The 69494-nt window shown below is 43.8% G+C and overlaps 1 protein-coding gene and 27 non-coding genes across 28 annotated transcripts; 27 read left to right on the plus strand and 1 right to left on the minus strand.

Moving 5' to 3' along the window:
* Positions 1-20284: 20284 nt before the first annotated feature.
* Positions 20285-20367, plus strand: trnal-cag (transfer RNA leucine (anticodon CAG)). Its single transcript has one exon. It is a non-coding gene; the product is annotated as a tRNA-Leu (tRNA).
* A 147-nt stretch (positions 20368-20514) lies between these two features.
* Positions 20515-20597, plus strand: trnal-cag (transfer RNA leucine (anticodon CAG)). Its single transcript has one exon. It is a non-coding gene; the product is annotated as a tRNA-Leu (tRNA).
* A 147-nt stretch (positions 20598-20744) lies between these two features.
* On the plus strand, positions 20745-20827 carry trnal-cag (transfer RNA leucine (anticodon CAG)). The gene has a single exon. It is a non-coding gene; the product is annotated as a tRNA-Leu (tRNA).
* Positions 20828-20974: 147 nt separating this feature from the next.
* trnal-cag (transfer RNA leucine (anticodon CAG)) lies at positions 20975-21057 on the plus strand. The gene has a single exon. It is a non-coding gene; the product is annotated as a tRNA-Leu (tRNA).
* A 147-nt stretch (positions 21058-21204) lies between these two features.
* trnal-cag (transfer RNA leucine (anticodon CAG)) lies at positions 21205-21287 on the plus strand. The gene has a single exon. It is a non-coding gene; the product is annotated as a tRNA-Leu (tRNA).
* A 147-nt stretch (positions 21288-21434) lies between these two features.
* Positions 21435-21517, plus strand: trnal-cag (transfer RNA leucine (anticodon CAG)). The gene has a single exon. It is a non-coding gene; the product is annotated as a tRNA-Leu (tRNA).
* Positions 21518-21664: 147 nt separating this feature from the next.
* On the plus strand, positions 21665-21747 carry trnal-cag (transfer RNA leucine (anticodon CAG)). Its single transcript has one exon. It is a non-coding gene; the product is annotated as a tRNA-Leu (tRNA).
* A 147-nt stretch (positions 21748-21894) lies between these two features.
* Positions 21895-21977, plus strand: trnal-cag (transfer RNA leucine (anticodon CAG)). The gene has a single exon. It is a non-coding gene; the product is annotated as a tRNA-Leu (tRNA).
* Positions 21978-22124: 147 nt separating this feature from the next.
* On the plus strand, positions 22125-22207 carry trnal-cag (transfer RNA leucine (anticodon CAG)). Its single transcript has one exon. It is a non-coding gene; the product is annotated as a tRNA-Leu (tRNA).
* A 147-nt stretch (positions 22208-22354) lies between these two features.
* trnal-cag (transfer RNA leucine (anticodon CAG)) lies at positions 22355-22437 on the plus strand. Its single transcript has one exon. It is a non-coding gene; the product is annotated as a tRNA-Leu (tRNA).
* Positions 22438-22570: 133 nt separating this feature from the next.
* On the plus strand, positions 22571-22653 carry trnal-cag (transfer RNA leucine (anticodon CAG)). The gene has a single exon. It is a non-coding gene; the product is annotated as a tRNA-Leu (tRNA).
* A 147-nt stretch (positions 22654-22800) lies between these two features.
* On the plus strand, positions 22801-22883 carry trnal-cag (transfer RNA leucine (anticodon CAG)). Its single transcript has one exon. It is a non-coding gene; the product is annotated as a tRNA-Leu (tRNA).
* Positions 22884-23030: 147 nt separating this feature from the next.
* Positions 23031-23113, plus strand: trnal-aag (transfer RNA leucine (anticodon AAG)). Its single transcript has one exon. It is a non-coding gene; the product is annotated as a tRNA-Leu (tRNA).
* A 147-nt stretch (positions 23114-23260) lies between these two features.
* On the plus strand, positions 23261-23343 carry trnal-cag (transfer RNA leucine (anticodon CAG)). Its single transcript has one exon. It is a non-coding gene; the product is annotated as a tRNA-Leu (tRNA).
* A 147-nt stretch (positions 23344-23490) lies between these two features.
* trnal-cag (transfer RNA leucine (anticodon CAG)) lies at positions 23491-23573 on the plus strand. The gene has a single exon. It is a non-coding gene; the product is annotated as a tRNA-Leu (tRNA).
* Positions 23574-23706: 133 nt separating this feature from the next.
* Positions 23707-23789, plus strand: trnal-cag (transfer RNA leucine (anticodon CAG)). The gene has a single exon. It is a non-coding gene; the product is annotated as a tRNA-Leu (tRNA).
* A 147-nt stretch (positions 23790-23936) lies between these two features.
* On the plus strand, positions 23937-24019 carry trnal-cag (transfer RNA leucine (anticodon CAG)). The gene has a single exon. It is a non-coding gene; the product is annotated as a tRNA-Leu (tRNA).
* Positions 24020-24152: 133 nt separating this feature from the next.
* On the plus strand, positions 24153-24235 carry trnal-cag (transfer RNA leucine (anticodon CAG)). Its single transcript has one exon. It is a non-coding gene; the product is annotated as a tRNA-Leu (tRNA).
* A 147-nt stretch (positions 24236-24382) lies between these two features.
* trnal-cag (transfer RNA leucine (anticodon CAG)) lies at positions 24383-24465 on the plus strand. The gene has a single exon. It is a non-coding gene; the product is annotated as a tRNA-Leu (tRNA).
* Positions 24466-24611: 146 nt separating this feature from the next.
* On the plus strand, positions 24612-24694 carry trnal-cag (transfer RNA leucine (anticodon CAG)). Its single transcript has one exon. It is a non-coding gene; the product is annotated as a tRNA-Leu (tRNA).
* A 133-nt stretch (positions 24695-24827) lies between these two features.
* trnal-cag (transfer RNA leucine (anticodon CAG)) lies at positions 24828-24910 on the plus strand. The gene has a single exon. It is a non-coding gene; the product is annotated as a tRNA-Leu (tRNA).
* Positions 24911-25057: 147 nt separating this feature from the next.
* Positions 25058-25140, plus strand: trnal-cag (transfer RNA leucine (anticodon CAG)). The gene has a single exon. It is a non-coding gene; the product is annotated as a tRNA-Leu (tRNA).
* A 133-nt stretch (positions 25141-25273) lies between these two features.
* trnal-cag (transfer RNA leucine (anticodon CAG)) lies at positions 25274-25356 on the plus strand. Its single transcript has one exon. It is a non-coding gene; the product is annotated as a tRNA-Leu (tRNA).
* Positions 25357-25503: 147 nt separating this feature from the next.
* Positions 25504-25586, plus strand: trnal-cag (transfer RNA leucine (anticodon CAG)). The gene has a single exon. It is a non-coding gene; the product is annotated as a tRNA-Leu (tRNA).
* Positions 25587-25733: 147 nt separating this feature from the next.
* trnal-cag (transfer RNA leucine (anticodon CAG)) lies at positions 25734-25816 on the plus strand. The gene has a single exon. It is a non-coding gene; the product is annotated as a tRNA-Leu (tRNA).
* A 226-nt stretch (positions 25817-26042) lies between these two features.
* Positions 26043-26125, plus strand: trnal-cag (transfer RNA leucine (anticodon CAG)). Its single transcript has one exon. It is a non-coding gene; the product is annotated as a tRNA-Leu (tRNA).
* Positions 26126-39033: 12908 nt separating this feature from the next.
* trnai-aau (transfer RNA isoleucine (anticodon AAU)) lies at positions 39034-39107 on the minus strand. Its single transcript has one exon. It is a non-coding gene; the product is annotated as a tRNA-Ile (tRNA).
* A 5007-nt stretch (positions 39108-44114) lies between these two features.
* arl4d (ADP-ribosylation factor-like 4D) lies at positions 44115-46761 on the plus strand. The gene is made up of 2 exons (XM_056297063.1): positions 44115-44253; positions 45307-46761. Exon 2 carries the CDS (start codon positions 45437-45439, stop codon positions 46040-46042), a length of 606 nt encoding a protein of 201 aa, XP_056153038.1. The 5' UTR covers positions 44115-44253; positions 45307-45436; the 3' UTR covers positions 46043-46761.
* The last annotated feature ends 22733 nt before the right edge of the window (positions 46762-69494 follow it).

Below are 69494 nucleotides of genomic sequence, written 5' to 3' on the forward strand. Positions count from 1 at the left end.
TGCAGCATTTAAAACTCGCACATATCGACATAACCAAAAGTCTGCCGTCAAGGTCCGCGATGGTGCAGCGGTTTAAGCATCGGCTTTGTGTCGATGCAGTTGCCCACTGGGGACCGGCAGAGCCCTAGAAAGAGTTACGTCAGCGGGGCCGTGCCTATAGTCCCCGGGTCCTATAGGAGGACCCTTTCGGAAAAAAAGGGTCCCGTTTCCCCTAAAAAGGTCCTATAATCCTGGTTGCAATAGACACCGGGGAACATAGAACCCTCTTTTGGAAAAAGGGTCCTATATTCCCCGCTGTTTCCAGGGGAACATAGGACCTTTTTCCAAATAAAGGGTCCTATATTCCCCGCTATTGCCAATCGAGGAACAAACCGGGGAACTTAGAACCCTTTTTGCAAATTATTTCCTTAACGGGTCCAAAATAATAAAAACTGGGGTCATGGCTGAGTTGTAGGCTACGACAATCTATTCCTCCGCTGATTAAATTAGGCCGTATTACCATTATTGGCTGTTGTATATCTCAGGCCATCTTGAGTGCGTATCCAAATTCGGCCTAGAGGAGGCTGTAATTTGCTTTATTGTTAGTTCTTACCAATATTTACTGCAGTAGGCCTAGTTGGTTGGCTCTCCGGCTCAGCATGGACAGTCGGCAATCAACGCAAGTTTGTCTTGCAGTAGGCCCGCCTACCAGTATAACCTAGCCATTTCCACCTTTGCTCAGAGTTCAATTTGCACAGCACTGGACACTTCAGCCACTTTCTTATTACTTTGCAGTTCGTTTTCCATATTAAATCACTTGGCAGACCTTCTTTCAAAAAGACTTTAATGATGAACTTTTTAGGCAGAGAACTTAGACCAGGACTTGGAATTTAGGACCAGCACAAAGTATCCATCAACGGGGGCCGCCTACCTTACACAATAGGCTAATTGCCTAATAATAATAATAATAATATGTGCTTCTCAAAAAACTAAAGGCTTGTGGAGGTGCTAAACCAAAAACATGAATCAAAGACGGACATCAAAGGATGTAAGGTAACACTCACCAAATGGTAAAAAAAATAACAGAGGCAGTCCTCTATTTCACCATTTTATTGTTTGGCATCAGTCATTAAGGTTTCTGAAGAAGACCACCCGGCCAAGTTAATGACTGATGCCAAACAATGAAATGGTAAAATAGAGAATTGTCTTTTTTTTTTCATTTGATGAGTGCTACCTTACATCCTTTGATGTTCTTCTTTAATAAGAATAATAATAATATCAATAACAATACTAATAAATAATAACAGCCTAATAATAATAATGATAATAATAATAATAGCCTAATTATAAAAGAGGCCTGATAACAAATAACAATTACAGGCATAATACTATCAATAGTAACACTGATAATAGGCTATTAATAACAAAATGCTTCTAATAAAAGCTTGGCTGAAAAAGGGTTGGTCTATGGCAGAAGCCCCCCAGAAAAGGCATGGTCTAAAACAAAAATCTCCAAGGCCTAACTAGCCTAACGTTAAAGCTTTTTTCTTCTTCAAAAAAGCAAAATGAGTAGTCCTAGTCCATTAGGCTACTCAACAAAGAGGGGCTAAAACCTCTACTCAGCCTATCTGAAAATGTGGTGGCTTACAGCCCTCCAATATGATTCCAAATCTCTGTGACCAGCATCTAGTTGACCCTTGAGCCGCAGGAGACGGGCCTCCAACCTCCTCCACTTGGGCTTCCGCCTTGGGGGAGCATCTCCTCGCTCCGCCATCTCCAGCCTTTCCTCTGCCAGGGTTTGCTGGTCCTTAATGTGGCGCAGAAACATCCAAAGGGATGGGTGGCATACTTGGACTGCATCCACGTCCTCCACTTCTAATCTATTTGTGATCAGTGGCACTCTACAGTTCCACCTCCAGCACCTCCATCTAATGGTGTCTTGATTGGTGCGGTGCTTCTGATATCTGAAGTTCTCATGTACCAACACTTTGCCCCCTCGATCACCATCCATAACTATCGCCATTGTTTGTCTTCTTGTAGGCTAGTAAGCACATGACAGTGAGTTCACGAGTTATCACCGATAACAACTGATTGTTGCAAGTTGGCGGGCGGTTTAGATATTGGTGAATTTTGATCATGTGGTTTAGAACGCCAGGAAACTTGCGTGCAGATGACCACACATCCACGACAAGTTTTAAATATTTCCAAACTTGAAATCATGTGTGCATTTGGCTATTTATAAATTATTTTTCGAGCAATATGTGTTTTGTGATTCAGCTTTAGCGTTGTTGATTAGCCTTTCATATTTTGTCAAAAAGGCGTATTCATTAGCCTAGGCCTATGTCCCGTTATTTCTGTAGCATACAGCATCTTAGAATCTTAAGAGACCAGGCAGATATTGTTATTATTTTGTTATTACCATGCTATATTAGCCTACTTTATAATTATGAATATTTCAATTATCCAATTTTTAGCATTTCTAATATAAGGCCATATTGTTATTATTATTATCATCATCATTGTTATTATTAGGCTATTATTTTTTTTTTTATTGTCATTGTTATTATTATCATTACAATTATGATGCTTAAAGGGCCTTACTGAGCAGATGGTTTCTATCTAATATCTGTCAAATGCTTTTCCCAATAAGCTGGTGTGGTTATGATGAGAACGACGGCTTTCTAGGGAACATAGAAGAAGTGGGTCGGAATTGGCCTATTGTCGGTATCGGCCAGCTTACGCAGGAGTCTATCCCTGGTACAATGCGCTAGACCTCTGGGAGATGGACTGCTGAGGACGGAACACAACACCTATCTTCAGCTCCCAGCACTTCTCGCACAATGTGCTACTCATACGCTGAGTTGGCGGCACCCGGGATTGAACTCACGACCTTGCGATCCATAGGCGAGAGCTCTACCGACTGAGCTATGCCCGGGTACAATTACCCAAGGAACATAGGCTTACTATATTACATTCAGACACAGACGAGCCAGCTCACCTACTCGGCGAGGCGCATTTTCCTCGATAAGTGACACATTTCACGCATAAATATCAGAGAACTACCGGGGTGGGTTATGCGCCCAAATATAGGCTATAGCCTATTAAGTTGAAATTGGTTTAGTGTCGAAAGTTTCCACATACTTTAGCCAACCTGGACTTTGTGAATTCGTTTTTGTAATATAAAAATAGAAATCGTATGATTCATTGTCTTCTCAATAATCTGCCCTAAATAATGCATTATTGAAAATGCACTTTTTGCGCCAAACAGCGTCAAACCTGCTGACCGGGGAACATAGGACCTTTCTTTATAAATAGTCCCGTTTCCCTGCACATACAAAACGGGGAACATAGGACCCTTTTGGGGAAAAGTGGGGAATATAGGGCCCTCTGTATACAAAAAGGTCCGATATTCCCCGGTCTCATACAAAGCGGGGAACATAGGACCCGGAGACGATAGGGAGGACCCCACGTCAACGAGGGGTCAGAACGCGAGAGGGTCACGTGGTTCATATAGCCGCCGAATAGTTCCAAACGAAGCTTGGCCGTGATTTCTGGTAACTACTAACCAATATTTTCAGATTTTTACATATATATTCCAACGTGACACATTCTATGCGCATGTGTAGGAACATTGTTTTTAGAATTGCTATAATTTCCTCTGAAAAGGAAGAATGTGGACAGTAAACTGGCTAACTTTACTTACGTTCTTAACTAGCAAACATTGCTTGACACTGTACTAAATTTCCTTGTTTGTAACATCTACGTTGGTGATTTTGAAAATTACTGACTTGTTTTGAGTAACAATCACATCTGTGTATATGTGACTTTTCAGATGAGACATTTCTGAAGCCGGGAGAAGGAAGAAGCAGCCTGTGTGATCCGAGTAGGAAACATGCTCAGATGTTTCAAGGACATTGTCTATGTTGTAACTTAGCTTTATTAATTTAAAGCATGGAGGAAACTCTGTCTTGTGACGTCTAAATTATCTAAGTGATCAATCTGTAGTCCATACACAATAGCTGTTGTGGAGGGGGGGGGAAATCAGAATTTTAAATATATACACACACAGCAGACTGTAAAATCAGCTTGCAGGATTCCACAGGAACCCTCCCATATTCTGTTTTCTGAGTTTGAGGGGCAGACTTCACTGTCTAGGCTGCAGGACACAGAGGAGGAAGACAACATTCATCCCCAGTGCTGTCCAGCTCCTTAACGCTGAGCATTGACCCACTTATAAACATTGCTGCAGTTACACAAACTTAAAAAATCTAAATGCGTGTTGACTTTGTTGATTGTTTTTTTTAGCTACTGTCATGCCCTTTTAAATCACCCCTTGGGGACAAATAAAGTGATTTGAATTGTATATACATACACACAAGATCCCTTAGTACAGTGTTATCTTGGATCAGTTGACTCATCTAATGTAAAAGCACTTTAACATAGACAAGACAGACATATATATCCTTATTTCAGAAACTGAAACATTAAAACCACTAAATTAATGGAAAAAAGAACCAAATTACATAAAGGTGCCAGGGTTATCAATAGTGTGGTACTTTATATGCAGTCCTCCAACACGCTATTAAAATAGTGCTAATTCTTATGGTTTCTTTGTCTTGTATATTAATTGCATTATTGTAGTTTTAAATAGGAACTAGACAAACTGCACATCAATGACAGGCAATCCTTAGTCAGTCTGGGATTACATGAAGAGACAAAGGCAACTGACATGCCTAAATCCACAGAAGAACAGTGGCAACTTCTCCAAGATGCAGGAACAACCCACTGCCAAGTACTGTGTGCAGGTGTACTGAGCAGAACTGCTGCTGTTTCAAAGGCAGAACATGCTCACACCAAATATTGATTTCATTTAGGTTTCTTCTGTTTAATCAACTTTGTATGAAGTCAACTGATAAAACTATTGAGGCATTATTTTTGAGAGAATCCTCACGTTACTTTCAGTGCCTAAAACTTTTGCACAATACTGTATGTTCCTATTTAAGCTTCTCAAGTGCTGATGAACTTAAAAATAAATATTGTGTTAATGCCAGTCTCCTTTTTTCTTCATGTTGTTCGTTCTTGTACTCAGTCTCTTTTAGCATGGTTGGCTGCACTGCTCCAATCGCTCGAGAAAGGAGTGCACATGTATGGTTTCCCTGCTGACAGAGAGAGGAGAGACATGGTTGGCCCGAGTAAGCAGAGAGAATCTTAACAATTGTTAGAGACTTCAACAATAATAATAAAAAAAAATTGTGAGGTAATCAGCACAAATACATTGCACTTCTCCCTAGTCATCAACAACTTTAATAAATGTTTACTAAAATTTGACAGGTGGCTTCACTTTCTGATGCATCATCTTTCCTACAGCATTAATACAGGGTTCCCACTGTTATGAAAATCCTGGAAAAGTTATAGAATTTTTAATGAAATTTTCTAGACCTTTTTTTTTGGAAACATGGGGGGAAAAAATTATATTGGGAATTCATACGCTAAGCCAGGTTTGGGGATGAGAGCTGATGCTTACAGACTAGGACCACATTAACATCTATAAGGAGGATGACTGGCACTCAGATCATCTTAAATAGTCTTTTGGCTTGCACCAAATGGAAGACTATTTAAGATAATCTGCGAGCTCCAGTTATCCTCTTTTTTGACCATAAAATTGCCTTTAAAGCTTTGGAAAAGTCATGGAAATTTTAAATACATCTGAAATGTTCCCAGTTAATGTTATTTGATCATTTCTTTCTTTACAAAACTGAATCAGCCAGTCAGAGGCATCATGGATATTGCAAATTTGTCTAGTTTCATTCCCTTTTCCCACCTTTTTTTTCTTAAAAAAAAAAAAGCTGTCATTGAATCAATCTTATGAGACATTAACTAGCTAAGTAGTGCTAGCTTGTCTTTCCAGATGACTTATGAGAGTTTGGAATAAATCTCAAGGTTGGTCTTACACCATCACATTTATTATTCTTCAAGTTGGAGCCCAATTGTTTCCATTACCATAGCAGCTGGGGACACTCGTGGAACATTTGGGGAAAGTTCTCAAAAAGTTTTGGAATTTATTTTGGAAAAAGGGGTGGGAACCCTGTTTATATATTGCAGCAATTGTCTCGTGTTCCTGATTCACTGAGAAATCTAAAGAGTGGATATTCAAATACATTTGGCATTTAGAAAATTTTATCAATCCAATTTGCAGGCACACTTTGAGGCAGACCAGTTTACCTTCAACAAGAGTGGAAAGGTTAGGTTGAGATCAGATGCGGTCCCAACAGTATTTGTCCTTCCACCTGAGGCCAAGAGAAGGAAGGCACCAGCACATAGACACATAACTCTTCCTGTGAATGTTGCTATCACTGCTGACCATAGTTAGTGCCAAAGCAGAAACAGGTTTGATTAATGTAAACACATACTAGAAGCAATAATTCTAATTTTATAGTTAAATTAGTATTCATGGATTCTAAAGCAGTGCCACGTCTTCTATCATCAGCAGTTATTGAGGAAGGCAGAGAGAGAGAGAGGAATTGGATGGCGAAGGGATTTTGGGAGCTCAGACATAAACTTGTCAGTTGGAAGACAATCAGCTCACAGCCAGTCCATCAACAGGTCAAACAAGTGAATCTGCAGCCAGTCACCAAGATCCGGAGGGGGAACTGATGAAGCAAAAAAAAAAAAAAAAAAACAGTAAGAAGAGTGAAGGCAGCACTGAAAAAAGAAAAGGTAGCTCTCCAGAAGAAAAATTAATATCAGGGACAGAAAATGAAAGAACATATTTTCAGAAGACCAAATTAAGGCACTGGGCAGGAAAAGCACCAAAGGAATGAAATGGGGGAAAAGAAACGATTAAGAGAGCACTGAAACTTCATTTTGCCACGGGCCCAACAGGTTATAAGACCTTGCAGGAAATGCACATACCGCTGCCAGGGACAAGAACACTGCAAAGGAGAATGCAACATGTTAAATTTGAGCCAGGTGTGTTGGGGGAGATCTTTCAGGTCCTGAAAGTGAAGGGATTCAATGGGCTGGAAAGGGAGTGTGTATTAACACTGGATGAGATGGCGATTACACCTAGTGTGGAGCTGCACATGGGGACAGGAAAACTGTTTGGTGATGTAACCCTACCAAGTCATGAAGGAGCAGCAACACGTCTGTGTATTTATACTGGCAGGCAATACCACCAGGTGGAAACAAGTTGTGGTGTTCCATTATAGTGGAAACTCCACCAAAGGTGCAGTGTACAAACCTATCATTTTGGAAATCATTCAAAGAGCAGCATCTGTAGGGCTACATGTCCTCAATGTCACCACTGATATGGGTAGCCCGAATCGAGCTATGTGGAAGTCGTTTGGGGTGGACCACATCAAGACCTCTGTGCAACATCCTGTAACACCAGACAGACAACTGTATTTCATGCTTGATGTTCCACATTTGGTTAAAAACCTTAAGAGTGCCCTTGTCCGTGGACAAGTGTTCTTACTCCCTGCTGATGTTGTCTAAAAAAATAACCTCACCTCAAATGAGGTTTCAGTGGTCCCCGTCAAGGATCTGGTGGACTTTCAGCAAGGGATGGCACTAAAAATAGCCCCCAAATTATCAAGCAAAGCCATCACACCCAGTCATTTTGAAAAAATGAAAGTGAGCACTGCAATGACTGTGTTCAGCAAGGCAACAAGTGCTGGGATCAGATACATGGTGCAGCAAGAGCAACGCCGTCGGTCATATCTGTCGACAGCATGGTTCCTTGAACAGGTGAATCGCTGGTTTGATCTGATGTCTTCTCGGCACCCAGTTACAGCACTGAGCCAGCTCAAGATGGAGGAGTACAACAATGCCATCCCTTTCCTCCAGGAGATGATCAATCTGTTCCATGGCATGAAGATTGGTCCAAAGGGGGGGTGGAAACCGGTGCAAAGTGGGATGGTAATGGCCACAACATCTATTCTGTCAATACAAGAAGAAATGTTGACAAGGGGACATAAGTTTATGTTGACTGCAAGGTTCACACAGGACTGTCTGGAAAATCTGTTCAGCTGTGTGAGGCTTAAGAATCCTGTTCCAACTCCTCTGGAATTCCACCATGCACTCAGGATTATATCAGTTGGACAGTTTCTTACCACCATCAAATCCAGCAGTTACCAGGAAGATGACAGCACCCATCTGGCAGATTTCCTGGAGACAGTGGAGCCCACTGTCCTTCCTGGGCTCAGAGTAGAGGAGCTGTTGGAGAGAACATCACCTGACCTCACACAATCAAAAAAGTGCATTCTTTTCCACCTTGCAGGCTACATTGTCCACCAAGTCCTCAAAAATTGCAGCACTTGTGAAACGTGCCAACTTGCAATTAGCCACAAGGATGACAGTCTGGACAGTCCTGCTGAAGAAACCAGCATTCTACTGGTGAGTGCCGCTCAATTTTCAACCACCATTAAACCACCTAGCACTCTACTCTTCAGTACTATGCCCTGCCACCCAGTACTCCAGCTATGTTACTCAATGAACCACCACCCACTATTGTCTCTCCAAAACCCACACTCCGCCATCCAATGCTGAAGCTGCACAACATAGCACTCCAACACCTATTAGTCAGTTTAACCATCTAGTGCTGTACTATTTCGTACACTGCTCTGACACCAAGTGCTCCAGCTCTGCTAGTGTTGAGGAGCCACTCAACGCTCCTCCACCTAGTACTGTTCTGACTTCCAGTGAACCACCACCCAGTACTGCTGCACCATGACCATCAATTCCAGCTAGCATTCTACCAACAAGCACTCCAGCTCTGTCTTTCTGCTGTGGTACTCACTGTTCAACCACCTCACACTCCTGTTCCGTGGCCCTGTGATCCACCACCTAGCACTATTCCATCACACATTCCACTACTCAATGCTGCCGTTCTGCCATCGGTGCTCCTACCTCATCACTCAGCATTCTTGCTACACCATCAAGCGCCGTTGTTCTCCATGTACCAGGACCTCTCACTCAATAACCAACCAACAAATAATCTACCACCTTGTATTCCTGCTACAATACTGAAAACCAGCATCACTAATGCTCCACCAGCGACTCAAAGGGTAACTTTTAAAGTTTATAGTCTTCGAATTAAAGTCTAAGAGTGTTCAATTTGTCTTTAAACTTAACTTTTTTGTGTTTTGAATACTGTGTAGGTCCTCCAGGGCAATGTCTCCTATGTGCTGGCTGAGGCCTCTAGCTGCCAGATAAACACTGAAAAGCTGCAAAAGACAACACATTTGAGGTAACGTAAACAAGGTATCACGTCATCTTACACCTAACATTTAAATACACTTGAATAGCAACAAAATATGGCTATTATCAAAATGGTTAGCTTACATATGAAAATGTATAAGATTTTAGCCAAAAAAAACCTCAATAGGCAATTGTTATTATCAACAACATCCACTTACCTCATCTGAGGCATAGTGTGGGGTTCTGAGTTAATATTCATCCACTTACATAACTTAGGCACACCAACTTCAGTGGATGAACAGTTACTTTTAATGCAGACAGGGAAACCTAAAAATACAAATAATAGCTGCAACGCTAACGTTATTCTTTACCCAAGTTCAGCTTATACTTATCTTACTGTATATCAGGTGGGAAATAGAATATACGGTCTTGTTTATCACAAAAAATGATGGCTGATGATCACGATACGTCAATGTCATCTATGACCTGTCATACTTGGTGGTTAAAATTACTGAATAACCACTAACACCCATCAAACTAAGAAGCTAACACTTCGATTCAGACAAAACAATAACTAGTATTAGCATAACATGTTAGCACCCATTGTTAGAATAACATTACATTAGCTAATTATCCTTACTTAAACGAGACATTCGGTAACGTTAGGCTATGAAACGTCCTGCAATATCCTACTAGCTAAGTTATTGAGGCTAATTTCAATCATAGTTCAGCGATAGCAAAAGTAAGTTAATTAACTGTCGGCATTAGCCAAGTCAGCTTAGGAGTCTTTGCCAACGTAACATTAAAACTAATATTTTGTTTGAAATTGACGAGCTATCACGCTTTCAATTACATCGTTAATTTGATTCAAAAGTGCTTGTAAAATGGTCATGATTAAATGTCAACTGTAGCTTCTTACCTGTAAATTAACCTTTGATTAATGTGAGAAACATACCTTCGCCATAGAAATCCTATTGCCCCGGGTCGCACTGTTTGGAACTATCCAGGGCTCCAATGATCCGCCATTGCTGTTAAATAATTGGCCCATTGACGTCTACGGAGTTGACGTAACCCTTTCTAAGGCTCTGGGGACCGGGGTTCGCGCCTCGGTCTCGTCAGATCCGACTATGGCCGGACTCAATGAAGCAGCAATAATTGGCAACGCTGTCTTCGGGAGGGGGGCGGAGTCGGCTTGTGTTCGTCACATGAATGAGTCTCTGGGTGTGTTGGAAAAAGCAGTGGTTCGGCCTGGAGTCGCCTTGTCACGAAAGTGGCGAGGCGTCTCCTTCAAGACTGCCGGCAGGAGAGATGCAGTTGGCGAACGCATGCAGTACGAGGGCGGGAATTTCGACTAAAATAGGGGTCGATTGGCCACTAATTGTGAGAAAAAGGGGAAAATCAGAAATAAAATTATTTTAAAAAAAAGTCTGCCGTCAAGTCCAGGCCATTTGCCATGCCATGTTGACTTATGTGATATCAGTTGTGAAAATGTTAAGAGCCTTTTTGCTAATTTAAAAACACATTGGAAGGGAAAAGTAGTGTCTTGTCCATTTAGACAACATGACAAAAAGTTTGCAGTTGTGTCTTAGGAAGGACAAAGATTCAAGTGAACAAAATTTTGTGGACTTGACACATTGTAAATTGTGACTTAACAAAGTCTAAACCCTGTATGTGATTTTCCGTTTTCACTTTACTGATTCTGACTGATTTTTGAGTAACTTGTTTTGTGAGTGATCTGCGGCAGAAGGGTACTAGCTAGAGTTAAAGGGAAGGTTTACAAGATACAACATAGCGAGACCAGCTATGTTGTATGGTTTGGAGGCAGTGGCACTGACGAAAATACAGGAAGTGGAGCTGGCAGAATTGAAGATGCTAAGATTTTCGTTGGAAGTGACGAAGGAGGCCGGGATTAGGAATGAGTATATTAGAGGGACAGCTCAGGTTGGAGACAAAGCAAGAGAGGCAAGATTGAGGGGATTTGGGCATGTGCAGAGGAGAGATGCTGGGTTTAATGGGAGAAGGATGCTGAACATCCAATTATGTCCAATTGAAATTATTCAATTTCCCCTCCGGGATGAATAAAGTATTTCTGAATATATGGAACTGCCAAGCGAGAGGAGAAGAGGAGGTTTATGGATGTGGTGAGGGAGAACATGCAGCTGGCTGGCATGACAGAGGAAGATGCACAGGACAGGAAGCGATGGAAACAGATGATCCGCTGTGGCGATCCCTAACGGGAGCAGCAAAAAGTAGTAGTAGAAGAGCGGCAGATATGACTTTCAACTTCTCTTCCAGATTGGACTCGAGAGAGCACTTTCTACAGCATGGGCTCTCCCATTAGGCTTTTTAATGACATTACAGTCATTTAGCCGACGCTTTTATCCAAAGCGACTTACAATAAGTGCATTTAACATAGGAAATCAAGAGAACTACTAGTTAGCAGAGGTCATAAGTGCATCTAAGAGCAAAACCAGTGCTAAAGTAAAAGCGCAAGAAAGAGGTTTTTTTTGTGTGAATACAAAAAGTGCTAAGAACAAGTAACAGGGTAGTAGTTCTTGAAGAGTTGAGTTTTCAACCTGCGCCCAAAGATGGGCAGCGACTCTGCTGTCCTGACATCAGTGGGGAGTTCATTCCACCACTGTGGGGCCAGGACAAAAAAAAAAAAAAGAGCTTTGACCGGGTCAATCGGCAGCAGGGGCAACCAGAGGCAGCAGAGCGAAGTGGTCAGACGGCGGTGTAGGGCTTGACCATGGCCTGGAGATGGGAAGGAGCTGTTCCTTTCATTGCCCTGTAGGCTAGCACCAGTCTTAAACTGGATGCGAGCAGCTACTGGGAGCCAGTGTAGGAACATGAGAAGGGGAGTTGTGTGTGAGAATTTAGGGCGGTTGAGCTGCAGCTTTCTGAACAAGCTCCAGAGGTCTGATGGCCGATGCCAGGGCACCAGCAAGGAGGGAGTTGCCGTAGTCCAGCCAGGAGATGACCAGAGCCGGGATGAGCACCTGTGCGAGCTCGTCGGTGAGGAATGGGCGAATCCCCCTGATGTTATAGAGGAGAAATCTGCAGGAGAGAGCAACTGATGCAACGTTTTCAGTAAACGACAGTTGGTCATCCAGGATCACACCGATTCCTCACAGTCCGAGTTGGCGTCACCACGGTGTTGTCAATGGTGATGGCCAGGTCTCAGTGCAGGCAACCTCTCCCTGGGAGGAACATCAGCTGTCTTGTCCAGATTGAGCTTCAGGTGATGTGTTGCCATCCACTCCGAGATGTCAGTCAAGCACGCAGCAATGCATGTCTCTACTTGTGTATCAGAGGGAGGAAAGGACAAGATCAGCTGGGTGTCATTGGCATAACAATGGTAAGAGAAGTCATGCGAGCAAATAACAGAACCCAGGGATTTTGTTTACAGGGAGAAAAGGAGAAGACCCAGAACCGAACCCTTTGGAACACCTGTAGTCAGTCTGCGAGGCTCCGACACAAATCCCCTCCATGTCACCTGGTAGGAGCGACCCATCAGGTAGGATGCAAATATTGAGAGTGCAGAGCCTGTGAAACCCAGCCCTACGAGGGTAGAGAGGAGGATCTGGTGGTTCACTGTCAAACGCAGCTGACAGGTCCAGGAGTATCAGGACAGAGGAGAGAGAGAGAGTTTGCTCTCACAAGAGTGCAGCGATTCTGTCACTGCAAGGAGGGCTGTCTCTGTCGAGTGACCCACCCTGAACCCAGACTGGTTGGGGTCCAGGAGGTTGTTCTGGTGGAGGTACAAGAAAAGTTGGTTAAAGACGGCACGTTCGAAAGTTTTGGATAGAAAGGGTAGAAGGGAAACCGGTCTGTAGTTTTTGATGTCAGAGGGGTTAAGTGATGGTTTCTTGAGAAGGGGGGTGACTAGCAGTCTTGAAGGCAGATGGAACGCATCCTGCCTGGAGGGAGGTATTGATGAGGTGGGTTAGAAAGGGAAGGAGTTCAGATGCTATAGACTGAAGAAGAGGGGACCGGGTGTGATGAGGTTTAGGACCTCATCAGGGGAGAGGGGAGCGAGGTGGGACGTGGAGAGGTGAGGGAGGGTGCGATAGTGCAAGCAGCACTAACCGGGTGGTGAGAAAAGGAGGATCTGATGTCATTTACCTTCTTGTCAAAGAAGTTGGCAAAGTCATCAGGGAGAGGGGAGGAAGAAGTGTAGAGAAGGTTTCAAAGAGTTTCTTAGGATTAGAGGATAGGATTTTAGAGCGATAGAAGGCAGCCTTAGCAGCAGAAAGGGAGGAGGAGAAATAGGAAAGAAGAGATTGGAAGTTGAGAAGGTCCTCTGGGAGTTTGCCTTTTCTCCATTTGCGCTCTGCCACTCTCAGGCTCCGCCTGTCAGTACGTACTGAGTCGGTCAGCCAAGGGGCAGGTGGAGTTGGGCGTGCATGCCTGGAGGTGAGGGGACAGAGATTGTCCAGAGAAGAGGGTAGAGAGAAAAAGATCAGTAGCAGTGTCAGGGGGTAGGAGAGAGAAAGATTCAGGTGTAGGGAGGATAGAGGTAACAGAGGAAGAAAGATCAGTGGCGGACAGAGAGCGGAGGTGTCTACGGATGGAAACCATGTGGGTAGGGGAAAGGGGGTGAAGAGAGGGAGAGAGAATAGGACATGAAATAGTGGTCAGAGAGCTGGAGGCGAGATTGGAAATAGGACAGTGTCTCGTAAAGTTAAGGTTCAGCTGGTTGCTGGCCTTGTGGGTAGGAGGAGAGGGTGAGAGGTGAAGGTCAAAGGAGGAGAGGAAAGAGAGAAGAGGACCTAGCTTGTTAGTGTGGATGTTAAAGTCACCGAGAAGGATAAGTGCAGAGTCATCAACAGGGAAGTGCGAGACAAGTGTGTCAAGCTCCTCCAGAAACTCACCAAGGAGGCCTGGTGGGCGGTACACAACCACGATGGGGAGTTTGACTGTATAAGAGACAGTAACAGCATGAAATTCAAAAGAGGGCGGAGAAAATTGTGGAATGGAAACAGAATATTTCCATTTCATTAGCAGACCAGTGCCACCACCCCGCCTCCCAGCTCTGGGAATGTGAGAAAGAGTACACATCAGACAGAGCTGTGGTAGTATTTTTCTGGCATGATCCAGGTCTCAGTTAGAGCAAGAAAGTTGAGGGAGAGCAAGGATGCATAGCCTGAGATAAACTCAGCTTTCGGCACCGCAGACTGGCAATTCCAGAGCCCTCCCATCACCACTTACTCAACGTGAGTGGAGAGTGGGATAGATGAGATTGGTAGGGTCACAGCGCCTCGGAGTGACCCATCGTCTATGCCAGCCCCGGGAAGAGGGAAGGACAGGAATGTGAAGGAAACACAGTCTATACTAGGTACACAAAATACAGATGACTGACCGGATCTAAAAAGAGCAGTCCTTGCTTGATGAAGTCGCGCTTGCCTTTGTTCATTCTAGCCTTCATTCAACCTAGACCTGTTTGCCCTTGGCTTGTTTGCCTGACGCTTCCATGTAGCAAGAGTGATTTAAAGAACACTAATTGCTAATTGTCTGCCAGGAGTGCAGGCCACACCCTGGCCACTTAAAACCCAATTGGCCAAAGAGGTACACTGAAAATAGGCCTATTGCTCAGAAACTGGTCACTTATGTAAAACTCTATCAAACCTCACACAATACTATTAAAACTGCAAACAGCAAGTTACCAAGGAGTATATTTATAAGCTAAAAGGATAACTAAGTCAAAACAGCTAGGCAACAAGAAATAATTAAGGACACACAAGGTGAAAAACAGCTACAGTTAGAATAAGTAAATAAGTCAAGTAAGTAAATAGAATAAGACAGCTACAGCTAGAATAAGATCCCAACTAGGAACCAGCAGCAGATGGATAGAGAAGAGGACTAATACTCAAGCAGCTGGAATAAGACTAATAGCAACTTGTTAAGCAAAAAAAATGATACTTACTCTATTCTAGATGAACCAGCATTTCAGAATCACTCCAGAAGTTAAAATGCACACTGGATTGAAACTGAATCAGGCCAGACTTATAAATCCCTGTGATGTTCTGGCTACACCCTGGCCATTTAACACCCAACTGGCCAAAGAGGACCCTGAAAATAGGCCTATTGCCCAGAAACTGGTCACTTATGTAAAACTCTATCAAACCTCACACAATACTATTAAAACTACAAACAGCAAGTTACCAAGGAATATATTTATAAGCAAAAAGGATAACTAAGTCAAAACAGCTAGGCAACAAGAAATATTTAAGGGCACACTAGGTGGAAAACAGCTACAGCTAGAATAGGTAAATAAGACAAGTAAGTAAATAAAATAAGACAGCTACAACTAGAATAAGATCCCACTAGGAACCAGCAGCAGATGTATAGAGAAAATGACTAATACTCAAGCAGCTGGAATAAGACTAATAGCAACTTGTTAAGCAAGAAAGATGATACTTAATTGATTAATTGATTGGCCAGTAAATTTGCATGCACAAGGATTTTGGTGTCTATGTGATCCTTACATGAAATGAACAAAGGACATAATGCCATATTCTAAAATGGGGCGAGTGTCTAAGAATGAGACTGTCTGAGAAACTTACAGAGTACATACCTAGAAATATCAAGTGGGCATGGAAAGCAACTCAGGCAATAATAAGTCACAAGTATCCCCAACAATTTAAAATTGAAATAAGAGCAACTGAACAACAAAATCAACGATAGCGGGCAAATTACAGCAAATATTGGTTAGCCCTGTTTGCCTAATGCTACGGTCACGTGCATGAAAATAATATTGGTGAATATTTGCCTCCCATTCAGTTCCATTCTGTGTGAGCGAAGGAAAACATTTGGTTCTGGTGGCGAAAGAAATTTGTGTCCTCGCTTTGCATGTAGTTCAACTTTGATGAACTTTGACCGGCAATTTTGCCGCCTCAACCAATAGCAAAGAAGTGTGTGTTTGACTCCACTTTGGGCTAAATAATTGTGATTACAACCAGATAAGAGAGCAACATTAGAAACAATAACTCTTAACTTCCTCTTTGACAAACCTCAATACTTCCAAGCGACCTCATTTTTAGATAATGAAGCTTTGCCATTGATCTACAGTCTGTACATTAACCTCCCCTATTGACGGTGATGTTAGAGGGGATATATCAGATTTGATGTCTGTAAGCAGTTATCCCTTCCTGTAAAGAGACTATCTGTTGAAAGGTTGGAGAAATGGAAGACATAATTTATCAATTACTTTCACAAGCACTGCAACTAAAATAAGAACCTGGTACAATTTGGCGAGTTATAAAAATAACTTCAATACGTCTGCTTTTCCTCGGTGAGGGTAATTTCACCGCCTTCAATGGGACAGCATACTGAAGAAGGCTAATTGGTAATATGATTATTGAATAAATGCTATCACTCAAGTAAACTTGATTTATTTTAGTGCTTTAAAATCACAAGGCATGTTTGTTCCAAAGTGCTTTACAAAGTTGTGGTTAAGAGTGAACCCAAGGAAAAACCATAAATATACATATGTTCATAAAATTTAAAATGCAAGGGAGAAATAAAAACAATATGGCTAAAGACTCCCATCTATTTGACTTAGGATGCTGTCCATCTGAAATAAAGGAATTAATGAATTTTTAGATGGGAAAACAACAGAAAGGTCCTGATTTTAGAGATAAAAACTGGACTTCACCACTGATCAAATCTGTTCGTTAAATCTTAATACAATGTCAAATGTCACACTAAGGTTTTTGGCATCTGTTTGACAGAAGAGGTTAAGTGGCCACAGTTTCGTTGCTTTCTTATGGTGGAGCTTAAAAGCTCTCTTCTCATCCAAATGTTATCAACATGTCAAGAAATAAACACATTCTTTGTCTTCATGGCTGCCGCCTTGATTGAATCCCACCCTGTACATACTGGACAACAGTCCTGTAAATATCTGCCCCCAAAAGACGCTGAAGCAGCAGTAGGATTGTAAACTTGGGTGGGCATTTCCAGTTCTTCATGTAAAGGGCATTCCAGTTCAAGCACATGGATTCCAGTTTGACTCATTTCTGTGTGCTCCAAGTCAGTGACATGCAGGTCCTGAAATGAGCCATTTGAGCCAAAAGAAATCCAAAGGTTATTTTACTGCCTTGTTGTGTATGTGTTCAAGATACATATTTATTTTCATTTAGTTACATATTTTTCTGTAAAAAAAAAAAGTATTTATTTTGTATGCAAGATTGTTGTATATTGTGGTGGATGGATGTGAATGATGATGATTCATGAACATTTCAGTTGTAACTGTAAAAATTGTAGATAAAGGAAATGTCTGTGAATGTTCTGTCATCCAGGTCATGGTTATCCAAAGGAGCTGAATCAAGTGCAACTGGACTTGGTATATATCCGTGAAGACGTTTTGCCTCTCATCCAAGAGGCTTCCTCAGTTCGTGCCTTTCTGACTAGACCAAGCTAGTCTGACTGGCTGGTGATGAGACTCAGTATTTATCCTCTAGGAGTCGTTGTCAGAGCTATTGATATGAGTGGCTCTTTGTGATCCGATGTTTACCAACGCCCGTCGCTAACAGAGCCATAGATATGAGTGGCTCTTTTGTGTACCGATGTTATGGCCGCGCCCGTCGTTATCGGAGCTATTGATATGCGTGGCTCTCCTGTGCGCCGATGTCCAGCCGCGCCCGTCGCCATCGGAGCTATTGATTTGTTTAGCAGCGACGGTCGTTAGGGGTGTTAGTTTCGACTTCATTATTCAGTGGTCATGAGAGTTGTTGGAGCCGTTAGTGACCGACTTGTTCTTGAAGGCAAGGCTTCTTGAGTCTCCTGGGTAGAGATGAAAGGACGGCATTGTAAGTGGGAGATAGGTGGTGTCGCAGACCTCCTCCTCTGTTGAGGGATGGTTTTTCCAGTTTTGCATAGATGGCTTCCTTCACCCCTCTTTCAAACCATCTATCTTCCCTGTCCAAAATGTGTACGTTGCTGTCCTCGAAGGAGTGTGTCTTCTCCTTTAGGTGTAGATAGACTGCTGAGTCTTGTCCTGAGGAGTTTGGCCTTCTGTGTTGGGCCATCCGTTTGTGTAGTGGTTGTTTGATTTCTCCTATGTATAGGTCAGTGCAATCCTCATTGCATTGTACAGCATACACCAGATTGCTTTTCCGGGTGTGTGGTACACGGTCTTTGGGATGAACCAGTCTTTGTCGGAATGTGTTCAGGGGTTAAAGCAAAAAAAAATCCTGAGCCTGAACTGTGTGTGTGTGTGTGTGTGTGTGTGTGTGTGTGTGTGTGTGTGTGTGTGTGTATGGGGGGGGGTTTCTCTAAACAATTAGATAAACACCCACCTCCTCCATAATTACTTTGTTCAAAAGAAATAATGGTAAATTAAATACTAGGAAATGAATAGAAAATAGAAAATATATCTATAAAATAATTATTCAATTAACAACCAAAACATTAAAATGCTACAAGAACTGGTAACTTAAATGTTGGGAAATAAATACAAAACAGAAAATACATAAACACAGTGTCCTCCTGTGGTGTGGACACATTCGCAGGGTCAAAAAAAAAAACCATTATATGGAAATGAATGATTGCAGATTATGGTGGGCCTTTTGAAACTACAATAACAAGAAAGGTCAGTAGGTGGCAATAGTACTCCACCTCACTACAATATGGTACTAACACGTAGCATTTAGGATTACTTTTGATATCAAGTTTTGCTGCTAAGCTTTGTCCTTGACAGGTTACAAGATTACCTACAATCACAAGGTGACACGTTATAAGGGTATGTGAAATTCAGTGCTTGCCAGGTGTTGTGTTTTTACTGCATTCTCATCTTCATCAAAAAAACGAATGAGGACATTGTCCATGTTCTGGTTGGTGGCTTTGTCGACATTTAAGGAAAACATGCCGTTTTTTAGCTTTTCCGACATATGTCTTTTAAACTCTGGTGTTATGTCGTGTTTGTTCAAATAGCTGGCATGCTGATTAGATATTGACAGTTTTGTCTTCAGCTATTTTTTTGCATATATTCACCAGGGGTTGGGCGAGCTTGAAAGACAGATCGTGCTCTGTGATGAACGTGCACACGCGTATTTTCAAGTCCCACACACGGTCAGTTGTTGATGCCGGTACATCAGCTGTGGTTGTTGCTCCCGGTAACCGCGTTGTGTGTTGGAGAGCTCGAACAGCTGCTCTATGAGCGGGGTCTGACTCATGACTTGGTAGCACTTTTTTCCCGCTAGTTGCATATACTAGCCTTCTCGAGCACAAAGTGCAGAAGCAAGCACCTGCTTCTCTTAACTTCTTACACCAGCTACCAAAAGGCTTACCGTCCTTCCCTATCTCTTCTGTCCACGGCCAGCGCCATTTATTTTTTTAATCCTTTATCAACTAGGAGGGCATCTTCCCCAGGATTCATGAATTTACTCTCCATCCTACTCTCCTTCGACGTGACGTCTCTCTACTAGGGCATCTCTGCAGCGTAGGACTCTGTTGTTACTGTTGTTTTCCAAGACCCGCCCCATTCTACTTCTGATTGGCTAATAATGTTAGTTTGAGAGCGGGAGAGTTGTGCTCCTCTCATATCATTGGCAGACGAACTCATAAACTCGAAAGTGATGGTGACGATATCAAGACTTTTTTTTCCCGCAGCCAAACGCCGCATGCCGGAAATCCGGCACGGTGCCGGAATACTTTAAGCCCTGTGTGTTGCTGGGTTTGGAGTGTACCGGGATGCGGTGTTTGTTGAAAATTCTCCTGAGTTTCTCAGAGACCCCAGAAACATACGGGATGACTGTGCTATTCCTTCTGTTCCTTTTCTCCTCGTCGCTCACCAGGTTGGTCTTTTTGGAAGGTGTTGCAGTTTTCACAAAGGTCCAACTGGGGTAGCTGCGGGTTTTTAAAGCTCCCCTCAGGTGTTTGTGTTCTTCTCGCTGGGTCTGAGTGCTGCTGGGCACATTGTCAGCTCTGTGTTGCAAAGTTCTGATGACGCTCAGTTTGTGTTCCAGCGGGTGGTGTGAGTCGAAAAGTAGATATTGGTCTGTGTGTGTAGGTTTCCTGTAAACCCCAATGTGGAGGCTCCTGTGGACTGTGACGTCAACATTGGGAAAAACACGACGCTCCACACGGGAAAGACTATACATAGGATGTCAGGATGGCCGAGCGGTCTAAGGCGCTGCGTTCAGGTCGCAGTCTCCCCTGGAGGCGTGGGTTCGAATCCCACTTCTGACAAGGTGTTTTTAGGGGCTGGCACGGTGGCCCAGTGGATAGCACTGTTGCCACACAGCAAAATGGTCCTGGGTTTGAACCCCAGGCATTTTTCAACAGGCATGTTTCATCTTGACAACAGGTGTAACTTCCACTATGACAACTTCAGCTGTCAGGATGGCCGAGCGGTCTAAGGCGCTGCGTTCAGGTCGCAGTCTCCCCTGGAGGCGTGGGTTCGAATCCCACTTCTGACAAGGTGTTTTTAGGGGCTGGCACGGTGGCCCAGTGGATAGTACTGTTGCCTCACAGCAAAATGGTCCTGGGTTTGAACCCCAGGCATTTTTCAACAGGCATGTCTCATCTTGACAACAGGTGTAACTTCCACTATGACAACTTCAGCTGTCAGGATGGCCGAGCGGTCTAAGGCGCTGCGTTCAGGTCGCAGTCTCCCCTGGAGGCGTGGGTTCGAATCCCACTTCTGACAAGGTGTTTTTAGGGGCTGGCACGGTGGCCCAGTGGTTAGCACTGTTTCCTCACAGCAAAACTGTCCTGGGTTTGAACCCCAGGCATTTTTCAACAGGCATGTCTCATCTTGACAACAGGTGTAACTTCCACTGTGGCAACTTCAGCTGTCAGGATGGCCGAGCGGTCTAAGGCGCTGCGTTCAGGTCGCAGTCTCCCCTGGAGGCGTGGGTTCGAATCCCACTTCTGACAAGGTGTTTTTAGGGGCTGGCACGGTGGCCCAGTGGATAGCACTGTTGCCTCACAGCAAAATGGTCCTGGGTTTGAACCCCAGGCATTTTTCAACAGGCATGTCTCATCTTGACAACAGGTGTAACTTCCACTATGACAACTTCAGCTGTCAGGATGGCCGAGCGGTCTAAGGCGCTGCGTTCAGGTCGCAGTCTCCCCTGGAGGCGTGGGTTCGAATCCCACTTCTGACAAGGTCTTTTTAGGGGCTGGCACGGTTGCCCAGTGGTTAGCACTGTTTCCTCACAGCAAAACTGTCCTGGGTTTGAACCCCAGGCATTTTTCAACAGGCATGTCTCATCTTGACAACAGGTGTAACTTCCACTGTAACAACTTCTGCTGTCAGGATGGCCGAGCGGTCTAAGGCGCTGCGTTCAGGTCGCAGTCTCCCCTGGAGGCGTGGGTTCGAATCCCACTTCTGACAAGGTGTTTTTAGGGGCTGGCACGGTGGCCCAGTGGATAGCACTGTTGCCTCACAGCAAAATGGTCCTGGGTTTGAACCCCAGGCATTTTTCAGCAGGCATGTCTCATCTTGAAAACAGGTGTAACTTCCACTGTGACAACTTCAGCTGTCAGGATGGCCGAGCGGTCCAAGGCGCTGCGTTCAGGTCGCAGTCTCCCCTGGAGGCGTGGGTTCGAATCCCGCTTCTGACAAGGTGTTTTTAGGGGCTGGCACGGTGGCCCAGTGGATAGCACTGTTGCCTCACAGCAAAACTGTCCTGGGTTTGAACCCCAGGCATTTTTCAACAGGCATGTCTCATCTTGACAACAGGTGTAACTTCCACTGTGACAACTTCAGCTGTCAGGATGGCCGAGCGGTCTAAGGCGCTGCGTTCAGGTCGCAGTCTCCCCTGGAGGCGTGGGTTCAAATCCCACTTCTGACAAGGTGTTTTTAGGGGCTGGCACGGTGGCCCAGTGGATAGCACTGTTGCCTCACAGCAAAATGGTCCTGGGTTTGAACCCCAGGCATTTTTCAGCAGGCATGTCTCATCTTGAAACCAGGTGTAACTTCCACTTTGATAACTTCAGCTGTCAGGATGGCCGAGCGGTCCAAGGCGCTGCGTTCAGGTCGCAGTCTCCCCTGGAGGCGTGGGTTCGAATCCCGCTTCTGACAAGGTGTTTTTAGGGGCTGGCACGGTGGCCCAGTGGATAGCACTGTAGCCTCACAGCAAAACTGTCCTGGGTTTGAACCCCAGGCATTTTTCAACAGGCATGTCTCATCTTGACAACAGCTGTAACTTCCACTGTAACAACTTCTGCTGTCAGGATGGCCGAGCGGTCTAAGGCGCTGCGTTCAGGTCGCAGTCTCCCCTGGAGGCGTGGGTTCGAATCCCACTTCTGACAAGGTGTTTTTAGGGGCTGGCACGGTGGCCCAGTGGATAGCACTGTTGCCTCACAGAAAAATGGTCCTGGATTTGAACCCCAGGCATGTCTCATCTTGAAAACAGGTGTAACTTCCATTTTGACCACTTCAGCTGTCAGGATGGCCGAGCGGTCTAAGGCGCTGCGTTCAGGTCGCAGTCTCCCCTGGAGGCGTGGGTTCGAATCCCACTTCTGACAAGGTGTTTTTAGGGGCTGGCACGGTGGCCCAGTGGTTAGCACTGTTTCCTCACAGCAAAACTGTCCTGGGTTTGAACCCCAGGCATTTTTCAACAGGCATGTCTCATCTTGACAACAGGTGTAACTTCCACTGTGACAACTTCAGCTGTCAGGATGGCCGAGCGGTCTAAGGCGCTGCGTTCAGGTCGCAGTCTCCCCTGGAGGCGTGGGTTCGAATCCCACTTCTGACAAGGTGTTTTTAGGGGCTGGCACGGTGGCCCAGTGGATAGCACTGTTGCCTCACAGCAAAATGGTCCTGGGTTTGAACCCCAGGCATTTTTCAACAGGCATGTCTCATCTTGACAACAGGTGTAACTTCCACTATGACAACTTCAGCTGTCAGGATGGCCGAGCGGTCTAAGGCGCTGCGTTAAGGTCGCAGTCTCCCCTGGAGGCGTGGGTTCGAATCCCACTTCTGACAAGGTGTTTTTAGGGGCTGGCACGGTGGCCCAGTGGATAGCACTGTTGCCTCACAGCAAAATGGTCCTGGGTTTGAACCCCAGGCATTTTTCAGCAGGCATGTCTCATCTTGAAACCAGGTGTAACTTCCACTTTGATAACTTCAGCTGTCAGGATGGCCGAGCGGTCCAAGGCGCTGCGTTCAGGTCGCAGTCTCCCCTGGAGGCGTGGGTTCGAATCCCGCTTCTGACAAGGTGTTTTTAGGGGCTGGCACGGTGGCCCAGTGGATAGCACTGTAGCCTCACAGCAAAACTGTCCTGGGTTTGAACCCCAGGCATTTTTCAACAGGCATGTCTCATCTTGACAACAGCTGTAACTTCCACTGTGACAACTTCAGCTGTCAGGATGGCCGAGCGGTCTAAGGCGCTGCGTTCAGGTCGCAGTCTCCCCTGGAGGCGTGGGTTCGAATCCCACTTCTGACAAGGTGTTTTTAGGGGCTGGCACGGTGGCCCAGTGGATAGCACTGTTGCCTCACAGAAAAATGGTCCTGGATTTGAACCCCAGGCATGTCTCATCTTGAAAACAGGTGTAACTTCCATTTTGACCACTTCAGCTGTCAGGATGGCCGAGCGGTCTAAGGCGCTGCGTTCAGGTCGCAGTCTCCCCTGGAGGCGTGGGTTCGAATCCCACTTCTGACAAGGTGTTTTTAGGGGCTGGCACGGTGGCCCAGTGGTTAGCACTGTTTCCTCACAGCAAAACTGTCCTGGGTTTGAACCCCAGGCATTTTTCAACAGGCATGTCTCATCTTGACAACAGGTGTAACTTCCACTGTGACAACTTCAGCTGTCAGGATGGCCGAGCGGTCTAAGGCGCTGCGTTCAGGTCGCAGTCTCCCCTGGAGGCGTGGGTTCGAATCCCACTTCTGACAAGGTGTTTTTAGGGGCTGGCACGGTGGCCCAGTGGATAGCACTGTTGCCTCACAGAAAAATGGTCTTCGGTTTGAACCCCAGGCATGTCTCATCTTGACAACAGGTGTAACTTCCACTGTGACAACTTCAGCTGTCAGGATGGCCGAGCGGTCTAAGGCGCTGCGTTCAGGTCGCAGTCTCCCCTGGAGGCGTGGGTTCGAACCCCACTTCTGACAAGGTGTTTTTAGGGGCTGGCACGGTGGCCCAGTGGATAGCACTGTTGCCTCACAGCAAAATGGTCCTGGGTTTGAACCCCAGGCATTTTTCAACAGGAATGTCTCATCTTGAAAACAGGTGTAACTTCCACTGTAACAACTTCTGCTGTCAGGATGGCCGAGCGGTCTAAGGCGCTGCGTTCAGGTCGCAGTCTCCCCTGGAGGCGTGGGTTCGAATCCCACTTCTGACAGGTCTTTTTAGGGGCTGGCACGGTGGCCCAGTGGTTAGCACTGTTTCCTCACAGCAAAATGGTCCTGGGTTTGAACCCCAGGCATTTTTCAACAGGCATGTCTCATCTTGCCAACAGGTGTAACTTCCACTGTAACAACTTCTGCTGTCAGGATGGCCGAGCGGTCTAAGGCGCTGCGTTCAGGTCGCAGTCTCCCCTGGAGGCGTGGGTTCGAATCCCACTTCTGACAAGGTGTTTTTAGGGTCTGGTATGGTGGCCCAGTGGATAGCACTGTTTCCTCACAGCAAAATGGTCTTGGTTTTGAACCCCAGGCATGTCTCATCTTGAAATCAGGTGTAACTTCCACTGTGACAACTTCAGCTGTCCGGATGGCCGAGCGGTCTAAGGCGCTGCGTTCAGGTCGCAGTCTCCCCTGGAGGCGTGGGTTCGAACCCCACTTCTGACAAGGTGTTTTTAGGGGCTGGCACGGTGGCCCAGTGGATAGCACTGTTGCCTCACAGCAAAATGGTCCTGGGTTTGAACCCCAGGCAGTTTTCAACAAGCATGTATCATCTTGAAAACAGGTGTAACTTCCACTGTGGCAACTTCAGCTGTCAGGATGGCCGAGCGGTCTAAGGCGCTGCGTTCAGGTCGCAGTCTCCCCTGGAGGCGTGGGTTCGAATCCCACTTCTGACAAGGTGTTTTTAGGGGCTGGCACGGTGGCCCAGTGGATAGCACTGTTGCCTCACAGAAAAATGGTCTTCGGTTTGAACCCCAGGCATGTCTCATCTTGAAAACAGGTGTAACTTCCATTTTGACCACTTCAGCTGTTAGGATGGCCGAGCGGTCTAAGGCGCTGCGTTCAGGTCGCAGTCTCCCCTGGAGGCGTGGGTTCGAATCCCACTTCTGACAAGGTGTTTTTAGGGGCTGGCACGGTGGCCCAGTGGATAGCACTGTTGCCTCACAGCAAAATGGTCCTGGGTTTGAACCCCAGGCATTTTTCAGCAGGCATGTCTCATCTTGAAAACAGGTGTAACTTCCACTTTGATAACTTCAGCTGTCAGGATGGCCGAGCGGTCTAAGGCGCTGCGTTCAGGTCGCAGTCTCCCCTGGAGGCGTGGGTTCGAATCCCACTTCTGACAAGGTGTTTTTAGGGGCTGGCACGGTGGCCCAGTGGATAGCACTGTAGCCTCACAGCAAAATGGTCCTGGGTTTGAACCCCAGGCATTTTTCAACAGGAATGTCTCATCTTGAAAACAGGTGTAACTTCCACTTTAACAACCTCAGATGTCAGGACGGCCGAGCGGTCTAAGGCGCTGCGTTCAGGTCGCAGTCTCCCCTGGAGGCGTGGGTTCGAATCCCACTTCTGACAAGGTGTGTTTAAGGGCTGGCACGGTGGCCCAGTGGATAGCACTGTTGCCTCACAGCAAAATGGTCCTGGGTTTGAACCCCTGGCAGTTTTCAGCAGGCATGTCTCATCTTAAAAACAGGTGTAACTTCCACTTTGACAACTTCAGCTGTTAGGATGGCCGAGCGGTTTTCAGCAGGCATGTCTCATCTTAAAAACAGGTGTAACTTCCACTTTGACAACTTCAGCTGTTAGGATGGCCGAGCGGTCTAAGGCGCTGCGTTCAGGTCGCAGTCTCCCCTGGAGGCGTGGGTTCGAATCCCACTTCTGACAAGGTGTTTTTAGGGGCTGGCCCAGTGGATAGCACTGTTGCCTCACAGCAAAATGGGCCTAGGTTGGAACCCCAGGCAGTTTTCAACAGTCATGTCTCATCTTGAAAACAGGTGTAACTTCAACTTCGATAACTTCAGTTATCAGGATGGCCAAGCGGTCTAAGGCGCTGCATTCAGGTCGCATTCTCTTCTGGAGGCGTGGGTAGAATCCCACTTCTGACAATATTTTTTTAGGGCTGACCCAGTGGTTAGCACTGTTACCTCGCAGCAAGATGGCCCTGGGTTCGAACTCCTGGCACTTCTAACAGTCATGTCTCATCTTGGAAACAGGTGTAATTTCAACTTCAACAATTTCAGTTGTCAGGCTGGCCAAGCGGGTTTGAACCCCAGGCCATCCCAGGTCCGTCTGTGTGGAGTTTGCATGTTCTCTCCATGTCTGCATGGGTTTCCTCTGAGTGCTCCAGTTTCTGCCCACCATCAAATAGACATACATGTTAGGGTTAATACTCCAGCTTGTGCCCATGACCAAGGCAATGGAAAGAAGAACTGGAGTTGGTCCCCAGTCGCTACAGCTACCCACTGCTCCTATACAAGAGATTGGGTTAAATGCAGAGAATGAATTTCATTGTAACCTGTACAATGACAAAAATAAAGTGGCTTTCTTTCTTCTTTCTTAATCCTCAGATCAATGACAAAGCAATGCAGCACACCACTCTATAAACTAATGATACCTAGATGGAAAGCCATGTTTCTGAGTTGACTCAGGGAAGAACCCTGCGGCTGTGGATGGCCCTTGTTATTATTGGCTCCGTTCAGATATATGATCTAGAGAATCAGCTTTAAAATGTGACTATCAAAGACAAACCAAATTGTTTATGAAGCTGAGACAAACCGTTTCAGCCCATTTAAAAGTGTTTAGAAATGGGATAAAACATCAACAGATCCATAATTAACCCTTAAACCATGCCTGGGCAACCAAAGATTACCTTTCTTAGAAATCCATCAATGCTTCCAAATATCACAACTCCATATCTGCGAATGTACAATGTCATTGTTAAACTTAATATTTTGAAGCATAAATAGTGAATACACTTCAATTTTTATGCAACACTGGCAAAAACCTCAAACATAACCTTTACAAAATGGCTAATGAAATGGCAGCCCTTAGGGTAGTTTGTAATTTTGATAGGGTGACATTTCAGGTAGGACACTGCAGTGTCTTATAAGCTGGTGACAGGTTTCTGATGAAGTTGAATCATAGTTGTACATTGTAATACTGTAGTCTGTATATCACAGAAAGGTGAATCAGTTCATCTGGACACAACTTTTATTGAGAGATAAACATTTCATCCCTCATCTAAGTGACCTCTTCAGTCTCAACTGACTGCAGGTATCCCCACCCTTATAAACAATACAGTGGCATAAGGACCAATAACAGTGATCGGTTTCATATGCAAATTGCCATTGACTAAAGTTACAATGGCAATTTGTGTTGTGCATTTGTGACAGATCCTCTTGCCAAGGGCCAAGATCGTATAGAAAAGTCATATCAGGAACATGTCCAGACTCAATGTAGGTGTCAAATTTGACTCAGTTTTCAATGAGTTGACGTATTTTCAAGTATGCCAAACTGGGTTACCTCCCTGCCTTGGCCATGACCTTTTTGAGGGCATCATTTCCTTTGATTTGACACTCTTACATTAAACATCTTGTCATGTATGAGAAACAATTGATATTTCTTGATTTGAATTGCCGCATAGCTCAGTTCAATTATCTTGGTAGTGATGTGAGCAACAAATCCTGTGAGGTGAATCCGGGAGCAGAAAAACTGTCTGAACGTTTAGTTCAGGATGTTATTTGTGTTGATTGGTGACAGAATAGTCAACCCATGTGACAGGGAGGTATGGCATCTAATTGTACAGCTCGGGGAGATTGTGAAACTTATCCGTGCTCCAGCTATTTCCAGGAGTGAGGTCGCCTATTTAAGTGTCCTGATAGAGGAGTACTTGGATTCTAGAATACAAACTTATCCAGATGACCCACTTAAGCCCAAGCACCACTATATCCTCCATTATGCTGAACTCATCTTTCAACTTTGGACCACTCATCCACTTGTGGACATTAAGGTTTGAAAGTAAACATAGTACATACTTCAAGCAATGTGCAAGAAAAATGCAAAACTTTAAAAATGTGGTACCTTAGCAGAGACACATCAACAAGCTCTTGAGCGGCATGGTGGCCCAGTGCTTAGTGCTGTCACCTCACAGCAAGAAGGTCCTGGGTTCGAACCCCGGGGTTGTCCAACCTTGGGTGGGGTCATCATATGTGTGGTGTTTGCATGTTCTCCCCATGTCTGCAGTGGTTTTTCTCTGGGTGCTGCGGTTTCCCCCAACCTCAAAAGAAACAGGCATGTTAGGGTTAATACGCTTGTCTGTGCCCCTGACCAAAGGCAATGGGAAAAGAACTGGAGTTGGTCACCGGGCACAGCATGAAGGCAGCAGCCCACTGCTCCTAGCTATACAGATCCCAGCTAGGATGGGTTAATTTGCAGTAACTGAATTTCCCCAAGGGGATTAATAAAGGAATCTTAAATGAATCTAGGTGCTGGCCCCCATTTCCCACCAAATTTTGTGGTGTAAAGATGCACAGATTTTGTCTTGGAAGACCACAATGATAACATTAGACGATCAGTTGCAAATTGCAACTTTGATCTTCTAAAAACTCTGGTTACCCATGGTGTGTCAGTAAAAAGGGATTGAATACAGGAGCAAAATGTTTGGTGTGATAGCTCATAACAATGATGGCCTTATTTTTGGGAAAATTAAACAGGCTCTTATTCATAGGAGTTCATGTTTTTGTTTGTTTTTTTCCCTTCTTGCTGTGTGTCTGCCAGAATTTGGTGTTTATTACATGACACCAGTGCAGAGAGCCTACTGCTGTGTTGCTCATGAGAAGCTACTTGACTATTTATTATCCACTGACAGAATACACTGTTAGAGGAATGTCACTCCTAATTCTTCATCATCCTATCCCGAGCTTTTAGTAGAATGTCAACGCTGGAAGAGACTATCAAGAGGATTATCCTCAATACGTTGCCCAGGCTGTCTGTGGAGACACAATTACAGATTGTTACCACGCTTCAGAAAGCTGGTGTCAAGTCTGTGGATGACCTGAAATACAGTGGCGCTTGAAAGTTTGTGAACCCTTTAGAATTTTCTTTATTTCTGCATAAATATGACCTAAAACATCATCCGATTTTCTCACAAGTCCTAAAAGTAGATAAAGAGAACCCAGTTAAACAAATGAGACAAAAATATTATACTTGGTCATTTATTTGTTGAGGAAAATTATCCAATATTACATATCTGTGAGTGGCAAAAGTATGTGAACCTCTAGGATTAACAGTTAATTTGAAGGTGAAATTAGAGTCAGGTGTTTTAGATCAGTGGGATGACAATCAGGTGTGAGTGGGCGCCCTGGTTTCTTTATAGAACAGGTAACTATCAAAGTCTGATTTTCACAACACGTGTGTGGAAGTGTATCATGGCAAGAACAAAGGAGATTTCTGAGGACCTCAGAAAAAGCGTTGTTGATGGCTTATCAGGCTGGAAAAGGTTACAAAACCATGTCCAAAGAGTTTGGACTCCGCCAATTCACAGTCAGACAAACTGTGTACAAATGGAGGAAATTCAAGACACTTGTTACCCTCCCCAGGAGTGGTCGACCATCAAAGATCACTCCAAGAGCAAGGCGTGTAATAGTCGGCCAGGTCACAAAGGAACCCAGGGTAACCTCTAAGCAACTAAAGGCCTCTCTCACATTGGCTAATGTTAATGTTCATGAGTCCACCATCAGGAGAACACTGAACAACAATGGTGTGCATGGCAGGGTTGCAAGGACAAAGCCACTGCTCTCCAAAAAGAACATTGCTGCCTGTCTGCAGTTTGCTAAAGATCACGTGGACAAGCCAGAAGGCTATTGGGAAAATGTTTTGTGGACGGATGAGACCAAAATAGAACTTTTTGGTTTAAATGAGAAGCGTTGTGTTTGGAGAAAGGAAAACACTGCATTCCAGCATAAGAACCTTATCCCATCTGTGAAACATGGTGGTGGTAGTATCATGATTTGGGCCTGTTTTGCTGCATCTGGGCCAGGACGGCTTGCCATCATTGATGGAACAATGAATTCTGAATTATACCTGCGACTTCGTAAGGAAAATGTCAGGACATCTGTCTGTGAACTGAATCTCAAGAGAACGTGGGTCATGCAGCAAGACAACGACCCTAAGAAAATAAGTCGTTCTACCAAAGAATGTTTAAAGAAGAATAAGTCAAAGTCAAAGTCCTGACCTTAATCCAATCGAAAGGTTGTGGAAGGTCCTGAAGTGAGCAGTTCATGTGAGGAAACCCACCAACATCCCAGAGTTGAAGCTGTTCTGTACAGAGGAATGGGTTAAAATTCCTCCAAACCGATGTGCAGGACTGATCTACAGTTACCAGAAACGTTTAGTTTCAGTTATTGCTGCGGGGAGGGGAGTACTGAAAGCAAAGGGTCACATACGTTTGCCACTCACAGATATGTAATGTTGGATAATTTTCCCCAATAAATAAATGAACAAGTATAATATTTTTTCGTCTCATTTGTTTAATTGGGTTCTCTTTACCTACTTTTAGGACTTGTGTAAAAAGCTGATGATGTTTTATTTCATTTTGTTGCGGAAATATAGAAAATTCTAATGGGTTCACAAACTTTCCAGCACCACTGTATGTCCAACAGGAAGACATCAAAGGCCTGCTGCCTGTTATACAGCAGAGGAAACTACTGAAGGCCTTCAGATTAGGTCATTAATACTTATCCAGCCATAGACTGTTAGGCACATTTATTTTCATTCGGTAAAGTGTAATTGCTGCATAAGGTGCATGCCAACAATGACTGTACATTTCAACTGATAATTATTGAGAACAGTGGTTTTCTTTCTAACATTCATGCTGAAGTCTTTGTTGTTTCAGAAACCGAGATTGAGTTTCTGCTTGGCTCCCTCCCAGCCCTACTTAATTTTCCAACATACCCCTCATGCTACCGGCCTACTGACTTAGCCCACTTATGAGGTAACCTCACTCCCTAAACTATAACAACCAGCTAACCACCCTCTCTCCTTACTGTTCTCTCTTCTTTGTACTTTTTGTTCAGTCTGTAACCATTTTCGGTCTCTCGCTTGAACACAGTTTATTGCTCTGGCCTCTTTCTCTCCCCTCATGCTTATGTTTACCATTCTCTTTCTCCATTAGTCTGTTTCATATTTTTACATTTTACTAGTGATATTGCGCCTCATTCATCAATTGTTGATGCATACAAATTTGTTCTTACATACCCATGGAATTTTTTAGCTCTCAAGATTGTCTGACAGTCAGCAGCATAGCCTGATGGTTATTTGTAATTCCTTCCCTAACATCTATTGTCTACATCTTGTAACGAGCAGCCACCCAGGCTTGCAAAGACATCAGTGTTAGCCAAATGGTGTCTAGATTCAGGGGTTACTCAGGTTCTACACTGGTCTCTGAGACAAACTTCAGGGCTAAAAAATCCCATGGGTGGGTAAGGACAAATTTGTACATACAAACCATTGATGAATGAGGCCCATTGTGTTGCTCAATTTTTTTTTTTACAGACACTTGTCATTGGTGATTGAGAACACCAGCCAAACACTGCAGTCAAGTCCTCTCTGACTTCACTTTCTCTCTTCTCTTTGTCCCTTTCATTTGATTGTCATGCAGTTCACATTTAAATGTGCAAAAGACTTGTTTCCAAGATATAGATTGTGATGCAGTTCTGTTACACTGTTCTTGATGCTATTTTAAATCAGCGTCTGAGGTTATGCTCACGAGTTCAGTAAAGCCAAATATAGTAATGCAGTGCCTTGTCACTCAGGTGTACAAATGATTCAGGACTTGTAATAAACTACAGCAATATTTTATTTAATGTCTTTTCGCTTGTGTTTTCTACTTTTTTCTTAATTTGTGGGGATCTATAGGAATTAAATACAAGAATAGCAGATTTAATTACCCTTTGTAAATAAACAGTAACATGCTGGCATATACTGTGAAAATATCATAAAACCTACAGTTATCCAACAGTCATATACTGTAATCCAATATACGGTAATATGCTGTAATCCAATATACGGTAATATAATGTTAAAATAAATTAGAGTAGACTTTCGTTCTTGATTAATGAAAACATTCTTGGCAAATGATTTCACTTTTGTCCGTCTTGCACCAGTCCAAGAATTTAACCTCTAGCGACACAATACGGATGCCCCCGGCCATTCCTCTTAATCATGGCTCCAGTTCAGAGAAGAAAACCCACAAAACAGAACCAGAGTCCTATTCCATTATTCCTAGTTGAGGTATTCAGGTGACCTTGCCTGCTTTGAACACTGATTTTTTTCAAAGTAAATGCTTCAGACCCCGCGGGGACACTCAGCTAAGAGCATCCCGGGTACACTGAGAGGCAGGTGCTGGGACAGACGGTATCCGGTATGGAAATCTGATTTATGATCCGCATATATGATTTGGCAAAGATTTTTTGCCGGATGCCCTTCCTGACGCAACCCTCCTCATTTATCCGGGCTTGTTGGGACTGGCACTAAGAATGCACTGACTTGAGACTTCCGGTAAGATGGCGACTTGAATAGCAGCACAACTTTCTGCCTCTCGCAAGTTGGCTAAAATAAATCCTCTAAAACACTAAACTCCACGCAAAAAAATGAGAAATGAGAAGAGGAGGTAATTCGAATAAAGGTAGCCGTACAATCCAAAAGGGTAACGCACCAGATACACAGGGAGCGAAGAAACAGTCGGAGCAAGGTAATAGCAAACACGAGGTTGAAGAAGCTACAATGGCGGCGGACACAGCGGAGACATTGCATGCTGGATTAGCAGCTATCGCTAAAGAGATAAAAGAATTCAAACAAGAGCTACGAGGTGACTTTGCCAGACTCAAAGATGAGGTGAAAAGGGAAGTGAAGGAAGAGATTGCTTGCTTCCGAGAAGAAATGACACAGAAGTTTGCAGAGAGCAACGGCGAAATACAGGCGCAGAAAGCGCACATGAGTGAAGCCCAGAAGCGCATAGCCGAGCTAGAGGAATGGCAGGCGGACTCGACAGAACTACTGATGGACATGTCGACCCAAACGCGCCAGATGCAAGAAAAAATAATGGACCTGGAAGGGAGGTCAAGGAGGAACAATATTCGAATCTTTGGTGTGCCAGAGGAAACGGAGGGAGGCTCCATTACCCAGTACGTGGAACAACTCTTGAATACTCAACTTGACTTAGAAGAAGGGACCAATCTCCAGATACAAAGAGCTCACAGAGCCCTCGCTCAAAAACCCCCTCCAACAGCTCCCCCCAGGTCAATAGTGGTGAACTTTCAACAGTTTGATATAAAAGAAATGATTCTCAAGAAAGCATGGAAAAAGAATAAGATAGCGATAGGGGACAAACGTATTTACTTTGATCACGATTACGCAGCTGAAGTGGTCCGGAAAAGAAAATCATATTTGGGCATTAAGAAAGTGCTCAAGGGTAAAGGAATTCGTTTCCAGACACCCCTCGCCAAAATAAGGATCCACTGGAACAACGGAACGAAGACATACGACAATGCCAGGGAAGCTGCGATGGACTTGAAGACGAGAGGCTGCGACATCGAGATACCAGACGATGACACGGCAACCACGGCCACAGAGCAGGTGGAGGCGACTGGGATGCGAGCAGGGTGGCAACGAGTCCAAGGCGCGAAAGGAGGACGTGAAGCTGCACAACGAGCGAAAGAGAAGCTCCAGGCCTATCGGAGAAAGTAGGATTGGTATTGTTCTGACTGAGTTGAGCTCCATTACAAAAGGCTTTTTCATCACATGACACTGAGAGAGGTAGGCTATACGGTTCCCAAACGTTGGACATGCGTACTAGACAAGGCTGTAGGCCTATCCCATGTGATGGGCAAAATGTCAAGTCTAGAGTGGGGCCCTTTCTGAAAAGGATTTCCCCTTCACCTACCAACGGGGACTCGGGGTGGTTAGGCCCCTTTAGTTGGAAGTTATTTTTGTTGTTGATTAATGTGTTTTATATTTGTAGTTTTTTTGTTTGGAGCTCTGGGAATATATGGAAAAAGAGTATCAAGATGTCTAGATGGTTCACACTACTAAAATAATGTCGCTGAATGTTAATGGTCTAAATATGTTAAAGAAGAGGGAAAAGGTTATGATTAAGCTAAAAAAGGAGGATGTACAAATCATATTCCTACAAGAGACCCATTTAACACAGATAGAGCATGGGAAACTCAAGAAATATGGGTACAGACATTCATATTATAGCTCCTACAAGGAAGGGCGCAGGAGAGGTGTTGCAATTTTAATATCGAACAAAACTCAATTCGATTATGATAGGGAGATTGGAGACAAGGAGGGGAGATATATTATAGTGAAGGGGAGGTTAGAGAACAAACCAGTGACATTGGTAAATATATACGCCCCTCCTAAAAGTGATAAAAGATTTTTTAAATCTTTGTTTGATGAGATAGCAAACGAGTCAGAGGGGGTCTTAATTTGTGGGGGAGATTTGAATGTCGTTTTGAATCACAAAATGGATACGACCAGTATCAAAAGGACTAAAACACAGCTCACTCGATTTGTAAATATATCACTGGAAGAGATGGGGATGGATGATGTGTGGGGACAATTCCACCCTCAGGAAAAAGACTATACACATTACTCAGCTGTACATAAAGTTCATTCAAGGATAGACTATTTCCTTATGAGCAAAGATGATATTTACAGAGTAAAGGAGTGTGGGATTGGAGGGGCGGATATCTCAGATCACAATCCAGTATATTTAGAAATTAATTTGAATTGTAGAAAGCGAAATACGGTTTGGAGGTTTAATGTGGGTCTACTGCATAGTGAGCAGAGTAAGATTATGTTAAAGACGGATATTCGGACATATCTAGAAGAAAACAGCAATGGGGAAGTAGACCCAACAATATTTTGGGATGCCATGAAGGCGGTCATCAGGGGAAAGTTAATAGCGCATTCAGCATTGATCAAAAAGGCAAGATCAATTATATCCAGAGAGAATACGGACAGGTTAAGAGAAATGGAGAGGGAATACCAGACTGCGGGAAATCCCGTGGTGTTGGAGCAAATCAAATCGGCTAAGTCAGACATTACTAAAGAACTGTTAGATGAAGTTGAGAAAAAAAGCTTGTTTCTCAAACAAAGATATTATGAAACAGGCCCGCGCGCAACTAAACTGTTGGCGAAACGTATTCGCAAACAGCAAGCAGTTGGCCATATATAAGATCAGAGACCCCCATTCAAATGAGTTAACGAATATACCAGAAAGCATGGAGGACATATTTTTGGGATATTATAAAGAGCTATATTCACAACCCACACCTGCACCCGAAGCGGAAATTAATACCTTTTTGAATTCATTAGATTTACCCTCAATTGGACGGCTCCAAAATGACAAATTAACAGCTGACATCAAGATGGAAGAGGTGATAGATGCAATAAATTCTTTGAAAAACAATAGAAGCCCGGGCAGCGATGGATACCCTGCAGAATGGTACAAAGTGTTTAGGGAAGAGCTGGCACCGATACTTCTGAGATCCTTCAATTGGACACTTCACAATAATAAGATACCACCATCATGGTCAGAGGCAATAATCACAGTCATTCCAAAACCGGGAAAGGATAAAGAATATTGTGGGAACTACAGACCTATTTCATTATTAAATGTAGATTATAAAATATATACGACAATTATCTCCAAAAGGTTAAACTCATTCATAGGTGATTTGATAGATGAAGATCAAACAGGATTCATGAGAGAAAGACAAACGCATGATAATATCAGAAGGACATTGCATATTGTTGATCAAGCGAGTAAGAGAAAACAAGCTACACTATTAGTAAGTTTAGATGCAGAAAAAGCATTCGATCGGGTGTCTTGGAATTTTTTGTATGCAGTATTGGAACGACTAGGGTTCAGCAATAAGTCAATACAGTGCATTAAAACATTATATCAACAACCTAATGCTCGGATTAAAATAAACGGGAGTTTAACGAACGAGTTCAGTTTGCAGAGGTCGACAAGACAAGGATGCTGTTTGTCTCCGACACTGTTCGCGTTATTCATTGAGCCTTTAGCAGAGGCCATTCGCCAAAATGAAGGAATTAATGGAGTGACAGTGAATGGCACTGTCCACAAGGTGGGGCTATTTGCTGATGATGTCATAGCCTATCTTGAGCAACCACATACATCACTCCCTCAATTAATGAAGCTACTAGAACTATATGGTCATTTATCTGGATATAAAATTAACATCTCAAAAACACAGGTACTAGTTCTCAATTATACTCCAACCACAGAATTCAAGGGAAAATTTGACTTTAATTGGAATCTAAACAAAATCAAATATTTGGGAATTTACATTACCAAGGAATTGTCTAAATTACATAAAGCAAATTACGGCAAGATCAACGATGTGATGCAAAAGGATATTGATAGATGGTCCACTCTGCCACTTGACTTCAGCTCAAGAATTGAGACAGTTAGATTTTATATTCTACCAAGGCTTCTTTACCTATTCCAATCGTTGCCTGTAGAGGTGACTCAAGCTCAATTTGATAGGTGGGATAGGACAATATCTAGATTTATTTGGGGAGGGAAGAAGCCCAGAGCAAGGTATGAAACTCTCCAACTCTCAAAGGAAAAGGGAGGTATGGGTTTACCAAATCTAAAAGAATATTTCAAAGCTGCCCAGCTGAGATATGCTGTTGACTGGTGTAGGCAAGATTACATGGCCAAGTGGAAAGTCATGGAAAGGGAATATGGTGGGTACCCTATCCAGAATATTTTAGGGGATAAAGAAGTATACAAGAAAACAAAAACTCACATGGATTCAGTCACATTATTTACACTGGAGTTATGGTTTAAATTGATTAAAATCAACAAATTACAAGATGAGATACAGTTATTGAGATGGGTAGCATATGATAGAGACTTTACTCCAGCGAGGCATGATACAGTTTTTAAACTGTGGGTTAACTGGGGAATCAAAGCATGGTGCACTCTAGAGGAAAAAGGGGAGATGGAGAGTTTTCAGGGTATGAAAGACAAGTTTGATTTGGAGAATCATGACTTCTTTAGATATTTACAATTAAGGGATTATTACAACAAACGTATCAGGGGAGGACCCTCCATGGAGGTGAACAGTGTGATTCAAATTATAATTAACGCATATAAAGGGAGAAAATCTAGGACTATATCTGTACTATATCAAGCTCTCACAACTAGTAAACACTCAACTACATATATAAAAGAAAAATGGGAATTAGAATTTGGCACAGAAATTACAGAGGAGGACTGGCAGATTATGTGGAAAGTTCATCAATCCTCCACTAGTTCGCGGATATGGAGGGAATTCTCCTGGAAAAATCTGATACGTTTTTTTATTACACCAAAAATCAAAAATAGATACTCCAGCACCAAACTGTCATGCTGGAGGAAATGTGGAACAGAGGATGTAGACCACTCGCATATATTTTGGGAATGTAATAAGCTAGCGATGTTTTGGGAGATGGTTCATGATGTAATACAAAAGGTACTTGGATATGACTTCCCTAAGTGCTATATGACCCTCTATTTCTGTAATTTTAAAAACGACGATATAGGGCCAAGTGATAGATGTTTGGTTAAGATACTGCTGATTGCGGCTAAGAAGGCAATCACAAGAAAATGGTGCCAGGTGGACGCCCCCACACAAGGACAATGGATGGAAATAGTGGAGGACATTCATACAATGGAAAAACTGACTCATCGATTGAGACTTACAGTACCTTGGATGGAAGACCAGTGGAGGAAATGGACATGGTTTAAGGAGCAAACACGCGACAACATAATTCATGACAACACTTAGGACTGGAAAGTTAGACCCACAGGAAGCTCTTGTAGTTCATTTTTTTGTGTGTTTTTTTGTTTGTTTGTTTTGAGTTGCCCTGTTGGGCTTGTGTACAAGTAAATGTAGATAATTAAATGTTTACTTCTGAATACGGATGCCATGTTTGTATTGACCTAAAAACTTCAATAAAAACTAAAGTGATAAAAAAATAAAAAAGAATGCACTGGCTTGTGCATCCTCAGTAGCTGGGTTCATGAAATTCTCCCAGAGTGCCAGCCCCAGGTAGGACTCAAAGCTATGACCCTAAGTCAGTGTTTCTCAGTGTTTCGAAGTGTGTGTGTATCCACTCATAGGACAGAGGGCTGTGGGCATTCTGCTTCCCTTCACCACATCCCATCTCTGTGAGATGGGCTTTTTTGCTGTTGCCTCACTTAAAACAAAGTACAGATCTAAGCTCAACATTGAGCATGACTTTAGAGTGGCAGTATCAAGTCTGCAACCCCGTTTTGAAAAGATGTGCAGTGCAAAACGGGCTCATTGCGGCCACTAATGCAGTGATAAGACTTAAGTTCTCACAAATTGACTTGCTCATCGTTTTTCCCAAATGTCTGCATTTGTTCTTTTTTTTGTTGTTGCACAGATTGAACTTTATTGTTACTGTTCTAGCAAAGTGATTTTTAAATTCTATTTCGTTTTTCTCCATTTTTGAAAAAGCACACAGACTGATGGAGCAATCTAGTGACAAATGTCACAAAAAGAGGTTTGATAAAGTTGAAGGGAATTTGCGTTTGTAAAGTTAAACTTGGCTCATTTTGTCACCATTTTGTTGGGGCGGGGGCATGAAAATGTTTCCTCTTCCAAAGGGGGGCATGCCAGGAAGAGTTTGAGAACCACTGCCGTAAGTGCTGAGTAGTGTAGACGTTGTGCCACTGAGCCCCCAAAAGTTGGCCAGTACGGGGATCGAACCCGCGACCTTGGCGTTATTAGCACCACGCTCTAACCAACTGAGCTAACCGGCCATATACAATACATGCTCTGTAAAATAACAAAATGCTGCCATCTCTGCTGCCTGTCTTTTACTGTTGTTTTACAATGGAATTCTTTACAGTTTATGAAATGAAGCAGAAGTTTAACTCAGTTTAGTTTGATTTATATGAATGAATGATGATTTATATATTTGCATGCATGGATGATAAAACACAGATGAAATTAAAAAAAAACAATAACACAAAGGCGCTGATGACAACAAACCATGGCTCTCCCAGGATAATTTCGCAAAGACATTGCCCTTGATGCTATCACAAACTTAAGTTTAATTTCAAAGAAAAGAAGTCAAATCATCGTGCCTCATTGTTTTTGGGGAATCCTGTATAATGAGTTACACCACAGTTATTACAGAATGCAAACTCACCGTGTAGTGAGTTCCACCCAATGACTGCTGGGATAGGCTCCAGCACCCCGCGACCCTGATTAGGATAAGCAGCTTGGAAAATGGATGGATGGATATGATCAATCTTTATATATTTAGAGGAAGCATAGTGTACACACAACTTATCCCCAATTGTGTATATTCCTTCACACTATTCACCGTGTTGTTTCTCTTGCTTAACAACAGGTCTGTTTTCTTTACGGTTATCTCTACTGCATGTCGACCATGAGTATAGATTTAGGGGTTAAGGCAGTACAATTTGTGGGGGGAACTACCTGAATAAATTACTAAGAATTAATTCTGGTTTCTTAATTATATTGAGTTTTACCTAATCAACGGTTGCATATAGGCAAATAGCCCACAAAGCAACTGAAATAAATACTATTCTGGCTGCCCTAACTGCATTTACCTTACTTTTTCTGTTTTCCCATTGACCGTTCAACAGAAAGAGAGGTAGAAGAGTTTCAGTATTTGCTGAGGTCTACCTCTTATGGAACTATAAGAGTATACTTTTTTCAATGAGTGTTAAAATACACTTGCCTGTCCATCCCCCTTTGGCGGTGCTGAGCGTCCAAATGCAAGCTTGCCATCATACACTATCCTGTGAAGAGAAAGTTTTAGTTAAATTACTGTTAGTGTCCTATCTTTCTAACAATTCTATTTGGATCCTCATAGTTTGGAACAACAACAACAAAAATGTCAGCAGCTTCATGAATATGACAGAGGAGGGACCCTCTCCAGACAGCAAGATCATCTCCCAACTGGGAGTGTTTGGTGTATTTACAGAATATAACATTGAAAGAGGATAACAGAATTATAATGGAATTATAAGATATATAAAAATGTGATGAGGATGCCAAGCAGTGTCTAGGTGGTGACCACCATCACCATGGAGACCTGGGAGGATGACAGACTACACATGCACACAGGGGAGACTCATATCACACCATTCACATACACAGAAGAAGAGAAAGGAGAAGACATCATTCAAAGTTGGGATGCCCCCCGAAACGCGGTTCTAAATGGGAATCGGTTCTAAATTAGTAAAAACCGGAGCATTTTTAAGATCCGACGTTTTCGGTTCTGCTATCGGTAGTCGGTAGGTACTCGAGAAATCATGGAGTGAGATTTATATTGTGGCAATTGTGTTTTTCGACGAATTTAAACGTCGCGAACATAATCTTGTTTGCCGTTTTCTCCATCTCTCTGTCTCTCTCTCTTACTGCGCGAGGGGCGGGGCTGTGCTGTGCTCCACACACTCGCTGACACACGCACAGACAGCTCTGCTCAAGTGCTCATCATGGCGGAGAGAACTAAACGTTCAAAAGTTTGGGTATATTTTTCAAAAGTTGATGACAACAACGCTCATTGCCACAAGTGCAACAAATCATTTGCCAGTAAGGGTGGCAATACAAGCAATCTGTCGAAACATCGTTTGTCGAAACATGGTATTAATCTGCAGAAATGCGGCGTTTTCCACTGCTTTGCTCGTAGTGTTCCATCCACGTCCACTGCAGGTAAGCCGTATCCATAGATACGGAGTTAGCTAGGCTAATAACGAATTATTACGAATAGGCCAACAAATAAAATATAATTGCTTAGCTAATTGTTTAGCTACAAATATATAAGCCATAGATACGGAGTTAGCTAGGCTAATAGCCGGGGACACTATAAGTCAGGAGAGATCACGACTCCTGCCGGAGAAGGCAGATATGTTGATTTTTCTGCAGAAGAACTGTTAGGATAATGTTCTAGGTTCTTGTTTGTTTGAACTTCCGTTAGCCTTTTGCTGTAAAAATTTATTTTTAATATGTTTTTTTTTCCTTTATCTACTTTTATTTTTTATCTTATTTGTTGTTGTTGAATGTTGATTATAAAGTCTATAATTCAGACGCATTTAAAACATTGCTGCTGCTGTTGCTGCTGAATAAATAATATTTGTTTATATTTATATAAAGTTATATAATAGAATAATAGAGCAATGTCGATTCTGTTCTTAATTAAGTGTCTTTTTTTCTTGCATAATAATCAAAAAGAACCTATAAGAATATCGATAAAGTACCGAACCGATAAGCAATACCGATAAGAGTAGTAGTATCGATAAAATCCTAACGATACCCATCCCTAATTCAAAGAGAGAAAAAAGACGCGAGAGAAGAGAACAGTTTGCAATAGTCAATAATCTATACTCTGTATTCTCGTCGGCAGAACAGTGGTTGGTAAATTCATTGAGATAGAAACCGACCCGCCATGCAGTACAGGTTGTGAAGCACTCAACTTAAAAGCAACTGAATGTTGACTAAGGCAAAAAGAGGCTTTTTAAGTTTGGATTTAAAGGACTCAACAAACTGATTGTCTGATGGCAGCAGGCAGGTTATTCCACAAGAACGAGGCCCGATAGGAAGGAAAAGGCCCTGCCTCCAGCTGATTTATTTTTAACTGTGAGTACCCACAGGAGCCCTGTATTTTGAGATGTCACTGAACTCCAAAATTCAAGAACTGTGCCATGACACAATGATCTACTACCACTACTACTTTTGGCTGCTCCTGTTAGGGGTTGCCACAGTGGATCATCCGTTTCCATTTCTTCCTGTCTTCTGCATCTTCCTCTGTCACACCAGCCACCTGCCTGTCCTCTCTCACCACATCCATAAACCTCCTCTTTGGCCTTCCTCTTTTCCTCTTCCCTGGCAGCTCCATATTCAGCATCCTTCTCCCAATATACCCAGCATCTCTCCTCCACACATGTCCAAGCCATTTCAATCTTGCCTCTCTTGCTTTGTCTCCAAACCGTCCAACTTGAGCGGTCCCTCTAATATAATTGTTCCTAATCCTGTCCTTCTTCGTCACACCCAGTGAAAATCTTAGCATCTTCAACTCTGCCACCTCCTGTCTTTTCATCAGTGCCACTGTCTCCAAACCATATAACATAGCTGGTCTCACAACCATCTTGTAAACTTTCCCTTTAATGCTTGCTGGTACCCTTCTGTCACAAATCACTCCTGACAAACTTCTCCGCCCACTCCACCCTGCCTGCACTCTCTTCTTCACCTCTCTCCTGCACTCTCCGTTACTTTGGACAGTTGTAAGTATTTAAACTCATATGCCTTCGTCACCTCCACTCCTTACATCCTCACCATTCCACAGGCCTCCCTCTCATTCATGCATATGTATTCCATCTTGCTCCTACTGACTTTCATTCCTCTTCTCTCCAGTGCATACCTCCACCTCTCCAGGCTCTCCTCAACCTGCACATTACTCTCGCTACAGATCACCATGTCATCCACGAACATCATCGTCCATGAATACTCCTGCCTGATCTTGTCCGTCAACCTGTCCATCACCATTGCAAACAAGAAAGGGCTCAGAGCCGATCCTTGATGTAATCCGACCTCCACCTTGAACCCATCTGTCATTCCAACCGCACACCTCACCATTGTCACACTTCCCTCATACATATCCTCCCCACTCCTACATACTTCTCTGCAACTTCCGACTTCCTCATACAATACCACACCTCCTCTCTCGGCACCCTGTCATATGCTTTCTCTGAATCTACAAAGACACAATGTAGCCTTCTCTATACTTCTCCATCAACATTCTCAAAGCAAACATCGCATCTGTGGTGCTCTTTCGTGGAATGAAACCGTACTGCTGCTCGCTAATCGTCACCTCTCCTCTTAACCTAGCTTCTATTACTCTTTCCCATATCGTCATGCTGTGGCTGCTGATCTGCCATGACACAGAATGATAATAACATCAAATGATCATAATGTGAGGTCATGTGGGACAAAAGCAGCAACGTGTGTAATTCTGAGGTGTCAGTTCTTTATGAGAGTGAACACAGGGTGGAGCCAATGTGTAACTATTATCATGGGTTGAGGCATGTCATGCAGGAAAATACATGAACCGGCTGAATTTGTTTGCGTGACAAAATTCAACCCAGCAATAAAGAAGTATACTGTTCTGACTACAACGATATCTTGTTGAAGAAATTTGTCAACCCTACAATATTACTGGGGAAATACCTTAACCACATTTCAAAAATCAAAGCCATGTTTTACGGTAATCTTATTTGATTATCATTCCCTCTTAAGTGTTGTATCATTAATATAAAAAATGTATGTCTATTGTTGCGTTTCATGAAGAATTACAGTTATAATGGTAAAATTGTCACTCTTGTATGATTGCGATGGAATTTGTATTGATTACTGATGCGTGGTTATTTGTATTATAATGGTTTTGTAATTATTTTTCTTTCATAAAAAAATTAAAAAATACAATGTTAGGACAAAACACAAATATAGTGCATGTGTGTATTGTGTGTGTGTATGTGTGTGTGTAATAGAGTGCGTTGTATTTGTTTAATATTTACATATGCTTTCAGTCCAGAATCAGAGCTGAAGTTTAGGAAATTGCAAACCCAGTAAGGACTGAAAGATTATTGAAATACTTCCCAGGTTTGAAAACAGCGGGTTGTTCTTTATCCCCCCCACACCTGACCACAGTCTAATGTTGTACCGGCATAAGCCGCTAGGTGGATGTGACGTCATGTTTTGTTTTTTTCCTTTTTTTCCCCCCGCGGCTCATCCGCTCTGCGCACAGTGAGAGAGGCGACCGGCAGCGGAGCGTCGCCTGTTGGGATAAACATATTTCATGTTGACTCGCCAACTTATGGACCTGTTTGTAGGACCGGGATCATGTGTTGGACGCTAACTCGAGGCAAAAACTAGAAGGTATGGACGACTTTCAACGTATATCCAGCAGGGAGATGATTTGTGTTTTTTTTAATTTTTCAATCATGAGTAAATCTGGTCGTCATTGCTTAGCTCAGTTTTAAAATCGCACTTTTTCATTGGTGCATTTCGTATTATTATTTTGGTTTATTTTGGCATATTTTTTTAAATTGTATGTTTGCCTGATTCTTGTGTTGTTTTTTTTTTATTCTAAAACAGGTCAGTGTATTTATTTGCATCCGATTGTTTCTCTGAAATAAATTATTGCTCTTTAAGTTGTTTCAGCACATCTTCACTGATTTATTTTTTTATTTTATTTTGGTGTGCGGTAACATGTTCTCGATGCTGAGGATGAGAAAGCTGTATTATGTCTTAAGGCAGCTGTTTCCTTTACTGTTTGATGGACATCACCGTCTCAACCACAACGGGATTAGTGCTGCCCCAGCTATCTCCACAGACTGTTGGCAGAGTGTGCTGATGAATACATATCCATGCATTGCATTAAACTTGAAATCAATCTGCCCGGAGAAAAGCTACTGGGGTTTAGCAGTCTTAAGAAGATTAGGCTGTGCAAATAGGCAGCTTGAATAACCTCTAGCTGTTATGAGCTCTATAATGATTGTAGACCAAAACCGTGTTTTATTCATCCAAATCAAGGAATTATGATCATGTACTCCAATTATAGTCTCTCGGTTTTTTTTTAAGAAACAGCCTCTTTGCACATTTTTGGCCTATGATAAAAAAAGACAATATAATTATTATTTTGGATTCTTGTTAAAGCTCATGATTTAGCATCGCAAAGTTGCATGCCATAAAAATACAGGTGAAATTTCCACAATATTAAAATGCGTTTGTGATTTAATCATTATCGTTCCACCCAATATTTGCCAATGAGCACGTCTATTAACAATTTCTCTCCTGTGTTTGTCACATTGGTGTCACTCCTAATTTGATACTACAAAATAGCACATTGATTGCAGGCAGAGATTCCCTGAAAAAGCCATTGTTTTGTGGTTAAATGTTAACCCGATGTCATGTTTGTGTTTCGATAAGGTCTCCTGACACACTGCAGTCTGACCCTTGCCACCTGTGAAGCAGGGGAGCAAATGCCAAACTCCTGAAAAAAAACTTAATCAAGAACAAGCCACCTCACCTAAGTGGGTGAGAAACGCCTGCTGGCACCATGGGGAACCAGCTGACTGATATCGCCCCCAACACACCATTCCTGCCAAACTTCCAGTCACTGCACGTGGTAGTCATTGGCCTCGATTTGGCTGGAAAGACATCCCTGCTCTACAGACTCAAACTGAAGGAGTTTGTCAAGACCATACCTACCAAGGGCTTCAACACAGAGAAGATCAAGATGGCTGTCGGGAATTCCCGAGCAATAAACTTCCAGGTGTGGGATGTTGGTGGCCAGGACAAGCTGCGTCCTCTATGGAAGTCCTACACGCGACGGACAGATGGGATGGTGTTTGTGGTGGACTCCACTGAGTTTGAGCGGATGGAGGAGGCCAAAGTCGAGCTCCACAAGATCACCCGCACCTCAGAGAACCAGGGCGTCCCTGTCCTGATCTTGGCCAACAAACAGGACCTGGACTCTGCCCTGTCTGTCAGCGAAGTGGAGAAGCTGCTGGCTGTTCATGAACTGAATGCATCCACCCTGTACCATGTCCAGAGTTGCAGTGCTGTGGATGGCCAGGGACTCCAGCTGGGCCTGGAGAAATTGTACGAGATGATCTTGAAGAGGAAGAAGATAGTAAAGCACAGCAAAAACCGCAAGAGATGAACCATTCATTTACGTTACGGTATCTGTGTAGCTTTGGGATATTTGTTCATATTGATAAGCTTGTAGATCCTCTTTAATGGAAAGGCTTTTTGTGCCAACAGAAGAACCGATTCAACCTGGCCTCAGAAAGTCAGGAGACATAGATTTTGTCGTCACGATTGACATGTACCTTGATCTGTGGTTGGGCTGCTGCCCTTTTGAAATTAAAGATTCAAAGGATACTTCAATAATTCGAATTTCAATCATTTTGCGAACTTTCTTTACCACACAAATGTTCCTACTGGTTTCAAGGAAGACTGTTTGTTGAAAGTACTAAAAAGACATTTCCCTGGTAAATGTAGCACCACAGTGGGAACAGCTTGTCTTCCATGTCATTGGTGAAGAAAAACAGCTGACCACAACTCTAAATGTCTAAGATTGTTTACTAGCTGCCACAGATTCAGCGCCACAAAGTAGGTCTCACTTGTGTTCCCACAATGTATTGTTAACCTCTTAATATTAACTCCACATTTTTGTGTTGCATCCTTGATGGAGGGACCTGAAGCAGCTGTATGAGGTGAGATGATGTTCAGTGATGATGGCGCACCGAGTGATATTTCTGATAGCCATGAAACAGTAATCCTAAGTGCATTCCCCTCATACCACAGAGGTTAAGTTTTAGTTGGAATACCAATAGTGTTTATACAAATTGTACATTTTTGTATCATTAAAGAATTAATAAATCGAGGCACTGTATAGAAAAGTCATCGCTGTCTTTGTACTTCATGGACTGAAATGAAAGGATTCCCCTGGCGTTTGTGTGCACTATGAGATCATATACCTTTTATTGCCGAGCACAAGCACACAAGATTGTTTTTTTTTTTTATCGGTGCAGAAATATATATTGACCTCCTACAAATAGAAATGAGTAGAACATTTCTCACCTGCAGTTTTTCACAACTGTGCACACATTTCTAAACGTTATCTATTTTACTAAACTATGAACGCAAAAACAAAACAAGAACATCATATTTATCAGGTCAGTGCTTAAACTTCCAAAAACAACATAACACCCCCCCCCCCAAAAAAGATATCATGTTCCATCTAAATCGAACTTTTTCTCTGGATGGCACACAAAAGCCATCAAATACATAGAAACTACCACTGACGACACTAGAAACTACCATCTAACGATGCTGACACAGATTAGGAACACGATCAGAACAACCTTGTTTTACACTTGGCGCTACCATTAAATATACTACTGTCGGGCATCTGGGCAGTGTAGCGGTCTATTCCATTGACCGTTGCCTACCAACACGGGGATCGCTGATTCGAACCCCCGTGTTACCTCCGGCTTGGTCGGGCGTCCCTACAGGCCGTGTCTGCGGGTGGGAAGCCGGATGTGGGTATGTGTCCTGTTCGCGGCACTAGCGCCTCCTCTGGTCGGTGAGGGCGCCTGTTCGGGGGGGGGGGTGACAGGGGGGAATAGCGTGATTCTCCCACGCGCTACGTCCCCCTCGTGAAACGCCTCACTGTCAGGTGAAAACAAGCGGCTGGCGACTCCACATGTATCGGAGGAAGCATGTGGTAGTCTGCATCCCTCCCCGGATCGGCATGGCAGAGGGGAGGGCTGCAGCGACCGGGACGGCTCGGAAGAGTGGGGTAATTGGTCGGATACATTGAGGAGGAAGGCCAAACTACTATTATCTATTGCACCAAAACAGAAGAGTCAAATGCCATTTTACTCCAATCCAAATTTCCAAATTTTGACTGAAAAATTAAGCTTAAGTGTTTTCAACCCGAGGACGCGTCGAGTTGTAACGACTGGCTTTGTAAATCGGATAACATCGCTTTCTATTTATAAACATGATGAGGTTACTTGGGCTTTACGATGACGCTTCAACGCAGCGCTGTGCAAAACCAACAAAAACAGCTGTGGCTTGTGTGAAAACAGGCCGCTAAACGACTCTTATAGGTATAATGAAAGTCTTTCATTAGTAGATGATGTAATCTTTTATCACGTTTATTTTATGCAATTTTATGCAATTTTTTTTTTACTTAAGTCAGGGTTCAGGTCACTAAAACGTTAAACATAGACCTTTCCAATTTCGAGATTGGCTTGGTCCAAATTCTGAAGCGTGACTCAAGCTCTTTTGTCGCGTCCCCGCCCCAGTTAATGGCTGAGTCAGCAAATGAGGCTATGGAAAACACACTATTTTCCTTTCTTTCTCCATTCTCCACATCAATCCATTTACTTTGATTACTACTTTCTAGTTCGCCAGCTGCTGGCTTTGTAATTATATCAATTAGTGGTGACCTGATTGTTAACGGCCTCAAAAGGATCAAAACGTTACTAGGAATGATAATGAGAAATGTGTGTGTGTGTGTGTGTGTGTGTGTGTGTGTGTGTGTGTGTGTGTGTGTGTGACTGTAAGGTCACATCTGTATGGATATGTCAGTTTTAGGAAAAGGTGTTTGTAGTTTCTACAGCTCAGCATCATGCAGGGCTTGCCCCCCTGGCAATATGCAAACATAATCATTACAATTGACCTTTCGCTAAGGCCCGCCCCCCTTAGTTACTGTTGCTAAGTCTGTCAAGCTTTAACATTATTTTACGGTTAATAAAAGTAATTAATTACCTTGGAGCAGACAAAGCTGTGCTCGTTGATACTTGAGGGGTTCAACTGGATTTGAAGACGTCCACATAGCTTTATCCACACAGCCTACACTTTTCAGGGTTTGATTTTGATTTTGGAAAGGGAAAACGTACATCTCCTTCCAACGTCTCCGGGTTGACGAATGACACTGTTACAAGTGCCACGGGCACAACGTTTAACCATAACTAGCTAAAAGTCCACAAAAACAGCTCGAAAATGAGGAAAAGCTGAAACTTTTGAATCGGAGTCAACGGAGCGCCGCCATGACAGTGTCGGACTTCTTGTCCTATGCTGCGCTGTGACTGGCCAGTCTGCGTTTCGGGGCGTGGCTTAGCGAAGGATTGGCCATGATTTCTGCACAGAACGGAATTTCTGGGAAAATCTCATCGTCCAAAGTCGACGATGCCACCTACAACTTCTACAATGGCAGGACGGTTGACTTTGAGGTTGTAGCAAGGCTTAGGATCACATGACCTTGTTATTAATCCTAGATCAGCACTTTCACTCAGACAAAGGTGCCTTTACACTTTTCTCCCGTTTTTCTCCCCAACTGTATCCGGCCAATTACCCCACTCTCCCGAGCCGTGCCGATCTCTGCTCCACCCCCTCTGCCGATCCGAGGAGGCCTGCAGACTACCACACGCCTCCTCCCATACATGTGACGTCGCCAGCCGCTTCTCTTCACCTGACAGTGAGGAGTTTCGCCAAGGGAACGTAGCGCGTGGGAGGGTCACGCTATTCTCCCCAGTTTCCCCTCCCCCCGAACAGGCACCCCGACCGACCAGCGGAGGCGCTAGTGCAGCTACCAGGACACATACCCACATCCGGAGGTAACACGGGATTCGAACTGGCGATCCCCAAGACCGCCACGCCACCCCTACATTATTCTGACATGTAGAAATGCTATCACGCACTCACCAAATTGTACCGCAGCCCAGGCACGCAGAGGAGGCCACGAGTTAACCGGGCACCAACACGTCAGAAGTAGGTAACTGTTTCTTAGTGAAAACGATTTATTATTCCACGACCTCTTTACAAAAATAACAGGGTATACTCCAGACGAATCCATGCTGGCTTGCCTGGACAAGAGGCTTTATAGCATTTGTTGGAATTAGACGGAGTTGCTAATTGAGTGTTATCTTTTATAGGATAAAATACAGGCCTCCCTGCTGAGGTGCTCCCTTTCAAAGAGCCTGGCATCCTCAATGCAGATAAGCTTAGAAGCTCCCGTCAGCTCTCTCCAGCCGACTGCACCACGTGACGGGAAATACAACCATAACACACCCAATACTTTCCATCAAAGCGTTCAGGAATGAGCGCAGAGGAGAGGGAGAAGGAACCAGTTCCGGTATAGATTATATTAGTTTAGATGCACTTTAATTAATCCCTGTGGGGAAATGGAGTTATCGCAGTAGCAAAACAGTACGTGCATCAACGGAAACCAAATAAAAGCAATATAAGAGAAGAAAAGGTAAAAATAGAGCACACAGGGTGGAAGAAAGTGGCAGCAATGCACGTTGTAAGGTGGGCGAACAAAGCTGAGCATCTGATTGAAGGCTACTGAGGACTACTGGCAATTGTGATGATGGAAAGTACTTAGTACTTAGTAATGTACTTTCCCCCAATAATTTCTTGCAAAGGTTCTTTTTAGCACCTCAGATTGCTACTTTCTGTTTGTACATCACCTGCTGATTTCAAAAGAAGGAAGTAGGTTAAATATAACATAATGTATTACATGGACCACCACATTACTAGAAACAGGTGTTAGTCTGCAGTATGGCAATTCTGTTACCTTTCCTGATAAAAGCAACCATGGTTGTTATCCACTTCACTATGTCCCAGTTTCTAGATTATAAAACCCATTAACTGACACTCAGATATTATGTTATGCAAGACTTCCAAGGCCCCATTGCGCAAAGTCCGACCCACATTCCATACATTGTTGATTTGCAAACTTTCACTGTGTGCGACTCTCTATTGTATTTGTCTTGGGTGGACCATTGCAAACGTTTAAAGAGGACAGCTGGCTGTGGCCAAGCAGTCTTAGATGTTGGTATCTTGATGCTGAATGTTGACACTGATATGCTTTCATGAATACATGTATACTTAAATGGATATTACACACACACACACACACACACAAACACATTCTACCCTGACCTAAGTGGCCTGAGACGTCCACTTTATTCACAACGGTGAGCTCATTAAAAACTTTCCAGGAGGCTTGTTGCCCCATCACCATGACACAGCAGCTGGTTCTCTGAATAAATTAGCATCACTATGGGAGTTTTGCTAAAGATGAGACGCACCAAACAACTGGAAGTGTCAATCATCAAACGAACAACAGCCGGGCACTCTGGAACAGGGAGATGAATAGTAAAACAGAGCCTTGAGAGCCGATGGAAGGTAGCAGCGCTTCTTCCCTCTCGCAGAAGATGCAATCATGCTTGTGTCCCATGCTTGATTGGCTTGCAAAATTGCAACCGTGATCCAGCTAATGAGGAAAGAGGCCCAAGGCTTTCTTTTGCGTGCCTCTGTCATACACAGGGTTTGTTTCTCTCTACCTCCACGCCCAACCCCATTTCTCTCTCTCTCTCTCTCTCTCTCTCTCTCTCTCTCTCTCTCTCTCTCTCTCTCTCTCTCTCTCTCTCTCTCTACTTCTCTGGCACCTCTTCTTTTTCTTTTGCATGCTTCTGTCATACACGGTTTGTTTCTCTCTACCTCCACGACCAACCCCATTTCTCTCTCTCTGTCTCTCTCTCTCTCTCTGTCTCTCTCTCTCTCTTGCTCCTTGTCTGGTACCTCTTCTTTTTCTTCTGCATGCTTCTGTCATACACAGTGTTTGTTTCTCTCTACCTCCACACCCAACTCCATTTCTCTCTCTCTTTCTCTCTCTCTCTCTCTCTCTCTCTCTACTTCTCTGGCACCTCTTCTTTTTCTTTTGCATGCTTCTGTCATACACAGGGTTTGTTTCTCTCTACCTCCACGCCCAACCCCATTTCTCTCTCTCTGTCTCTGTCTCTCTCTGTCTCTCTCTCTCTCTCTCTCTCTTGCTCCTTGTCTGGTACTTCTTTTTCTTCTGCATGCTTCTGTAATACAGTGTTTGTTTCTCTCTACCTCCACACCAAACCCCATTTCTCGCTCTCTCTCTCTCTCTCTCTCTCTCTCTCTCTCTCTCTCGCTCCTTGTCTGGTACCTCTTCTTTTTCTTCTGCATGCTTCTGTAATACAGTGTTTGTTTCTCTCTACCTCCACACCCAACCCCATTTCTCTCTCTCTTTCTCTCTCTCTCTGTCTCTTGCTCCTTCTGTGATACCTCTTTGACAGCAACTTCTTTTTTTCTGCATGCTTCTGTCATACACCGTGTTTGTTTCACTCTACCTCCACGCCCAACCCCATTTCTCTCTTTCTCTCTTGTATTCTTGAAGGTGGCTGACAGGAAAGACACGAGAGAGAGAGAGAGAGAGAGAGAGAGAGAGAGAGAGAGAGAGAGAGAGAGAGAGAGAGAGAGAGAGAGAGAGAGAGAGCGAGAGAGCGCAGCCTGGGGGATTATGCATCAGGGATTAAGTAGGGTAATTACACATGGACAGGTGTTTCCCTGTGATCGTGTCACATGCATTACAGACAGGCTTTTAGCATGAGGTTGCTGCTGCCCTGTAGTATAACCCCCGCCCCCCCCCCCCTTCACCCTGACCCCTACCCCCACACATCAGTGGTGTCTCTACAGCTCATTTCACACAAAACATGGAACTGCATGCTGGATCATCAGAATCAGCATCCTATTTATTGCCAGGTAGTTCAAGAACATACTAGGAATTTGACTTGGTATGTTGGTGCAAGAGGGAAAAATCGATGTGGAAACACTGGGAATATGGCAAGTAATGTTAAATGAGAATTTCCAAGTGAGACGTTATTTACAGAATGAGAATTTGTTGTAGGATAGAGTTATTTACCGGGTAGTGCGAGCTTTATGCAAAGTGTCCATGTACACGATACGTTTCAGCCGATTTTAAATCCCTGAGGCGGAAATGGAGTGGCAGAAAGTGATGAATCATCCGCCGCTTTCTAGTTTTCTGTAGCACTTCAAATTGTGTTTGCAAAACTGATGAACGCCCTGGGAGCGCCGAGCTTTAAAACCAAACTGGTGCCAAAGGACTGAAATTAAGACACTCTCGCCTCCAAACTGAACAGTGTAATACAGGGGGTGCCCAGGGCTTGAAATGTTCATTCAGCCTTGTTATTTAGGCCCTAGAAGATATATTTAGAACCTATTAATATACATGGCCCCCAAAGGAGGGCCTATATAACTAATAGTTTATTCTGGCTCCATAGTTTTCTGAAACCTATAACTCACAACTAGAGCTACTACTACTACTACATTTTCTTTTTCTTCTTCTCCATAAAATGCGCTGCCTGCAAAGGAGAGATGCTTGGAAAGGAGGACAACTGCATGGGACTGTAACCTTTCCACAGCCCTTTAGGTGAAAAAGCAGTGGTGCGTTATACATAAAGCCTCTCAAGGTATCCAACTGCACCCAAACTTAATTATCAGTCACCACAGCAACGCCAAGACAGCCACCACTAAAGACTGACCTGTAAGGGCAGCGGCGGGGGTCATATTGCTTTTTGTGGCTGGATGTCCAATTCAGCTGAGGTTACTGAGGGGGCAGGGAGATTAGACAAGAAGCTCAGATCAATATTTGAATCCTGAGATCACATATTTCTCTCTCTTCCTCCGTCCCTTCAACTCTCTTTATCCCAGTCTGCCCCTCTCTATCTCTTTTCTCTACAACCAGGACTAAGAATGGTATTAAGTGGGGCTAAAACAACTCTGGGGGATTTCAAGGAACTCGACTTTGCTGACATTGTTGTAGATAGATAAGGGATGGGGCGTGGGGAGCCGTGCTGCGGAGATCTAGCGGTGCCACACAGGGTGCAGAGAAGCTCTGTTGAGGGTTGAAAGGGCACAATGTTTGTGGGAGGGCTGGATTAGCTCTTTTAGCTTTTCTCCTCCCTGAAGGCCATAAACCTGCCACCCGGCCCTCGGTTATAAGCCTGAAGCATGGTATAGATGGGGAAAGATTCCCAGGAAGAGGAAAGCTTGGGTCGTAAATTGATGAGCTCATTCACTGAGGACACTGTAGTATACGATGCTGTGTGTTTCGGTTGAGTGTCTGTAGGTGAAAGCAAGCAGAAGCACCCACACATGGGATTTACATATGCCTAGCCCATATTATTTAGCTGTGAAAAAAGGCTCTCCTGTGTTTGAGGGAGGCTGAGTTTACGGGCAGCTTTGGTTTTACCTCTGAGGTGATCCTTTTTTAATTTTCCCCCTTTTTCTCCCCAGTTGTACTTGTCCAACTACCCCACTCTTCCAAGCCATCCCGGTCGCTGCTCCAGCCCCTCTGCCGATCCGAGGAGGGCTGCAGACTACCACATGTCTCTTCCGATACATGTGGAGTCGCCAGCCGCTTCTTTTCAGCTTACAGTGAGGAGTTTTGCCAGGGGGAACGTAGCATGTGGGAGGATCACGCTATTTCCCCCAGTTCCCCCTACCCCTCCGAACAGGCGCCCCCGACCAACCAGAGGAGGCTCTAGTGCAGCGACCAGGACACATACCCATATCCGGCTTCCCACCCACAGACATGGCCAGTTGTGTCGTGTAGGGACGCCCGACCAAGCCAGAGGTAACACAGGGATTCGAACCGGCAATCCTCGTGTTGGTAGGCAACGGAATAGACCACCACACCACCTGGATGCCCCTCTGAAGGGATCCTTAATCACAATTTATGGATCTCATAGTTTCTCTTCTATATGTCCTTCGCCATAGGCTACAGACTAATCATTTTCACATTAATAAGGGATAACACCTCTGGGGTCAGTGAATGTTTATTCATGTTCATAAATACACTTGTTTCTGTGCAGAGTCTTGGCAAGATGTGATTCATTGAAGTCCGTGGTGGTGTAGCGGTCTAAGCATCGGCTTTGTGTCGATGCAGTTGCCCACTGGGGACCGGGGTTCGCGCCCCGGTCTCGTCAGATCCGACTATGGCCGGACTCAATGATGCAGCAATAATTGGCAACGCTGTCCTCGGGAGGGGGGCGGAGTCCGCTCATGTTCGTCACATGAATGCGTCTCTGGCTGTGTCGGAAATAGCAGTGGTTCGCCCTGGATTCGCCTCGTGGCGAGGCGTCTTCTTCGAGACTGCCGGCCGAGGAGGTGCAGTTGGCGAACACATGCAGTACAAGGGTGGGTGTTTGAACTAAAATAGGGATCGATTGACCACTACATTGGGAGAAAAAGGGAAAAATCAGAAATAAATTTATAAAAGATGTGATTCATTGGTCAAGGGGGACATGTGGAAATTACAGGCTATGTCTTTACAAAAATGTAAACATTTGAACCAAACTTTTCCAAATATATTACTTGTTTGGCCTGCGGGGGGTAGGAAAAAGACGTAAAAGGTGTTCTCTTATTTTTAGCGTTCCAAACAGAGTTTTCCAAATATTAGATTAAATCACTTTTTAAAGTAATCGCAAACTGTACTCTTGATCACAATGCTTTTAAAATTAACGCCCTTCTTTTATCTAAAGGAGTGCGTTTTGGAATAATATCCAATAATGGACAACTGCCTGGCTATTGGTAAATTGGTACAACAAATACTTAACACTCCAGGTCACTCAAATTTAGTATCTCCATTTTTCTTTCGCAACGCTATTTGTCAGAATACCTCGCTTCCATCCGAGTAGGTTAGCAGGGATTTATGCTCTGGAGGGTTTGGCTATGTGTTTTGTTCTCTCCCGATTTGGTTGCAATTAATCCAGTCCATTTACTGCTCAAACACACATAAACAGAGGCACGCACATGCGTGCGGACAGACACACACACACACACACACACACACACACACACATGCACAGATAAACACAAACACACCCTGTCCCCAGAGCGGTATCCCGCCAAGGCAGATAAAGGAAAAAGCCGGGCTTATTTTAACAAGTCTGGCTAATTTAAGTGAGAGTGTCGTTCCATTACTGTGGCTTATAGGATTCCCTGCTCGGTAACCAAGGTAACTTATACCGCTGAACTAGCCTGCTCCTTAGCAGGCTAACTGTCAAGCCTAATTTAGCTAGACACCAAGCCAGCCCTTCAGGGACTCACAGATGGAAGAACTGCGCAGGACCTTTACAAAAATACTACCCGTTTCCGTTAATCCCCGTTTTATTCATGGTCACCTTGGTTTGCAAGTGAACCCTTTTATTTAAAAGCTGTGCACTTATAAATTGAGGAAGTGTGCCAAAGTTGTTTTGAAGTTATTCATTCACTCATTTTGTTCAAGCTGTGAAGACAAAGAAACCCAAAACAAAAACAAAAAACAAAACATAATGTGAAATCCAAATCATGACCTTCTGCAGTGTTTAAATTTATACTTATATCCTTTTCCGGTTTCTTTATCTCCAAGTGGAACTTCATTTTATTTTTTTCCCCTTTTTTCTCCCCAATTTTACCCCGGCCAATTACCCCACTCTTCCGAGCTGTTCCGGCTGCTAATCCACCCCCTCTGCCGATCCAGAGAGGGCTGCAGACTACCACATGCCTCCTCTGATACATGTGGAGTCGCCAGCCGCTTCTTTTCACCTGACAGTGAGGAGTTTCACCAGGGGGATGTAGCGTGTGGGAGGATCACGCTATTCCCCTCAGCCCCCCCTCCCCCAACAGGCCCCCCGACCGACCAGAGGAGGCGCTAGTGCAGCGACCAGGACACATACTCACATCCAGCTTCTCAGCCGCAGACACGGCCAATTGTGTCCGTAGGGACGCCTGCCCCAGCTGGAGGTAACATGGGGATTCAAACCAGTGATCCCAGTGTTGGTAAAACTTTATTTTTAACTTGTGTACTCCATTTCCAGTTCCTGACTTTTAATGCTAATAAGTAGATGATGCTTGTAAATCGAACGGACATCCTGCGAAAGTGAAAATGTGTTACAGAGTAGCCATTATATAGTTGACTTACTTCATTCCTTGCTGAAGTACTTTTTTCCGGTCATGTCCTGCAGCAACATGTATGGTTTTACATAATTTGAAGGATGCAGTCACATTTCTGTACTATTAGATACTATTTCTTATTATTATATCTTATTATTAGACACTATTTCTGCAGTCACAGAAATGCCAGAGGTAAGGCCAAGGGTGAAAAGTTTTGGATGTGGCCTCTTCTTCTTCTTCTTCTTCTTTCAGCTTGTTCCATGTTTCTCAGGGGTCGCTACAGCGGATTTTATAGTTTCTATCGGTACCATGTGGAAACTATAAAATCCGCTGTGGCGACCCCTGAGAAACAGGGAACAAGCTGAAAGAAGAAGAAGACACATCCAAAACTTTTCACACTTGGTCTTATCTCTGGCATTTCTGTGACAGCAGAAATAGTCTTCTCGTCAGGGTCCCTGCAAATAGAAGAACACTGCAGTTGTTAAAGCAAAAGAGGAAAGGATTGAATAAGATGCACATTGTTTTTTGTTTTTTTTACAAAATAAGGCCTTCTCACACAAGGGTCAGGTAAGCCTTGGGCATCTTCAGTTGGGGGATCTAGCAGGCATATAGTGTCTCCACGCACTGAAAGATACCAGAATCAGAATCAGAATACTTTATTCATCCCCGAGGGGAAATTGGGTCCTATTACAGACACTCCCGCTCTAATAACTAAAAACTAACAAGATACAAGATAAGAAAATAGAAACTAATAGAAACAAGAAAAACAGAAAAAAATAGAAATAAAAGATAATATAAGAACTAGAAATAAGAACAAAATATATCAGCAAGCATGGTGCACTTAACACCCTATCTATACTGCACTAGCGCAGCACAAAACAAGCAGCACAAACAAAACCTGACAGGGCCAGTCCAGTGACCATTAAGTCTGGGTGTCTGACAGTCTGAGTCTGAGAGAGGAGTTGTAAAGTTTGATGGCCGCAGGCAGGAATGACCTCCTGCGGTGCTCTGTGGTGCTTTGCGGCAGAACGAGTCTATTACTAAAAGTAGACTCATTCTCATGTCGGCCTGCCTATAGTTTTTACCACTGAGAGACCGATACCTGTTGAAGAAAAGTAGTAGACAATACCTTGTACATATTTTTCCTGAGCCCTTTGGGGAATGATGTCTGATGAGCCCCCCCCCCCATTCCCTCTATTAGTGGGCGCCTCCGGTTGTAGCTCAATTTTAGCTCCTGTGCGGGTGTCAGGTCCTCAGGTGGAGGACCCCCACCAGTAGTATTGGCATCTGTGTTTTTTGTTTTGTTTTTGGTCACTAAAATGGTACATATTTACAGATCAAAAACTATTTTAAGAAATAAATATCACATTTCATTATAGGCTACTTATCAATGTGGAAAATGCTTTGATATTTAATTTTCACTTGTTGCCACGTTCTTTTCTGGCTGTTGAAATGGCTTCTGTTGAGATGTTGCCAAAAGAATGAACATTAATAGCCAAGGGTTACTAGGTCAGAGAGGCTTGAAACACCTCACCGAACTAGGCCAAATAACAGTAAATGCATTGTAGTCACTATGTCAGTTCTCATAAGCTGGCCTTTTAAACATACTGCTGATATTATCTAGCTTACTGAGAATATAGCCACAGTCTTGCTGTATCTAGTGATCTGGACTAATACAAAACAATAAGTAGGCTTGTATTACTTACGCATTTAGTCTGTCCGCATTTCCCCCCCTTTTCTCCCCAATTTTACTTGGCCAATTACCCTATTTTCCGAGCTGTCCCGGTCGCTGCTCCACCCACTCTGCCGATCCGGGGAGGGCTGCAGACTACCACATGCCTCCTCCGATACATGTGGAGTTGCCAACCATTTCTTTTCACCTGACAGCGTTTCGCCAGGGGGACATAGCGCATGGGAAGATCACGCTATTACCCCAGTCGCCCCCCCCCCCCCAAACAGGTGAGAAAAGCTGGGGAAAGCTCTTCGCTTCCATCTCAGCTACTCATTTATCGGGGAGTGGAGTTGAACTCAGTCAACTTGAGGGCAAGACTCTCTCAGTAGAGTGGGAGCATGGTGGCACTTCTCTGCTGCGTCACACCTCACAAGGTGGTGACAGTTCTCTCTGCCATGCGACTGCTGGGCATGATGTTGGCAGGGCACGTTGTGATTCCCCTGGGCCTCCTCCACATGAAGAGGCTACAGGATAGAGCCCCACATGGGCCAAAAACTCCAGCTCTAGTCCGGCCCTGGCCTGTGATATTCAATCCCTAGCCCGTCCCCAGCCTGACAAAGTCTGTAATTTTTCCAGCCCAAGCCCGACCCAAGACCAACACCAATATCACTTTAAGAACTGTCTGAAATGCACTGTGTCTGATGCACCCTCTCTCTGATGCATCCTCTCTCTGATGCGCGATAACACACACACGGCATGGTCAACCGTCATGTGTAATGCACACGTATATGTGTATGTATAATATTTATAATATAATCAATATTACAGTATTTCATACAGTGGCCTATGTGTGCTCTGCACGTATATGGGAAGTTAAATGAGCCAGTCATGTCTGAGGATACAGGGAGATGGCAGGTCGGCTATTTTACATCCTAACCCTGCTTTTACGCCAAAGAGCATTAATAGCTCTTTTAGGTCAAGAGTGGTGACCTTGGAGGGTCTTTTTCCCCTCTCCTCATAGTTCAGAGCAGGAAGCCATCTTGCATCTCCTCTGCCCGGTGCGTACTGCCTCGCTACATTATGTGCACGGCTGTCCTACGCTGTTCCCACGTTTGTTTGTGCACTACAAAGAGCGATCACAGGGGCTTCCTCTGTCTGCACAGCGCCTGTCTCACTGGCAACATGAGGCGGTGTCACAGGCATATCTTGCTTCCGGGATGGATCCCTTGAGGGCATCAGAGCGCACTCCACCAGGGGGATTACGTCCTCCACGGCTTTGCACGGTGGAATGAAGATGGAAGACATTTGCATTGCAGCTTCGCGATCTTCCCCTTGCTCTTTCATTCGTTTTTATTTACGGGATTCCTCCCAACTTTTTATGACTCATTCTCTACTGAGTATACTTGACTGAGTGCTTGATATTGGGGATTTAGCTGTGCGCTGTCCATTTTGCGTAGGCGTATGGAGAGCGATTTCGTTCCCCCCTACTCTGCTTCTTGCTGGACTGTTACAGTGTGTAACCTTCGTCTCCACTTCCTCACAGCAGTAGGCATTATTGTTCAGCCATCATCCCCACATGAAGATATTCTACTATGTTGTGTCACTGGGCACATATGGGGCTCTGTGAGGCACCATTACGCACAATGCAATGGCTAGGCTTGAGGAGATTTTTTGCATTGTGGTGAAGTAGGTGTATGTTTGTGCTTGCAGTACCAACCATATCCTGCTTCGCCCTTAAACCACTAGCGATAGCCTTAGAGGGCGAAGCCTATATGAAATATAAGGCTAATTATTACGTACTAATAGATTCTATGAGTATAGGCACAGCCCTCTAAGATTTGGGCCCCACTGGCTCCGTAATAGCTGAAGAAAAAGCTGTTATGGGAGCCAAATATACAGCCTCGATTCAATATATAGTCGAATTGCAGCCATAAGTGGGGCCCACAATTAGGTGGGCGTGGACTGATGTTTTTTCAGCGCTGTGCAGGGGCGCAAGGGATAAGCCCACTAGCTATAGGCTTAGAGGGCTGTGCCTATACTCACAAAGTCTAGAGTTACAGTACATAACTATCGTTTCCCCTTCTTTTTGCAACATAGTGTCCTCTTTTCGACATTTGACGTCTGGGCTGCTTATGTACTCTGTGCACGTACGTGCACAATACAAGACTGTTCAAGCCTGGTTTGAGTTAACATGGACTAGACATGGTTGAATAGTGTTAGTAGAACGGCTTGAGCCTTGAGTGGAAGTCAAAGTTGATTCAAACCGGGCTTTTTCTCTTAAATGCAGATTTCATTAGCGGCGTTGATGGAATACCCACCCACCCCCCTGCCCCCCATCTCCTCCTTCCATGTTGGGATTACCCAGAAACCCATCTGCCACATGCCAACTAGTGGGGTTGAGTCAGTGGATGCAAAACACCAGATCCTTTTAATACCTACTATTAATGACAGCTAAAAGCAGACAGGTCTTAGAGAGTCCACGTCAGCGTGATGACTCTGGAGTGAATGTGCTTTGTTGCTATATCAAGACTAGATCTGTTTATTTTTTATCATACTGGCAGTGGTGGGCACTGCTGAGAATATGCTGGCTTGTGTATAATAAGGCTTGATTTAATGGATCTAGTAAAAAAAAGTGTCATGAATAATTAAATGTGGATTGTAGGAGATTAGAGATGCTTTGGGGGTTCACAGTGGTGCATCCTCATGCTCAAGGTCCATGTGGAACAGAGTAATTATTCTGAAACTTACTCCCAGAACATGCATTCAGTTCTTCCCTCATTACCTTCTTTTCTAAAAGGACAAATGTTCTTGTTTTGGACATTTTTTTTTTCATCACCAAACAAACATTTTTTCCACCAGTTGTCTTGCAGCCCATGCAGTATGTCATGCTCTGAAGCCATAAAACATCTCAACCTTATCATAGTACATTTGGCATTTACATAAATGTACTTTGCATTGCTGCATAGCATGTAAATCAAATGAAATGCATGTTTGGCTGAATAAAAGACAACATAGCCAGCTGCAAGTCCATCTTTGAGATCGATCTGTCTTGCACTGCATGGCTTTTCTTGACACTGCAGCCTATCTGTGAGACCAGGAGCATGACTCTGTCACATGGATGTGTCGCGTGTGTGTGTGTCCTGTGTGTGCGAGAGTGAGCGCATATGAATATGTGTGTGTGCGACCTTTGCCTCTCTCCTGGCCTCCCTTCAGCACCGCTGCACTGCGTCTGACATCCCTGACTGAAAAAATATGTGACTGCTCTCTCTTCTCCGCAGGTGCCTTGTCAGACTCGTAAAGGGAAATTGTGGTTTGGCGGACTCGCAAACCATACTAACCCTGAGTCTCCCCTGGATGCCTGTGCAGCTGTAAAGACTGCTGGTGGTGTTTTGCCTGGTCGAGTCAGGGTCTGCACGTGGTGGTGGGACTGCACGTGAGCTGCGAAGCTCATGGAGGAACAGATGATGCCGGGCTGTCTGTGGCCAATTTATGGGGGGTGGGTGGGCCATTCTAACCCTTTTCCTTGATGGGCTGCAACGATCATCTCTTTGTTTGAGGACCTCTGTCACCATAATGTGATTCATCCAAGCTTCTATCTTCCCTTTTGTCTGTTCTTTTTCTTTCTTTCTTTCGTTCTTTCTCTTTCTTTCCCATCCTGCTTCAAACATCTATAGATAGGTTAAATAAACAAGCTGCTGTGATTTATGCACATAGCTCTAGGAGTAAAAAGAAAAAAAAATTATCTGCAATACAAATTAGAACAGCAACAAAAAGCTTTTTTTAATGTCAGTGTTATTTAATTTTAATGCCTAATAAAGCTGGGTCAAACAGTCATGGTCAACTTTTTTTTTTTTGTAGTTGTTTCAACCTATTTGGAGCATCATATGGCCTGAGTTAACCAGACCAGGACGTGACATGGAGAGTTAAATGATGAGTTTCAGACACTCCTTGTATTATCTTGTGTATTATCCTGTGTAAAAGCTCACTTACCTGGTACTCCAAGTTGGTTAAAACAATTACCAAATTACTTGGAAATTCTACTTAAACAAAATCTGGTCCTAGATCAAATTATGTCTGGAAAGCTTGCCATTTAAAGTTTTACAAGGGGCATCTCTGAGCGCTGATGTGAATTGGAGTGAAAATTTCACTTAGGCGACTGTGAAGGCTAACCTTGTTGTTCTACTTCGTGTGTGCAGTCGAGCAATTGCTGGATTGTGAAGAGGAGAACCCCGAGGATCCTGGTCCAGATTGTGAAGGGGAACCCAAGCAGATCAGATTTGGTATTTGGGTCCTGGCTTCGAACAGGAAAAACCCATAGTGGCCCCTTTGTTCGTCCCTGTCATGCTCCAGTCTCTCAGCTGGCATTCCTTTTGTTTGTTTATCAAGTTGTTCTATCAAAGATTTTACTGTCTGAGAGTCCAAAGGTGGCCAGACAGGAAGGCCACCATCCCAAACCAGCGTAGTTTGGAAGAGGCGTCATGCTTGGACAAGACCAACACTACACAGTTTTTGCATCCTCCCATTGTCTGCAAACTATTCAGATGTGGTTTCAAAAGAAAAATCCCAGCAGTACGAGTTCACCTTCCCAAACTCACTGATGCCTCAGTGGATGTGAACTATACAGAAAAATCCAACTGTGAATACAGATACAACAACAACCTCCAGAGTAACTATTTTATTCCTATTTAGACATCATCATTAACTTTAATCTTCATCAAACAGAAAATCAAACAAGCTTCCAATGCCTAAAGAACAGCCAGCCACAAATTTATTCCACAAGGTTTCCATTTGCTCATTTTTTGGCTCCTGACTTGAAAATAAGCCTGTGGGTCTGTGCTTTGTCATCTTGTTCAAATAGTTGGAGGGTTATTTTCAATACAGTCCTGTTACAGTAGACCGCTGACAAATGGCAGGGCTTGTATTCATTCACAGAAGCATATAAAATTGTTGAAAATTCACTCCGAGCTATCTTTACCCATACCAAAACTGATTTTGATATACTTTTTTTTAGCTTTATGACAAATGTAATTACATTCTACATTAGTGATTTTTTTTAAATTAAATTAAATTTAAAAAAAATTTGTTTGTGGAAATTTAACCTTTGTAAGATAAGACAGAGGATGTAGATGGGAAACGTTAGGCTAAATGGTAGGCTAAACTTTAGGCTAAGCATGAGGTTAAACGTTAGGCTAAACTTTAGGCTAAGCGTTAGGTTAAACATTAGGCTAAACATTACGACATCCAAAAGTCGCTGTGATAAATTTGAACCCAAGATACTCCCATCAGGCCTCTCCATGGCATGTCTTTATCTTTTTAGCTACCGAGACACCCCTATATAACAATGAACTTAACCACAAATTGGGTCGTTAACAGCTACGTTTGCTAAAAAACATATAAAAACCTGTAGCTTTCATAAATAATCTCTTAACATTGACTCTCTCTTAGCTAATTTTTATTATATATTGTTGTAGTATTTTAAGAATCAGTATTAACAAAGGAAGGAGCTGACTGCCTTCATCCTGTGGTGTTAAATGTGCCCTGCCATGAATGAATGAAAAAGTGGAACAAATGCCGTATTATGGAGGCCAGTGTATTTCATATGGGTATCCAAATGAACCCTGAGTCGATCTGTTGTGTACGTTTATACCATGATGTGCAGTTATCCCCTTCCCCCTACAAACCCTTGTCCATCTTGTGTAACACTGCTTCATGTCAAGCATCCAGGGAATGCAAGTTATTTGACTCCCGTGTCCATCGGTGACATGCACGGAGTCCTCCTACTCTGCTTTAATCCTATTAGACTGGGATAACACTGGGAGTGTTGCCAGGACTCATATATATTAGCAGAGCTGGGCCAAGTCACAAATAGCCTTAAGTATAGTCTAGACAGGCTAACCAGTGGATGAGAAAACCCCTTTGGAGACTACAAGGCAGACCCATGTTCTGCAAAATATGTACAGTTGTGTCAAACAATGAAAATGTTATTTATGTGTGTGAAGTATAGAGTATTACTATTATGGCAGAGGTGTAGGTGAGGGCATGCACCTTGTTGGTGTATCATCAGGGTGTTGCTTGCTTTTGCTGCTCTCATTTAGAGTGAACAATGTTCACCTCAGCCTGTTTAACATGGTTTGGAAGTAGGAAACACTATTCACCACATGGTAGATTCACGGTGTACCAACCACCCATTACTACATAAGCAGCATCCTCACTCATCACTGAGATGCCCGTGCACAGGGAAAGATTTGCATCTATAATTGGAACTGTTGTTCAGCCCCCTTTTTTGAGGGGGGGGGCACAAGTCTTTATAATCAACAATTCACATCACACAGTTCAGAAATCTACCTAGGTGCAATTTATGTCTTCTACTGTCTTACCAAGTCTAAGCTCTAGCTGCAGAAGACAGATATATAATCTGGAATTGTGTCATTTCTTTTTTTTGGGGGGGGGGGGGGTACCTATTTGAACTATGTATATTTTCCCCCATATGGTTCATTGTAATGCAATGCAAGACATTGCTGCTATTTTTCTGTCTCACTGGCTGAATATCAAGCTCAGTCTTCTTCAGTAATATCAAGGTGCCCATTTATAACCCATCATGTGCTATTTTGAAGGGAGGCGACGCATCCCATTGTACTTTTCACTCTAGCGGTTGGCTGAAACACCCCCCTCCATTACTATAAAAGGATGGCAGTGAGAGGAAAGTGACTGGAAAGTCATTGTGTTAATGTTTTTGGAATATGTCCCATGGCACATATATAAATGGCCTTAAATGGAGCATCCAGTGATCTGTAACTGGGGAGGATGTTGACTTAAATCCTTTTTTTCCACTTTCCCCTTCTTATTAGGAACTCATTAAACTTGAATGGAAAGTCTAAGAGAGAAGAAGTGGAAGAAAAGTGCCTCGGGCCTCAGTTAAGAGCATCTAAATACGCTGTCATTCTGTCAAGGGCACACTGTGCTTTTAGGGAAATGCACCAGATGTGAAAATACAGGCTGACACTCCTATTATTTGGGGGTGTATTTCGGCATTTCTTTTATTATTCACATTGCAAGTTCATCTTTACTGCAACTAACATTCTGTGTTTTAGAATTAAACAGCTATGGAAAAATACAAGCAGAAATTACCAGGAGAAATACAGCCATGTAGCATGCCTTAATTTTGTTACTGTGCACACTGTGTGGAGAACAAAGTAGGGTAGACTATTAACCAACCAATGGCTGTATTTACACATGAGCAAAAGAAAAGTAGATTTTTCACCCGGCATTTGGAAAACCTAATATTGTCATTGCTAGCTTATCATGGAAGAAAAAAAATCACGAGAGCCGAGTCCAGAAATACTGAAAATCAGATTTTCTGTTTTTTAAACTTGCAGCTTGCAACACAAGGGCTCTGTTCTCAAGCAACAACAGTAGAGACACACAGCACAGCACAAAGCAGTATTCTCTCCCTACTGTCCAGTGTAGCTCAGACAGCTCACGGCTCACTGGGTGTCACGGGACACCTGCTCAGAAGGTGAAATGGAAGGACGGACAAAGTGTGTATCATATTACATATGTGATGTGCAGCCTGGCGGCCTTTACATAGGGCTGACATGACAGGCAAGAGGCCGGAGCGATCATGCAGCACATATGCTCTCTTGACAGCATCCGACACTGTGATGCTGAGAACGGGGGAGAGAGAGAGAGAGAGAGAGAGAGAGAGAGAGAGAGAGAGAGAGAGAGAGAGAGAGAGAGAGAGAGAGAGTGGAAAAACAGAGATTGTGCACAGTACAATCATAGATGTACACAGAGACGAATTTTGCTTATCCCATGCCGCCAAGTGACTAGTAACGGACAAATGCAGTGCCGTGTTTACAAGGATATTAAAGGTGCTTGAAAGGTTCCTCGTGTCATTTTGACATGATGGGAGGTCAGTGTTTCTTGCTCAGCTCCACATGTAACATCATACGGACTGTATATGCCATTTCGTGATTTGAAAAGAGAAAGTTTAAACGAGCATTAAAGCCCCTTGAAACTCATTAGCGGGTGAGGTGGGCGTGGGAGAGTTGGCCATTGGTGTAATTAAAGGATGGTGATAATGGGTGTTAAACTTCCAGTTTATCAATGACCACGTGACCCCGTTCAGAATACGGATATTTTTTTTATATACACAGAAACCTTGTCAAGAAAGCAGCAACAAAATACATCTGGGTAGCTTGGCGGTCTATTCTGTTGCCGTCCAACACGGGGATCGCTGGTTTGAATCCCCATGTTACCTCTGGCTTGGTCGGGCATTGCTACAGACACAATTGGCCGTGTCTGTGGGTGGGAAGCCGGATGTGGGTATGTGTCCTGGTCGCTGCACTAGCGCCTCCTCTCGGTCGGGGCGCCTGTTCAGGGGTGGAGGGGGAACTGGGGGGAATAGCGTGATCCTCCCACACGCTACGTCCCCCTGGCGAAACGCCTCGCTGTCAGGTGAAAAGAAGCAGCTGGCGACTCCACATGTATCGGAGGAGGCATGTGGTAGTCTGCAGCCCTCCCCAGATCAGCAGAGGGGGTGGAGCAGCAACTGGGACGGCTCGGAAGAGTGGGGTATGGCTGGATACAATTTGGGAGAAAAAGGGGGGAAAATGCAATGCCACACAATGAAACATACCTAACATAACATCATATGACTTAGATGAAGTAATGTAACGTAATATCAATGCGTTACGCCATACATTACAATCCATCCATCCACTATCCAAACCGCTTATCCTGCTCTCAGGGTCGCGGGGATGCTGGACCCTGTCCCAACAGTCATTGGGCGGCAGGCGAGGAGACACCCTGGACAGGCCGCCAGGTCATCACAGGGCCGTTATATGAAAACAAAATGGTGATCAATTGGAAATGTTTTTCAACATACATTACAATGCAATATATAAATCAAATTATGAAAATTAACTTTGGATTGGAGGAGTGAGGGAAATGAATGTGGCAAAGGAGGAGTGAGCAAAATCAACTCGGAGTGTATTTTTACCCTTCTAGATGACTGACCATCATAACAGGAAGCAATTTTGAAAAGGAGGGCTTGTTCAGTGTAGGTTACCTCTGATTAACTGCTTAAATTGAATTCCTGCAATCTCTGCCGGTAAAATAAATGGTCTTTGGGTGGACGTGCATGTTTACAAATGGCAAAATGTCATGGGACACAGGGCTTTCAGCTCAGTTTGGTCACGTAACCCAATACGAATTCTGGTTGCCCTCACTTTGCCCTCAATTTGGCGAATGCGACTGTGATTAACTCTGGTTAGTACTGAACTATTTTTGGGCCATTTGACGGGCAAAATAGGATTGTGTTCAGAGAGAGTAGGCATGAGTTGCACTCGCCGCATTTTAAGTCAGAAATGCTGCGCTTGGGAAAACCGTTAAATATCGGGATCAGGGGTACATGGGAAGAGGGAACGAAAATAAACATCTTGTAATGTTACAAAACAAAATCAGCATATCCTGCTAAGAGTTGCAAACCAAAGCCAAAAGAAGTCATCGGCTCGAAGCAGCCGACACATCCCACTACCCACTGGATGTGTGAAACCCAACCCCAGTCATGCATTCACACTGGCCATGATTGTAAATAGCAGAGACATTGCCTCATTACACCCTGATGAACGATAATTGCAGAAACACTAGTGTGGTCACGCCAGCACAGAACAGCACAGCATAGCTTATTTTGCGGAGCTCATTTTCCTTCTAACAGTTTGCAGCGTGTGTACCACACAGTGGATCCAATACACTCTCGGTCCGTGAGGATGCTAGTGTGTGTGCAGGCCTGTGTGAATCCCAAGTCTAATAATTGCCTTCGGGCAGGATTCAAGGCCAGCCAGGGAGCGAGAGCCGAGTCAATCACTCCGCAACAAAAACAAACACGTGGCACGTGTTTTATCTCAGAAGTAGGTTGCTTTCTCTAATCTGCCCGGTAACAGTTATGGAATGTGTGTGTTAGTGTGTGTGTGTGTGTGTGTGTGTGTGTGTGTGTGTGTGTGTGTGTGTACACGTCTGTGTATCTATGTGTGCAAGCATGCAGAAGTAGTCATGTGCAGCCAGCAGTGAGTGAGTGGGCTGAAGGGAGTTTTTGAGGAGAGAGAGCAGGAGGCGGTGGCCAGTTGTAAATGCAGCCACAAAAGCTAAAGATAGTACTGCGCTTGCAGGCACTCAACGAGGCCTCTCAAGGTTACAGCACGCACGCATGCACATAGACATAGACACGTTGACACACACTCACACACACATGCAAACAAAGCAGCGCAGAGGGAGAGTGGCAAGGGCCTATGGGCAAACAACAGAATAGACTTCTTAAAAGTGCCCCTTTCTGAATGGCTGATGTAAAATCACAGCACAGCTAAAGGAACATTTAACAAATGATGAGGTGTACATGGTCCAATGATAATTTGCCGAGGGGATTTTTTTTTGCGATATTAGGCTTTAGAGAGCGTCTCTAACGTTCATACTGAGGACACAAGTCTTGGGAATTACACGATCAGAGTTTGCTCAATAAGGTACTTAGACGGCCATTGATTTGGAAATGAAACAGTGGCCAAACTAAGACCTGCTGTCAGGGAAGGGGGTCAAGGTAAAATAAACACCAATATGAGCAAACAACATGATAAAAAAAATTTTCCACAGACGTATTAATTCATATTTTAGTTCCTTGCAAACATTTGATTATCATTTATCTTACACCGCCTGGGTAAAATAATGCAAAACATGTTTAAACTCCTCAATATTGCTGCACTACGTAATATTGCTTCACTACATGACGATTTCCTGATGTTACCTGGAATAAATGACGTTGAGTACAATATATACCAGACTACAGTGATTCTTATCAGTCGTTAAAAAAAGCCATTGAATTTAAATGTAAGAAAACCGATCGGCAACTCGTCTCTGAAGACAATAATCTCAGTCAGCCATGTCAGCGATTTGACATTCCTTACATGAATCTGCTAACCTTGACCACCCCTTTTAGTCCAGATATTGTCATTCACAAGGCTGAATCTCCTGGCTTACCCGTGGCTACCTCTGTGGGATGCTGGGGTGGTTGAATTATGAACATAATACATAATAAGAACATAACACCTGTGATGACCCGGCGGCCTGTCCATGGTGTCTCCCTGCCTGCTGCCCAATGACTGCT

The sequence above is a fragment of the Lampris incognitus genome, chromosome 17 (genome assembly GCF_029633865.1).
Source record: "Lampris incognitus isolate fLamInc1 chromosome 17, fLamInc1.hap2, whole genome shotgun sequence".
In the NCBI taxonomy this organism is placed as follows: domain Eukaryota; kingdom Metazoa; phylum Chordata; class Actinopteri; order Lampriformes; family Lampridae; genus Lampris; species Lampris incognitus.

Coding starts and splice junctions, on each gene's coding strand:
- arl4d (XM_056297063.1), top strand. CDS start 45,437: ATGGGGAACCAGCTGACTGATATCGCCCCCAACACACCATTCCTGCCA.